Source organism: Glycine soja, chromosome 18 (assembly GCF_004193775.1).
Source record: "Glycine soja cultivar W05 chromosome 18, ASM419377v2, whole genome shotgun sequence".
NCBI lineage: Eukaryota > Viridiplantae > Streptophyta > Magnoliopsida > Fabales > Fabaceae > Glycine > Glycine soja.
In genome coordinates this window covers 34,168,107-34,240,195 of record NC_041019.1, presented here as the reverse complement: position 1 = coordinate 34,240,195, position 72,089 = coordinate 34,168,107, and the positions used below count along the sequence as shown (strand labels likewise).

General features: G+C 37.2%; 1 protein-coding gene, 2 long non-coding RNA genes and 1 pseudogene across 3 annotated transcripts; 1 reads left to right on the top strand and 3 right to left on the bottom strand.

The window, feature by feature from the left end:
• Positions 1-31,729: 31,729 nt before the first annotated feature.
• On the bottom strand, positions 31,730-32,842 carry LOC114395018. Its single transcript, XM_028356707.1, has 3 exons — positions 32,635-32,842; positions 32,281-32,545; positions 31,730-32,183 (listed from the first exon to the last, which is right to left on the bottom strand). The coding sequence occupies exons 1-3, from the start codon at positions 32,679-32,681 to the stop codon at positions 32,166-32,168; spliced, it is 330 nt and encodes a 109-aa protein (XP_028212508.1). The 5' UTR covers positions 32,682-32,842; the 3' UTR covers positions 31,730-32,165.
• Positions 32,843-47,558: 14,716 nt separating this feature from the next.
• LOC114395020 lies at positions 47,559-51,570 on the bottom strand. The gene is made up of 2 exons (XR_003662925.1): positions 48,009-51,570; positions 47,559-47,879 (listed from the first exon to the last, which is right to left on the bottom strand). It is a non-coding gene; the product is annotated as an uncharacterized LOC114395020 (long non-coding RNA).
• Positions 51,571-51,624: 54 nt separating this feature from the next.
• LOC114397170 lies at positions 51,625-52,386 on the top strand (annotated as a pseudogene).
• Positions 52,387-59,447: 7,061 nt separating this feature from the next.
• LOC114395019 lies at positions 59,448-62,053 on the bottom strand. Its single transcript, XR_003662924.1, has 3 exons — positions 61,910-62,053; positions 61,540-61,707; positions 59,448-61,116 (listed from the first exon to the last, which is right to left on the bottom strand). It is a non-coding gene; the product is annotated as an uncharacterized LOC114395019 (long non-coding RNA).
• Positions 62,054-72,089: the final 10,036 nt, after the last annotated feature.

The following is a 72,089-nucleotide window of genomic DNA, read 5'->3' as shown; positions in this document are numbered from 1 at the left end:
AGTCTTTCATCTCTATGAAATATTGTTGAAGTATTGGCGATCAGAATTGCCATTCCCTGGATTACGGGGTTGAACCAAGCTCATGCTTTTGTGAAACTGGTTCATCAAGTCAAGTTGAAGTATGGAAGTAACCACCTTGCAAAAAAATTGGGGCAAAAGATGGATCGAGTTACATCGCTGCTTCATCTACTGCCAAACACATTTAGGACTGTTGATGTCCTTGTTACTTCCAGTTTCACCTTGACAAAGATGTCATGGACCATGTTGAAAATCTAAATTGATTCAACCCCATGTCCTGCGTAAAAATTCGCAATACTTCAATTGTGCATCATTCGCATACATCCATCCTTTTCATTGGTTGCATTGCTCATTGCATTCTTTCCTTGAAAAAAAAAATGAACTTAATCATCAAAAAGAAAAAAACACGCTTTACGGTGCCCTTACCGAACCTGTGCTAGAGTTAGACTAATGGGTGAAGTAGAGGAGGTGCAAGAGCAGATGAAGGCCGACATGGAGGCCATGAAAGAGCAAATGGCCACAATGATGGAGGCCATGATGAGCATGAAGAAGATAATGGAAGCCAATGCGGTTGCAGTTACCGCTACCAACAATGTTGCTAAGGTGAACCCGATGCCCCCACCTGGCCTCAACCAAATGAATCATCCAACCTCAGCTAGGGTAGGCAAAGATTTGGGAAGTACGGGTGGCCCCATTTATGCGCAAATTCAAAACAAGCATGCCTTCCCACCATATGGCTTGCCTCTTAACTATACACCACCCAATGTGGCATACACTCCCAATGAGGATGTCAATAACTCCGCTCCCATACCCATTGAGAGCCAACAACCCCAAACTGATCATGCACATGTCTCTTAAACCGTGGGGGAGACACATGAAATTCCCCACCACAATCTAGCCGACTTCGAGCCTTGCCTCGGATATGCCACTGAAGGGCAAGCAGTTGGTGGTATACCCATGCCAAACACTTTGGAGGACCCTCAGTATCACCCACAACCACACCTCTTGCATTCCACAACAAGTAAAAACCCTCATGCTATGGCAGAAATGGGAAAGTTGGATCATCTAGAGGAAAGGCTCAGGGCCATTGAAGGAGGTGAAGATTATGCCTTTGCTAAACTAGAAGAGTTGTTCCTAGTACCCAATATCATCACCCCTCCCAAGTTCAAGGTGCTGGACTTTGACAAGTACAAGGGGACTACTTGCCCCAAGAACCTTCTAAAGATGTATTGTCGGAAGATGGGGGCATACGCAAAAGATGAGGAACTACTGATACATTTCTTCCAAGAAAGTCTTACTGGGGTAGCTGTTACCGGGTACACTAACTTGGAACCTTCCCGAGTCCATTCTTGGAAGGACCTAATGGTTGCTTTCGTTAGGCAGTATCAGTACAATTCTGATATGACTCCGGATAGGATGCAACTACAGAACATGTGCAAAAAGGGGGCATGAATCTTTCAAAGAATACACCCAAAGGTGGAGGGATCTGGCAGCCCAAGTGGTTCCCTCAATGATGGAGAAAGAAATGATCACAATAATAGTAGACACATTACCAGTGTTTTACTATGAAAAATGGTGGGTTCACACCTTCAAGCTTTGCTGATTTAGTTTTCACTTACGAAAGGATCAAAGTGGATCTGAAAAGAGGCAAATTTAATCATCCTGCTTGGACGAATGAGAAAACTGGGGCAAATGAAGAGGGTGAGGATGAGGGAGAAACCTATGTTGTGACTGCCATTCCTATACGGCCAAGTTTCCCACCAACTCAACAATGTCATTACTCAACCCTTCTCCTTACCTACCACCCAGTTATCCACAAAGGCCATCCCTAAATCAACCACAAAACCCACCTACCACAAAACCAATGCTAAACACCACCTTTAGCACGAACCAAAACACAAACCAAGGAAGGAATCTTGCAGCAAAAAGCCTATAGAATTCACCCTAATTCCGGTGTCCTATGCTGACTTGCTCCCATATCCACTCGATAATTCAATGGTTGCCATAACCCCTGCTAGGTTTCCTCAACCTCCATTTTTCCGAGGATACGACTCGAACGCAACATGTGCATATTATGCAGGAATTCCAGGACATTCCATTGAGCATTGTATGACCCTGAAGCATAAGGTGCAAAGTCTAATTGATGCGGGCTGGATACGACACCACACATAGGGCAATTTTGAAAGCTGTTGTTAGATGTCTCTAATGACTCATCAGGATTTTCAAGTTTATGCCATTATTGTAAACCACAATTACAATGCTAAATAATGGATGAATTTGACATCCTTGTCTCTCTCATCCTTTCACAAACACATCTTTGCTTATTCAACTTCCACCGGAATGTGAGTGTAAGCCATTGGTTTGTTTGCTCAAAGCGACCTGCGCTCCTGAGTGTTAACTTCCAAGATCGTTCAATCAGAGATTACTCGTCCTGCACGTTGGTCGGGTGCCGTAAAACGACAAGTAAAGCAAAAAAGTTCAAAAAGAAAAAAAAAGGGCATTTGATTGACTGTGTTTTCAAGTAAAAATATAAACATTCACGTGACCTCATTTTATCATTCTGGAAAGTTTGTCTTTTTTAGAGAGAAGTGAGTTATCGAGAATAGGAGTCATTTGACTTAATCCATCAACTGAAAAAAATCCTTCAATTATTTCTCGAGAATCAATCGCTTCTTTCGTTCTTCCTTGCTACAAGGTTGTGAAAACAAGACAACGATTGATACCTCGAAGCCCTACACTGGGGCAATGAGGGGCATCGTGCATGAACCTCAAGTGAACCTAAGGGCAGATTAGAAGTTCCCACCCAATAGGTTCCCAGCTACAAGGTCATGACGAAAGATAAAAATTGGTACCTCAAAGCCTTACACTGGGGCAATGAGGGGTACCGTGCATGAGCCTTAAGTAAACCTAGGGGCAGATTAGAAGTTCTCACCCAATAGGTTCCCAGCTACAAGGTCATGACGAAAGATAAAAATTGGTACCTCAAAGCCTTACACTGGGGCAATGAGGGGCATCGTGCATAAGCCTCAAGTGAACATAGGGGCAGATCAAAAGTTCTCACCCGCCGATGTTTTTAAACAAAAAAAGGGGGGGGGACCCTAGGATTTCAATGGATTGATTAAACGTCAAACGACTCCATTATCATCACTCCAAAATGGCCAAGTGGCTAAATCAAACAGAACATACACTTGGAGGGAGTTCCCGGAGTGATTTGAAAAAGATAGGATAAGGTTGCATGAATTATCACCTTTTTCAAATGGACAGTCAATTTGTGTTTTCCAAAAAAAATTAAATCAAAATCAAAATCACAAAACAAGGAAAGAATGACATGAACATTGTACAACTTTCCATTACATTGCATTATTTCATATGAAGTCCGCATTTACCAAATTTCACAACAAAGGTTGCATGCATCTGCATCCCTAAAAATCATGTTAACTACATAGATTTCCTACATCTAAATGTCCAATCTTGTGAATTTGGCATGACCGGCCCTCTCGATGAGTCGATCTCTTGATTTCTCATAAGGGTGGACCCTTGGGTACTAGTACCTATCTTCTTCAGAGGGCTACATGTCCTCGCCATCAGAGGGCTGCACGCCCTCGCCTTCAGAGGGCTACACGCCCTCGCCTTCAGAGGGCCGCACGCCCTCGCCTTCATAGGGCTACACGCCCTCACCTTTAAAGGGCTGCACGCCCTCACCTTTAGAGGGCTGCACGCCCTCGCCTTTAGAGGACTATACGTCCTCACCTTCAGAGGACTATACGTCCTCACCTTCAGAGGACTACACATCCTCGCCTACAGAGGACTACACGTCCTCGCCATTAGAGGACTACACGTCCTCACCTTCAGAGGGCTGCATGCCCTCACCTTAAGAGGACTACATGTCCTCACCTTCATAGGGCTACACGCCCTCACCTTTAGAGGACTACACGTCCTCACCTTCATAGGGCTACATGCCCTCACCTTTAGAGGACTAGACTTCCTCGCCTTCAGAGGACTAGACATCATCGCCTTCAGAGGACTAGATGTCCTCGCCTTCAGAGGGTTGCACACCTTCGCCTTTAGAGGGCCGCATGCCCTCGCCTTCAGAGGATTACACGCCCTCACCATCAGAGGACTACACGTCCTTGCCTTCGTAGGGCTACACGCCCTCACTTTCTGAGGACTACATGTCCTCACCTTCAGAGGACTACACGTCCTAACCTTCAGAGGACTACACGTCCTCGCCTTCAGAGGACAACACGTTCTCGCCTTCGCCTTCGTAGGGCTACACGCCCTCACCTTCAAAGGACTACACGTCCTCGCCATCAGAGGGCTGCACACCCTCACCTTCAGAGGACTACACATCCTCCATTTCAGAGGACTACACGTCCTCTCCTTCAGAGGGCTTCACGTCCTCGCCTTCAGAGGGCTGCACTCCCTCGCCTTCAGAGGACTGCACGTCCTCGTCTTCAGAGGACTACACGTCCTCATCTTTAGAGGACTACACATCCTCGCCTTCAGAGGGCTACATGTCCTCACCTTTAGAGGGCTGCACGTCCTCGCCTTCAGAGGGCTACGCGCTCTCGCCTTCAGTGGGATCCATATCCGCACCTTAAGAGAATTTAAGGTCCTCTACCCTTAATGCTTAACTGAGACTTGCGCTCCCGGTTAAGGGGCCAGTAGTTTCCTTTTATCAGTTCTTGGGCCACCCCATGATATTGGAGGGTGACCAACTATGCGAGCATAACTAGAGAGGGAGGCTATCACGCAGCTACTATGCATACCGGGGCAAGATTTCACCTGTGCCGCTGCAAAGAGACAAGTGTGGATCATGCGCACCAACATGACCACTCTTACACAGATATGGATTACGTTGCTACTTAGCAACGTTCTGCCCTGCGACCGCAATGCCGATCTCCCCCTACGGATGTATCAGTTGGTCTGTGTCGTCCCGACATAGGTAAGTATGCATATGGTTCAACTGATTTCTTATACCATCCACTATTTGCAGGGATCATGCCCGCAAGACACCCAGTGGACCCGGAGAAGTCCAACATGGTCTTGGGGTTTCCAGTTCTGATTACGGGCTTCTGTTAGTTCTATGGAGTGCCTGTCACCCCCGACAAGGTCATCAGGTCCCCTACTAATCAAGCTTTCATCAATTTGTACTGCGCCCCCAGGCAGGCACAGGGTGAAACACCACAGCAGCCTGGGGATGGCTAGCAGCGGGCAACAAACGCACCGCCACCACCTCTAAAGTTCATCTCAGCTCATCCATAAAAAAGGTTAGAGCATTGCCTACGACACATGGCCGACCAATAGGCGACCATAGTCCAAAGCCAAAGGTAAGCAAAGTACTAGGTCCGTGACCGACAAGTCATCATGCGTCCAGCTCAAGACGTTAAAGAAGCGCTACTAGGGCAACCTAGTAACTTTTAAATTTCTGCTTGTTATTTGATCACCTTTTGTTTCGCAAGTCATAGTAGGACACACCTAGTTGCTCATGATCCTAGGAATTTAAATTAAACAAGCGCAAGCAAGAAAGGTAGTCATACCTCACAAAATATATGTATGTGTGTTTAGGTAGCAAGATACCTTAGATATGCATGTATGTTGCAAAAAGATATCTCACAAAATATATATATATATATGTATGTATGTTTAGGTAGCAAGATACCTTGGATATGCATGTATATAGCAAAAATATCTCACAAAACATATATATGTATGTTTAGATAGCAAGATACCTTGGACATGCATGTATATAGCAAAATACCTCACAAAAATATACATATGTTTAGGTAGCAAAATACCTCATGGAAAAAGAAAAAAAGAAAAAAAAAGAAAGAAGAGAGAGGAAATGAACAAATGATAAATAACTTAAAAAAGAAAAAAAAGAGGAAAAGGAAAAGAGAGCAAGTAAGGAAAGAAAAAGAAGGAAGGAAAAAAGAAAATAATAAGAATAAAGAGTTGTCTAGCTAAAAAACAACATGCTCGTGAAGAGAGATAATTTCCAACTTTTATTTGAAGGAAAAAATTCGTTGATCATAGCTAGTTTTTGAAAAAAATGTGTGTACACATTTGAAGGGTAAATGCTGTGAAAGTTTTTCCAAACACCCAAGATAGATGCGGATGAATGCACAAATTGATAAAAGAACATATTTTGGAAACACTGGGTTGACTAAAATAGGGAAAATGAATTATGAGCCCTAGCATCACATGACCAAAAAATTTTCGACACTTGAGTGTCCACATAGGTGCATGCATGATTAGTTTTGCATAAAATTTCCAAATCATCATTATTGCATTTTTGTCATGGAAATAATGTGGGACATCCCCTTTTATCCTGGGACCAAACCAAACTCTGACATATATCAATTCCAGCCGTGCTACAAGCCTTGAGCCAAAATCCCAATTTACCATAAATCTTGACCCAGGGTGAGAATGTCAATCCTTGCCCTCGGAAGAAAACAAAAAAGGGGAAGCAAAAAGAGAAAATTCCCAATCAAAGAGCGAGAGAAAACAAAAAAAAACGAAGAAGAAGAAGAAAGAAAATTCCCGATCAAGGATCGAAATAAAAACAGAAGAAATATGCAGAAAAGTCTTTTGATCAGACAATATCGGAATAATACAGAATTGTCACCAAGTAAAAGAAAGGAAACCACGACCTAAAGTGGTCCTCTCCCTTTGATTGCCAACCTAAATCCTGTGCGTCGATGACTTGTTCACCTCACACTAAACAAAAACAGAAAAGGAAAAAGTCAAAAACACTCAAAGCCAAAGTTCCCACCAAATGAACACCATTCCCAAGAAAAAGTCCTATTGATCCATGATCACGCATGTAATCTTTGATTTGATAGGAAATAATTTGCAAAATCAAGTCATGGCATATCTATGGTTCGGAATTAGGATGAAACACTTACCCGTGTGAGATTGATACACTTTGAGTGATTTTCTTCTATTTTTGTTGAACCCAGTGTTTCCTCTAAATGCTCAATTAGAAGCGAAATGCTAACATCCAAAATCTCATTTATGGTTATGAGAAGATTTCATCAGTATACTTCCCTTCCCCGGTAGACACATTGTTTTTCATCCGAAAAGCATATGTTGCTCTGATTAGTTGGAAGTTTTCTCTCATTACTAAAGCATGTTCGCATTTTAGTGAAGAAAGCACCGAGACTATTTTTAGTCTCACAAGTTATCCAGAACTACGTAGGTTTGAGTTCCTCATTGAGGATACGTAGGAGCAAGAGCCTCGCTTTTGTCGGCCGCCCCACAATTTCTGTCATACTGACGCTGGAGTCACGTGACATGCGGAGATACCCGAGTGGTTATCTATTTAAACTTTCTTTTGCTATCTCTAAGACTCAAAGCATGATAGCACGCAGAGACTAACGTCGTCTTCTGCACCCTTTGTCAATCGCAACCAACAAGCCCGTTGACACGCGGAGATTTACATCATCTTCCGCGCATACAATTTCTGTCATACTGACACTGGAGTCATGTGACATGCGGAGATACCCGAGTGGTTATTCGTTTAAACTTTCTTTTGCTATCTCTAAGACTCAAAGCATGATAGCACGCAGAGACTAACGTCGTCTTCTACATCCTTTGTCAATCGCGGCCAACAAGCCCGTTGACACACGAAGATTTACGTCATCTTCCGCGCAGACAATTTCTGTCATACTGACACTGGAGTCACGTGACATGCGGAGATACCCGAGTGGTTATCCGTTTAAACTTTCTTTGCTATCTCTAAGAATCAAAGCATGATAGCATGCAGAGACTAACGTCGTCTTCTGCACCCTTTGCCAATCGTGGCCAACAAGCCTGTCGACACGCGAAGAAGTACGTCATCTTCCGCGCAGAAAATTTCTGTCATACTGACACTGGAGTCACGTGACATGCGAAGATACCCGAGTGGTTATCCGTTTAAACCCTTTTTTGCTATCTCTAAGACTCAAAGCATGATAGCACGCAGAGACTAACGTCGTCTTCTGCACCTTTTGTCATCCAGAGGCAGCGGGCCCGATGACATGCGGGAACCAGTTGGTCCCACATTTTTACCTTTATCATTCAAGGGCAGGAAGTTGGGTGGTAAACGCGCATAGACGAATTCTGCGCCTTTGTCATCCAGGGACAACAAGTCAGTTGCATGCGGAGATATCTTATGGTCATCCGCGACTTTCGTCAACCGAGAGGAACGAAATTAGTGTCTTATCTTTACTTCCCTTTTATCTCCAATAAAAGGCAAGTAAAGAGGGGCAACTGTCATACCCTAATTTCGTCCGGGGACCATTGTTTGGTGGCATGCAACTTTCGTTTGACCACTTCGAGGTACTTGGCACCCATTGTTAGGCGATTCGTGAAATTTCGTGACATGTCGGAAATCAAAAGAAAGCATCGTTGCACAATTTGTGAGATTCCGTAACATTCCGGAAGTAAAAAAAGGGGGATGGTTGCGTAATCCGTAAAGTTTTGTGACATTACGGAAAGAAAACAAGTATCGTTACATAATCCGTAAGGTTCCGTAACGTTACGGAAAAAGAATCAGCAAAGAAGGGGGGGTGAACTTATCAAGATAGGGGTTTAAATAGAAATTCGAATCTAGGCCCTTCCGGAACATTTTGGAAGTTGGGTTGCTTAAGGAGGAAGCAACTGGGCGGCAAGCTCCTCCACGTTTTTAAAAAATGGTTTCCGGGGCTTCCGTCGCTTCCGTAAAATTTCCGAAAACCTTGGGTAAGCATATTCCACTTAACATTGGTGAAAGGGAAGAGAAAAAAAGATGAAAGTTAAGTCATATATGCTTCCATAAGGCTTCCGTAACTTTTCCGTAAGTTACGAAAGAAGGTGTGGTGAACTTATCAAGATAGGGGTGTAAATAGCAATTCGAATCTAGGCCCTTCTGGAACATTTTGGAAGTTGGGTTGCTTAAGGAGGAAGCAACTGGGCGGCAAGCTCCTCCACGTTTTTGAAAAATGGTTTCCGGGGCTTCCGTCGCTTCCGTAAAATTTTCGAAAATCTTGGGTAAGCATATTCCACTTAACATTGGTGAAAGGGAAGAGAAAAAAGATGAAAATCAAATCCAAAACACTTCCGTAAGGCTTCCATAACTTTTCCGTAAAATACGAAAAGGGGGTGAACTTAGTAATTCGGGTGCGCTTAGAAATCTTCTTCATTAAGTCTCTAGGCGGCAAGCACCTCCCTTTTTTTCCTATAAATAGGGGAGGGGGGAGCTGTTTCAAAATGTTCAAGACCCCTTGGCTATGCATTTAAGCTATTTTGGGCAAAAAACACGTTTTCGTGAAGAAAAATCGAGTCGAAGTGCTTCCATAACGCCTCCGCAAGCGATTCTGTGAAAATTCTTCATCATTCTTCACCATTCTTCGTTCGTTCTTCGTTCTTCAACGGGTAAGTTTTCAAATCCGAGACTTTCAATTCATTTCTTGTTTTGTGTACTTTCACTTTAATTTCGTTTACTTTCAGTTTTCTTTTCTTCCGTTTTTAACGTGCTTTAGTTATTTACTTAAGTCATTTTCTTGCCTAATCAAAAAATAAAATAAATTTCCACCGATCATTTGAATTGTAACATCCGTTAATTTCTGTTAAAATGAAATCCGACCATTCGGTCATGTCGTAACCACGTTGGAAACCAAAAAGAGGTAAAATAATAATATAATAATAAAAAATGTCTTTTAGTAAAATAAACCAAAAAAAGCAATCGGACGTTTCTCTTTGAGTTTTCTCTTTCTTGATTGAATTGACTAATAACCAAAGTGAAACGAAGGCTAAAATCAATTCATAAACCAAACTTTTGTCATCGCCTAAAAAAGCCATTTTCAAAGGTCCAACGCCTTGAAATGGTCTTTTCCGCTTTTATTGGTTAAGTGTAGATTTCTAAAAAGCCTAAAATCAATATGTAACTTTGTTACCTCTTTCAAAAATAAAGAAATCATTAATGGTTCAATGCCTTAATGTTTTCTCACTTTTCTAAAGAATCGAAAGATTGTATAATGGTCCAACACCTTAAATGACGTTTCATTCAATAAAAACTAAAAAATAACTTAACCAAAACGCTTTGTTCACAAAAGAACTACGTAGGTCTGATTTTCTCATCACAATTGAGGAATACGTAGGAGCAAAGGGAAACACCCTTGTCGACCACAAAAAGATAAAAACATAAAAGGCATAAAAAAGACATAAGAACGTAAAAAGGGAAAAGAATATAAATTGAAGTCATATTTGCACATTTAATTAAAGGCTGTCGTCTCTTGTGACGGATGCGTGGGGTGCTAATACCTTCCCCGTGCGTAAATACAACTCCCGAGCCTTTCAGTTAAAGTTCGTAGGCTACGTCTTTTCCGGTTTTTTCTGACATTTTCATCAAATAAACGTTGGTGGCGACTCCGCGCGTATTCCTTTCTCAAATAAACGTAGGTTGCGACAACGTGAATGCATTTTCCATTTTCTGCTTCTAATTGCAATTTCGTTTCTATTCCATTTTCTGCCTTTAGCTTCATTTTCGTTTTCTGCCTTTAGCTTCATTTTCGTTTTCTGCCTTTAGCTTCATTTTTGTTTTCTGCCTTTAGCTTCATTTTTGTTTTCTACCTTTAGCTTCATTTTCATTTTCTGCCTTTAGTTTCATTTATGTTTTCTGCTTTTGTTGAACTTATGGAAGGCTAAATTTCTAGTGTTGTTTCCCTCTGAGGATGAAGCATAATTCTCTTTGAGGTTCTGTTTTTAATGTTGCTCTCCTATCGATTTTCCCTTCACCAATTAACCCACATGCGTTCTGTTAATCTGTGCACGCTTCGTGTTCGATTAATTGCCACTGTGCTTAAATTACGTTCGTGCTTAATGAACAAGGGGTTAATTGGTGTATGTGTTGCTTAATCACATATTGACAAACCTAAATTGATTTTCGCTTAGTAAATTAAATTAGGGTTGGATTAATGGTTAACTGCCAGGGGTGAAATCCTCATAACCTAGGATAAGAGAATGATTTCTGAATCAGAGGAAACAACACGTTTTTAATACTATTAATTTCGTATTCCAATCTGCTTGTTCTTAAATTCACAAAACAAACACACACCCCAATTGTTACTGATATAACGAAGCATATTATGAACATTTGGTCAGTCATTGCTTGTTGGGAAACGACCTAGGATCACTTCATAGTTACTGCATTTTAATGTTTATTTGATTCGGGTACGGCCTCGATCAATCATGTATTTAATATGATACAAAAATTATTAGGTAGCTCTGAATCCCTTAATTTTGATCAATCTCAAAGACACTATTTAAGTTTTTTAATTTTAAAAAACAACTAATAAACATGTCAAGTAAAGATTAAAAGTTAAATTTTATCAATATAACTATTGATTTTTGTAAGATTGTCTTAATAGCTTGTGTACCTTAATGCGACTCAAATCTTTGTTATTGAAGTTATGATATTGGCCACTTCTCTCACTTTACCAAGGAAGGCCAAATCTTCTCTATTTGATTTTCCATTTCTATCCTCTTCGAACTCAATCCTCCACAAAGGTATCATGATTAATTACTATTAATCACACTTTAATCATCACACAAATTGCATTGTTTGCCTACATAAGTCAGTACATATCTACATTATCTTTATGCAACACAGTCTAGGTATTAGTTAAATTGATATTTGAAATTCAACCAGAAAAGAGCAATAAATTCACTTGATTAAGATTTTTTAATTTTCTCATGATTTGACTTAATTAATTTTAAAGATAAGTTATTAGTAAATACAAATAAAGTATAGGCTGTTACAAGATCTCCGTGAGACTGTTGTTAGAGTGAGTGGATGTATATAGGTTTGGAGGTACGATGGTGGTTCCAAGCTAGGTGAGTCAATGAAGGTTTAAATGGTGGTTTATTAAAGAGGAAAAAATGAAAAATGATGAGAATAAGTAACAAAGACTCCTCCTGAGTACTGCTACAATTCCTAGACCTAAAATGGCTAACACCCTATACGTGTAAACACTAGCATTGTTCCTTTATCTAATAATCTATGTTTCTTTCAACAATAACACACAAAAAAAGGCATAAACAATGAACAAAACATGCATCCAGATCCAAAATGAACATTAACCTTTTGAGAGTGGCCACCTAGAGCGAGGTTGGCCGTGAGTGGGAGCGAGACTGGCCACGAGCACTCAACGAAAAAGGGTTTATGGAACCTCAGCTGAATCCCTATCCTGGTACCACCCGCGAATGACGGAGTTGAGACAAAGCAGTCAGGTGAAAAGGGTTTGCAAAACCTCACAAAAATCAGAAAAGAAGCAAAACACATACGTTGCGTTGATGTCGGACTCCAACGGAGGATGCTCCACTTCGTGGCAGTCACAAACCCCAACACAAACGACGAAGATGAAGAAGGTTGAAAGGGAGAAGAGGAAGGCTGTTTGCAATACTATAGCAGGGTCTTACGGGTGAAAGGGAGAAGAGGAAGGTTGTTTGCAATAACAGGAGCGCGAGTGGAAAAACCCTTTTAAGTAAATAATTTGACTTAACATCGATTTTTTAAAGAAAACCGATGTTAACCTCAATTTGTTAGCATCGGTTTTCTTTAAAAAAACCGATGTTAAGTCAAATTATTTACGAAAATTGGCACCTAGCTTTTGTTAACATCGGTTTTTTCAATAACCGATGTTAACCATACGATGTTAAATGTATAAATTCTAGTAGTGCATTGTCAAGTAAGACTCACCTAGTCTGAAGAATAGGAACTACACTTGTTTTGGCAAAACTGGTCTAATAGTATTACTACCAATTCTGTACAATAGAGAGCTTCTTATTGGTCTAGTCTATTATTATTATTATTATTATTATTATTATTATTATTATTATTATTATTATTATTATTATTATTATTTCAGAATATATGAAATTCAAATTGCATGTGGCTAGCTAGGAATAAAAATCTGAGAATGATTGCAAGAAATCTAAATGAAATTTTTAATTTTTTTAAAAAAGCACATTCTAAGATGGTTCTCTGAAAAACTGTCTTATGATGTCTATATTTTAAGACAGTTTTTTCGGAAAAACCGGCTTATAATGTCTATATTTTAAGACATTTTTTTTGGAAAAACCGTCTTAAAATCCTCAATATATTTTATTTTTTTAAAAAAAATTCTAAGACTATTCTTATAAGAACCGTCTTAGAAGGGTGTCCTTCTAAGACAGTTCTTAGTTAAAAATCATCTTAGAAGGACACGTTTTTCTAAGATGGTTTTTTATAGAACCGTTGTAGAAAGCTGAGACTTTCTACGGCGTTGCCTATGATAACGGTTAATAACCGATGTCAAATGTGTAAATTAACCAATGTAGAAAATGCTTTTTCCAGTAGTGACATGACAACAATACGATTCATGCTATGAGGAAAGTGTTGGAATAGTTCAAAGGTGAGCTCCTTGAAACCTTCTACAGATGGACTCAATTAAGTGCCATAATGTTGCTTTCCTCCAATACTCCTTGCCTTTGTCACTGACATAGAAAAGGTGCAAATCTAATAAGAGAACACTTAGGATCATCTTGAAAACATGTACGAAAAAAAGGAACTTGACCCTAACCCCGACTTGTCGATAAAACCAAAGTTATCAAAAGGAGCATGACCTTAACCGCGACCTGCCGGTAGAACCAACACCATTGAGTTCTTAACCAACAACAAAGGAAAAACTCTCACAATAGAGAAACTCTCAAATTTCATTAATCTTGAAAGTTCGCCTTTGAAGAGTACAAGAGTTCCCTATTTATCAGCTAATCCTGAAATGCTAAAATAAATTCCCACTAATATGCATTTACAAATGCATTGATAATTGCATGTCACTAAATGAAAATAAATGCCAATAAAAATGAAAATAAATTCCAACTAGCCACTAAATGACCTGGAGCATTCTAGAAAATATTTAGTAAGGCTAAAGAGAAAATGAAAAGTCACCAGAAAATTCAGTCAAAAAAATAGTACAAAAATTACAAATAAAATGGCAGAAATTGGATTTAGTTATTATCTAATCCGCCCAATATTAATAGTCCACCAAAATTGGTCAACACAGCCCAAGGATGTTTCTTGTCTTGTAAATTGGGCTTCCCAAAGTGATTCTTCAAGTTGGCCTCAAAGCCTCTTCATCAATTTGTAGGAAAGTGACCAATTAGGTGCAACCCTTAATTCACATTGGTCTTCTTTCTCTTTGATCTTTAGAATCAAGCCTTGCAATGCTTGCTTCATCCTCTTAGTCTTGGACCTTGTCATAGGACTTCCAATCACATCTAAAGGATCATTAGATGGGCTGGTTGCACCTCTATCATTCCCTCCCTCTTCGAAAGGATTCATCCTTGAATCTGATCCGTTACCTACATCAAAATAAAGATAGATCAATCACATTAAAGGTAGCACTTATGTTACCATAGTCTCTTGGCAAGTCCAACTTGTAAGCATTGTCTTTTATCTTTTCTAAAACTTGAAAAGTCCCATCTTCTCTTAGTTGCAACTTGAATTTTCTTTAAACAGGAACCTTTCCTTCCTCATATGAACCTAGACCCAATCTCCTGGTTCAAAAATAACCCTAACGCAATCCGTATTTGATTTATTTGCATATTGTTCATTCTTCTTCTCTATGTTGGCTCGAACTTTTGCATGCAACTCCTTGATAGAGTCTACCTTTTTCTTACCATTAAAATCAACATACTCATTAAAAGGAAAAGGTAAGATATCCAAAGGAGTCAAAGGATTAAAGCCATACATAACTTTGAAAGGAGAATAAGAAGTAGTAGAATGAACAAACCTATTATAAGAAAACTCAACATGTGGCAAGTATTTCTCTCAATTTTTCAAATACTTTTGAATGATAACAAGGTGGTAAGTGTCCTATTTACCACTTCATTTTGTCCATCCATTTGAGGATGTGCAACAATGGAAAACAAGAGTTTTGTCCCAAACTTATTCCACAAAGTTCTCCAAAAAATGACTTAGGAAATTCACATCTCCATCACTTATTATTGTTTTTAATAATCCTTGCAAGCACACTACTTCTTTAAATAAAAGATAAGAAATATGTGTTGCATCATTGGTTTTGGAACATGCAATGAAATGCACCATTTTACTAAAGTATCAACAACAATAAATATAATGTCTCTACCACCTTGAGATCGAGGTAGTCCTAACATAGAATCCATTGAAACATTAGTCCAAGGGTGATTAGGCACAAACAAAGGTGTATAGAAACCATGGAGCATGACTTTAGATTTTTCTTCTTTACTTGGTATGCATTTGCCACAAATAGGTTGCACATCATGCTTCATGCTAGGCTAATAAAAATGCTTATCCAGAATTTATAAAGTCTTTTTCACACCAAAATGTCCCATCATTCCACCACCATGATTTCTCAAACTAACATTTCATGCAAGGAACACAGACACACACAACTTTTTTTTTTGAAACATGAACATCTATAATAGTTCCTAAAAACATGTTTAGAGCAAGAATCCCATACTTTGCCAAATTCAGAATCATTAGCATACAAGTCCTTCATAAACTCAAAACCAAGCAATTTAGTTTGCAAAGAAGTAAGAAAAACATACCTTCTAGATAAAGCATCAACCACTATGTTTTCCTTACCATTCTTGTACTTGATCATATAAGGAAACATCTAAATGAATTCCAACCACTTGGAATGTCTCTTTCGAAGCTTACTTTGAGATTTTAAAATTTTCAAGCTTTGATGGTCAAAATGAATTATGAATTTCCTTGGCCACAAATAGTGCTGCCGTGTCTACAAAGCTCTTACCAAAGAGTACAACTCTTGGACACACGTGGAATAATTTAATGTTGCCCCATGAAGCTTTTCACTAAAGCATGCAATTGGTTTAGAGTCCTGCATTAGTACAACCCCTATTCCAACACCAAAAGCATCACATTCAATTTCAAAAGCCTTATCAAAATTAGGCAAACAAAGCAAAGGTGCATTGGCCAACTTATCTTTCAATAAATTAAAAGCTTTCTCATACACATCAGTCCACTTGAACACCACATTATTTTTTACAAGTTCATTTAAAGGTGCAGCAAGTGAACTAAAGTTCTTCACAAATTTTCTATAAAAACTTGCTAAACCATTAAAACTTCTTACCTCATTAGCATTCTTAGGTACATACCATTCCCTAATTGCCTCTACCTTTTTTTCATCCACACTTATTCCTTTTGAGCTAATGACAAAACCCAAGAATACAATAGAATCAAGGCAAAAAGAACACTTTTTAAGATTAGCATACAATTTATTTTCTATCAAAACATTAAAAACAACATGTAAATGATCAATATGTTCCTCTAATGTTTTGCTATAGATGACAATATCATCAAAATACACCACAACAAATTTCCCAATGAAAACATGCAAAACATGGTTCATTAACCTCATGAAGGTATTGGGTGCATGAGTTAAACCAAATGGTATCACCAACCATTCATATAAACCATATTTTTTAAAAATGTTTTCCATTCATCACCTTCTTTCATGCATATTTGATAGTATCCACTCTTCAAATCTATTTTAGAAAACACGAACCATGCAATTCATCAAGCATATCATCCAATCTAGGGATAGGATATCTATACTTTACAATGATTTTATTTATGGCTCGACAGTCTATACACATGCACCAAGTCCCATCTGTCTTTGGAACCAAGATCACAGGAATAGAACACAGGCTAAGATTTTCCCTTACAAATCCATTTTGCTAGAACTCATCAACTTGCCTTTGAATCTCCTTTGCTTCTTCTGGACTTGACCTATAGGTTGGCCTGTTTGGAAGTGAAGCACCAGGAATGAAATCAATTTGATGCTCAATACCTCTTAAAGGAGGTAATCCATATGGAATTTCTTATGGAAAAACATCAACAAATTCCTGTAACAAGGAAACAACCTCACAAGGCAAAGAAGAGTGAAGATCGTTAGTGAAATAAACATCCTTGTACATGTAGCTACTTTCTAGCCATTGAAGCACTTTCAACCTCTCTTTTATTTGCAAATGCACTCACTTTCTTATTTTTCTCTTCTTTGTCTTCCTTTTATTTCTTTTGCTCACTCATTTTTCTTTTCTTTTCTCTCTTTTTCTTGAATGTTCAATTGTTCTTCTCTCAACTTACACTCTCTTACAAGTCTAATTTGATCAGCATATGCCCCAGCGGGCCGGAGAGAAGTTAACACAATGGTGCGATTGTTCAAAACAAGAGCATATCTATTTTTGTAACCATCATGAGTAACCTTTCTATCAAATTGTCATGGATGCCCCAGAAGTATATGCCCATCATGCATAGAGACCACATCACAAAGAACTTCACCTTGTATTTACTAGTGGAAAAAGAAACCACCACTTGCTTGGTCACCCTTATGTCTCCACAATCATTCAGCTACTAAAGTGTATATGGATTAGGGTGTTGGATCAAGTGGCCTCGGAATAATTAAGAAGAGGGGGGTTGAATTAATTATTAATGTGTCTTGATTAATTAAAATTTATCCTTATTAATATTACTAGATTCAATTAGGCTTTACTACTAAGTTATGAGAAAGTAAAGAACAGAAACAATAACTTAGACAAGAGTAAAGCGGAAATAAAAAGTGCACAATGGAAAAGTAAAGAGTGTAGGGAAGAAGAAAGCAAACACAAGATTTATACTGGTTCGGCTACAACCCGTGCCTACGTCCAGTCCCCAAGCAACCCACGGTTGTTGAGATTTCCAATAACCTTGTAAAATCCTTTACAAGCAAAGAGCCACAAAGGATGTACCCTCCCTTGTTCTCTTTGAACAACCAAGTAGATGTACCTTCTACTTGAAGCAAACCACAAAGGATGTACCCTCCCTTGTGTTCACTATTACAACCAAGAAGCTACCCGCTTCTTACACTGAATTCTCAGACGGTTAATTCTTTGAATTCAGTGTTTGGGCAAAGAATTATCAGACGGTTAGTTCTTTGAATTCTTTGTTTGGGAAATCAAAAGAATTCTCAGATGGTTAGTTCTTTGAATTCTTTTGGCATGAGGGAGAAGGAATGAATCAAAAGAATTCTCAGACGGTTAGTTCTTTGAATTCTTTTGGCAGGAGGGAGAAGGAATGAATCAAAAGAATAGCATAAGTTTTTTACCAATGAACTTTTCTTGACAAAGAAAGTATTGAACAAAAACTCTTAGAAAGATGATGAGAATTGAATCAGAAAAAAATCTCTTTTTGAATGAAAGGAATATTTTTTTTAAAACTCGTGCCATGGTCACATATTTACAGCCATTTGATGGCTCTTGAAAAACCAAGTTAAAAGTTGTTACTCTTTTGAAAACTAGTCACTTTAAAAGTTGCGACTCTTGAAAAAATCTTCAGAAACTAGTCACTTTAAAAATTGTGACTTTTGACAATTTATTTTTCAAAATCAGTCACTGGTAATCGATTACCATTATAGTGTAATCGATTACACATCAACAAATGTGACTCTTCATATTTAGATTTGAAAACCAACTTTAGAAACACTGGTAATCGATTACAAAAGTTGTGTAATCGATTACACAAGTTTGAAAATTTTCTATCACAAGTTGTGACTCTTGAAATTTGAAATCCAACATTTAAAAACATTGGTAATCGATTACTACTTTGTAAAACAGTTATAAAACTGTTCGGGCTTTTGGTAATCGATTACTACCTTCTAGTAATCGATTACCAGAGAGTAAAAACTCTGGTAAAAGATTTTTCTTTGAAAAATTCTTTTGGACAAATTGTTCTATTCAATCTTTTCTTTTGAAAAAATCTTTTTATACTTATCTTGATGCTTTTCTTGAAGTTCTTGCATATCTTGAGTCTTCTCTTGAATCTTCACTTGAATCTTGTTTCTTGATTGAACGACTCTTTGATTCTTGAAACTTGTTTGACTCTTGATTCTTGACTTGAGTCTTTGGCATCATCAAAATAAACTTGGAAAGCTTTGCTTCCACATAGGGTGCTTTAATATAGGCAAACCCAATTTCTCAACCAACAAGGTGCTAACAACATTAGTACAACTTCCACTATCAATGATCAAATTGCATACCTTATCTTTTATGTGGCATTTTGTATGAAAAATATGCTCACGTTGCTCCTCATCACCTCCTACCTAGGGTTGCATGTTAAGAGCATGCTTAGTAACAAGTACATCTCCATTTACAGGTTCAGCGATATCAACATCATTGCAATCCTCCAATGGTGGCATTTCATCATCACTTGAGCTCTCACTCTCTATGTCTCCATTATCCAACAATATCATGGCTATTTTATTTGGACATTGAAAAGTAATATGTCCAACTCCTTGACACTTGAAACATTTGATATCATGAGATCTAGAACATGAATTAATTTCCATTTTACCTTTAGGTGCAACAAATGAATTTTTGGACTTAGCTTCATCTTTTGACTTTGTCAAAGATTTGTTGTTTTGCTAATTTGACTTCCATGAAGAAGTGGAAGCAAATTTGGAAGTACTCTTAGCTTTCAATTGCCTCTCTACTTGAATAGATTTGTGCAACAAGTCCTCCATCTCCACATAATGCTACAATTCTACCTCATCAACTGTCACTTCTTTAGACCTCCAATGAATCTGACCATAGTTGCCTCATAGTCTTCTTCAACATTGGCTCTAATCATGGCTATTTCCATCTCCTTATAGTGGTCCTCCACACTCATGGAACTTTGAGTTAGAGTTTGCAATTTTCTGTGCAAATCCCTATGATAGTGGCTAGGTACAAATCTCCTTCTCATGAGAGTCTTCATCTCTTCCCATCTACTAATAGGCCCTTCACCATTCCTGTGCCTACTAGTCAAAAGTTGATCCCACCAAATACTAGTGGTGAATTCAACAACAACTAGTTTAACCTTTTTTTCCTTAGAATAATTATGGCAATCAAACACATGTTCAATCTTTCTCTCTCATTCCAAATACAACTCAAGATCATTTTTACCTTGAAATGTAGGGATTGTCATCTTAATGCTCCCCAAATGATTATCTCTTCTTGGTTCACCTCTTCGTCTTCTTCCATGACTTCTTGCATTTGAATACTCCTCCTCTTCTTCTGAAGTTGAATGTCTACGACTTTTAGATTTGAATGGAGATTGTAAACTATCCAATCTCAAATTTAAAGATTGAAATTGTTCATTAACAACTTTAACAAACAACTTGAGATCCACTCTTTCTTCTCACTCATGAATAAAATTGCTGCAAGAATTGTGTTAGAAGTGATCGTAAATGGACAAATAAATATCCTCACACAAACTCTCTCTCACATGTTTACACTTAATTTTTTTTACTCGTGTTTTACTCTATTTGGCTCTTTCCCTCTAACAGTTTTATCACTCTTGCCTTTTACCACTCAACTTCTCCTTATGAGTTCTCAAGTAAGAACCTTTGGGGTTGTTTATACATGACAATACACAACAAGGGGTCAATGAGAACTTTAGTGAATAAGAACAAACATAGAACAAACAGAGGACAAGGGACAAGGGATCTAAGAAAAGTGTTTGTTTTTTTTAAGGAGAATAAAACCAAAGGAAGATTGATAGAACAAGAAGAAAATAAGACCAATAGTCACACTTTGTTTTGTTTTTTTTTTTGGATTTTTTTTCAAATTGTAAACAAATGTAAAACTGCCCAGCTTTTTTTTTTCTTCTACTTTTTTTTCCTCACGTTTTTTGCACTATTTTTTTACAATATATATAAAAAGAGAAGACAAAAAGATATTGATACTAGATAATTAAGAAAGGAAAGATAGAATCAAAGAAATATAACAAAGGAAGATGAAACAATAATATAGAGTTAAACAAAAAGGAAAGAACAAGCAAAAAAGGAAACACACAAGAAGAAAGAAAACACAAATGATAGATAACACCTGATTTCAAGAGTCGAAGCTCTGATCCCAAATGATAAGAGAACACTTAGGATCATCTTGAAAATACCATAAAAAAAGAAACTTGACCCTAACCGTGACCTGTCGTAGAACCAAAGTTATCAAAAGGCTTTTTGTTTTCCAGGGTTGGCATTAGAATTAGCAACAAAAGCCAATAGCCGCATGACCGTACGCTTGAATAAAGTATTTTTTATTTTTGGTCCAATTTAATGTATATAAATTTTAAAATTTAATTTAATGTTTCATCATAAAAACAAGTGTAGAAATATTTTTATAAACCTCATTTTGTCATCAAGTCCATATATAATGGATATCTAAACATGTACTAGATTTTTTTTTCTTTGGGGTAATTTAATTTAAATTTTTTAGGTTGCCCAGTGTTGTGTTATTATACACCCTTTTGTTGAAAACTTTTGTCTGGTGTGAATGAATGACGCGACCTACCAGTAGAACCAACACTATCGAGTTCTTAACTAAGAATAATGGAAAAGCTCTCATAAAAGAGAAACTCTTAAATTTCATTAATGTTCAAATTCTTCATTTCAAGAGTACAAGAGTTCCCTATTTATAGGCTAATCTTGAAATGCTATAATAAATTCTCACTGGCTACTAATATGCACTTGCCTAATGCATTGATAGTTGCATGCTACTAAATGAAAATAAATGACAATAAACATGAAAATAAATTCCCTCTAGCCATTAAATGACCTAGAGCATTCTAGAAAAAATTTAGTATGGCTAGAGAAAATCAAAAGTCACCAGAAAATTCAGCCAAAAAAATAGTATGAAAATTACAAATAAAGTGACAGAAATTGGACTTAGTTATTATTTGATCAACCCAATATTAGTAGTCCACCAAAATTGATCAACTCAACCCATGAATGCTTCTTTTCTTATAAATTGGGCTTCCCAAAGTGATTCTTCAAGTTGGCCTCAAAGCATCTTCATCAATTTGTAGGAAAGTGACCCAATTGGGTGCAACCCTTAGTTCACATTGGTCTTCTTTCTCTTTGATCTTTAGAATTAGGCCTTGCAATGCTTGCTTCATCCTCTTAGTCTTTGACCTTGCCATAGGACCTCCAATCCCATGTAAAGGATCATTAGACGGGCAAGTTGCAACTTTATCACAATCATTTCAAAATGGTTAGAGCAATAACAACAATCATAGGGGTAGATGATACCTTTCATGATAAGCTTGTTTCTGGTTGGAACACATCCTCTAAGTGCCCTCCAAAGGAAATGCTGATTTTTTTTAGGGACGTTGAGCTTCCAAATTTCCATCTAATTTCCTTCAACTTTCAGGTGAGAGACATCCAAGATTTCTTCCATGATACTGTGGTAAGTAGAGCACACACTGTATGTGCCATTGTGAGTAAATTTCTAGTTCTTTTTATCATTGTCCACTAGATTAAACAATGGTTTTTCTTGAATAGCCACGACATCCTCCTCATTGAAAATAGACTGCATGAGATCCATCTTCCAAGTATGGGAAGCAACTTAAATTATATCATAAACCTTTAGATGATTAAGTCCGATCGGGGTAGATGTTGAGATAAAGGAATTTTCTTTCCTTTTCAACCATGGGTTGTTCCAAATATTTATGGTATGACCATCCCCAATTCTCCACTTCGTACCTTGTCTAACCACAACCTATGAAGCATGAACATTATGCCATACATAACTTGGACTATGCCCTAGCTTGGCATCCAAAACATCCTTATTAGGAAAATATTTTGCTTTGAAAACTTTGAAAATCATAGTATCCTGGTTAGAAAAAAGACTCCAACCTTGCTTCCCTAGCATAGCTAGATTAAAAGCATGAATGTGTTTGAAACCGATACCTCCAAATTCCTTCTTCATAGAGAGCTTATCTTAATTTAGCCAGTGAATTCCTTTCCTCAAATTGTGAACTAACCCCCACCAAAAACTATTGATCTTCTTCTAAATCTCATCCTCAAGAGGGACAGGGAGAAGAAAAAACTCATACAGTATGTTAAGATGGACTAAGCAACAGATTTTAGTAGGATCTCCTTTCCAACTTTTGATAAATGTTTTGAAGACCAATAGTTTATATGCTTTCAAAGTCTTTCTTTTAGAAAACCAAAGTATTTGGCACTGCTAATACTTTCAGTTACTTTCAGAAAAAAGTGTTGGAGCTTTCCCGTATGTGTCCAAAATATCCTTTATGATGCTAGTTTTAGATTCATTAGCCCTGGAAAATAGAAAAAAATCATCAGCAAATAAGAGCTCCTCTACACACCTTGATCTCATGAATATCCCTTCTATTTTCAATTTTTTTATAAGTGTTGAAAGTCATTCAATGCAAAGAATGAACAAGTAAGGAGACAATGGGTCTACCTACCTTAAACCTCTTCCTAGAATTATTTTCCCAACAAAGTCACCATCCAACCTAACAGAATATTGAACTGATTAAATACAAAGTTGAATCCAACTTATCCACTTTTTACTAAAAACTATTTTTCTAAGGAGGCATGATAGATAGTTCCAATCCACTCTATCAAAGGCTTTAGTGATGTCAACTTTTAGAACAATCTCCCTAATTTTACCCTTTGATTTACTCCTCATATGATGAATGGTCTCATAGGCTAAAAGGACCTTATCCAAAATGGATCTATCTTTAACAAAAGTAGATTGTTCCTTTGATATGATTTTGGGTAGAAGAGGCTTCAATAGAGGTTGGGTTATTATTCTTTGGGATAAGGACAATAGAGGTTTTTTTCATATGAGGGGGGAAGGCACCAGTTTCGAGCCAAGATGTAGTAGAATGGAAGATTTCAAGTCCACAGAGATGCCAAATATTTTTTATATAAAAAGTTGGGTTTAAACCATTCGAGCCAGGGGATTTATCAGATTACATTTGGAAAAGGAGCATTTTTAAAATCGTCAATGATGAAAGGAGAAATAAGAGAAGCATCATCATAAGAGGAAACACAAGTGGAAAATATTATGGATGATAGGCAAGATGTCATTACAATTATTGGAAATTGAAAAGAGACTAGAAAAATAAGAAGTTGCAACATCACTCATAGCCTTATGATCATGAACTACCAAGCCATCCTCATGGGTAAGAGAAGAGATGAAATTACTTTTCTTTGTAGAAGTTGTTGAGTGGGAAAATTTGGTGTTTAGGTCACCATCTTTCAGCCAGAATTGAAACACCCCTATTTTTTGTAAAATAAATTAAAAAGTTTTATTTAAAAATTAATAGATATTTTTAGAAATTAAATAAATGAGAAGAAAGATTTTTTGTTAATTAAAATAAGGGTTTCATAGTATTAGAAAATAAATAGAGTAAAATGATGTTTTAGAAAATAAAGGGATGTTTTAATAGGTTATTTATTTATTGAAAGAGTAAAATAAAGGAACCCTTTTTTATAAAATAATAAAATAAATAAAATAGAGTAAGTAATAGGCTAAAAGTATCCTAGCTATAAATAGATACATATTAGGTCAGTTTTCACAATTACGATGTGTCTCTATGCTCTTCCTTTCTTTCAAATTCATTCTCCCTTCTTTTTCTTCCATAACCCTCTCTTTTTCCCGCATACACCCAAACCTATCCCAGTAAAATTATGATCCCAGACTCGTTAACCATTCGATTGTTCTGAAATTGGGACATCAACTTCAGAACTTATTTCCTCACATTCTCACAGTTGGGATTTGCAAAATAATGTCTATAGAGAGAGAAATTACCCTCACACAAAGACAGTGAAATTGAGGCTCCAATCCCTTCTTCTTTTCTCTAACACTTGGAATCTCTAGTAGAGCAACTAGAGGAAAAGCTTGAGGAATCTTAAGGAATTGTTAGAGAAGCTGCTATTGCTGTCAGACTACACATGTGAGTTCGCTTAGAGGTAAGGGATGATTTTATTGCAATTGGGGTTAGAGTGAATATGCATAGGGATCCTTAGAGGATCAAATTGGGGTTAATATTGGGGTGTTTTATGCATTTTAATTTTTCGTGTACAATGATAACTACGAATTGCTCATGTTTGACGGGTCAATTGATGCCCTGTGTGAATTGAATGGTTTAATTGAGTGTTTGGCTTTGAATGCTAGAAACCTAAAAATTTAGGAATTCTTGATTCTTGCATGTTTTCTTGAAATTGATTGAGGGGTTTTGTTCACCATGATGTGATCACATGTTCTATGCTATTAACCGAATGAATAAGTGAATGATTATATGCCTTAAATGTTGGAAGATTGTTATTGTATGATATATATATATATATATATATATATATATATATATATATATATATATATATATATATATATATGAGAAGGTGTGATGAGACACGTGTTGTGAACAAGTTTGGGATTAATACATTCCTCAATATGATTATTCATGTTATTGTGAAGTGTAAAGTGATGGCATTGAGTTGTGAGTTATGAACTATACAATCACACAACTGTAAGACCCTTTAAGGGAGACGAGTTTTTGCATGATGAGTATTGTGATGGGATCCACTGTGGGAATTCGATGAGTTGAATCACTTTGGGGCACGAAAAGTTAAAATGATTTTGAAAACAATTAAGTAGTTGTGTGTATTGCATAGTTCAAACTCTAGTGGCATATGCATGATTTTAAATGCCTGTTTTAATGAGATGATTAGTCATATGAACATAACATATTAATATTATTACTGTGTCTCAATGTATATGATGGATGAGGCATGATGTCTTAGGATTACGAAAGTGTGATGAACTGTGTGTAAATGACAAGTTGAGTATGTGTTAAATTGTGATATCAAACGTGTATTGAGATGTTGTGTGCATTGAGTTGTGAGCTATGAACCATACAATCACACGACTGTAAGACCCTTTAAGGGCGACAAGTTAATGCGTGATGAGTATTATGATGGAATCTACTGTGGGAACCTAACGAGTTGAATCAATTTGAGGCGCGACAAGTTAAAATTATTTTGAGAACAATTGAGGAGTCGTGTGTTTTGTATAATTCATAGATAGAGTCTGCTTGTCAAAATGCTTTCTGGCGGACCAGAATTAGGAGGGAGAGACCCTAATGGACTCTTCGAAATCTAGGTCTTGGGGTAAATCACCTGGTTTGAGTGCTCCTTTAAGGCTGTGCCTATCCCACATGGTTAGAGCATTCTCGCAAAATAGCGTGACCCTGACTAGTCTCACTGTGATTTTACCTATTGAGAGTGACCTGACTTACCAATGTGTGATCTATCTTGTCATGTACTCGTAGGAGACCGACGAGGTTTTTCACTGACATGGTATCACATTGCATACAGGATTAAATCGTAGTGTATCTGTTGCATAACGCATGTGTAATGATCATTGTGACTTGTTACATGATGGTGGATAATGAATTGTGTGAGTGTGAGATGTTGTGTTGTATTTGAGATGTGTTCTGAACACGTGATTAATGTGAAGGCGTGAAATGTGATTTTGTGATTAAATCCTTGGGACAAGCGATTTTACGTGTTGAGTGTTGAAATGATGTGAATTGTGCTAAGTTGAGCTTGTTATACTTATATTATATATGTGTGCTTTCGTTTATCTATACCCGTTTAGGAATATGATAACTTACTCCCTATGTACTGTTTGTGTTTGGATCATGTGATGATCTCGAATCTTGTGTTCGTGGGAGCATATGATTAGGTGGATGGCTTTAAAGAACCTCGTGCTAGAAGATGCTGGGACACAATGCTATGATAGGATGTGACATTAGGGCATGGGTTTTTATTTCAATTGCATGATGTTCTAAACATGTTATTTTAGTTTATTTTATTTTAATTTATTTCGTTGCTTAATTTGAGTTCTTTTGTAAACTTGGACACCTTGTTTTGAGCCTGATATGTTTTTAATAAGTTTTATTTGGTAATAGTGAAGCGAATGTGACCTTTTTACCCACGTGAATTTGTTTACATGATCTGAATAAAATTGATTTAATTAAATTTCACATTTTGATATGTTTTTCTTATTTATATGTATGTCGAGGTAGAGGGTGTCACAAGAACACCTTGGACCTCTATCTCCAATAAGCTTCTTCTAGCGCAATAAGAGTACAAAACTTGTTGTTTGTTTCCAAATAGGCCGCACCATTAACATCATCATTTGAATTCTTTCTCTACTCCAATTCATGCTTACATATATCAATTTGGTCCTGGTATTGAAATCTTATTTGAATAAAGTCACTCGTTTGTTGTGGTTCCCATGCAAGATCAACAATATTGACCATGTCTAGCTCAAGAAGCCAAGAATTCTCAAATCTAAATTGTCTTTTGAAGCTTCTACGATTAGTCCCATGGAGGTGGATGATTATGGGTGAATGATCAGACTTTGCTGCCAAGCCATTAATAAGCTTGGAGTTGGAGAATAAATCAAACCATTCAAGAGTTGCTAGTCCTTTATCCAACCATTCTTCAATGGCATTGAATTCTCCATGTTGTTTAGCCCAGGTAAACTGGTAACCCTCAATTGGAAGGTCATGGAGATTGAAATCTATGATAGCCTCATGAAAACCTTGCAAAGGCCAATTTAGATGGCCATTTGTACCAATCCTCTCATCAGTTGAAAAGAAGATCATTAAAATCTCTGAAGGTGAACCAAGGGAAAGAAGTGTCAAAAGATGAGGAGCACAACAGGTCCCAAGAGGCTCTTCTTTGAGTTTTGTCTATAAATTTGTTAACTTGTTGGCAAGTGTACCAATTTGTCACAAGTAGTAAAGTAAAATGGAAGTCCGAGTGTCAAATCCACAGGGACTTTGTTTGTACTTAGATTGGTGCAAACTCAATTCTTAAGCAATTAGAAAGAGTAGAAGATAGAAGGAATTGTAAGTGTGAAATTTAATGTTATCCCAATTTCCACCCATATCTACTAAGACACTCTATCTTTGGTTTCCCGCATGAAGAGCCTAATTTATCTATTTTTCTCTCCCAAATTTCTTTGCAAAGTTAAAAACAATAAATTGCATTAAGATTAGAGATGCATAAAATAGGCTAAACAGATATCAATCTATTTCTAGCAATGATTTCACTTAGATGCCCTTTCCTAGCTCTTAGAAAATAACCATTTTTCAATGCATTATCCCATAAACAGTACATGAACATGGATGACCAGACCATAAACAAATAAGCACAAAAAAGAGTAATAGAAACTGAATTGCATTAAATAGATAATAAGAAAGAGTTACATTACAAGAGTTGGCCTGCCAGGCTCCCAACACTGGAGGTTTAGCCTCTCATGACTTTATACTTTAGGGGCTGATGGGGATAGAAGAAGGGATGGGATGGATAAAAGAAAGGAAGGGAAGAATGGCTAGAGAAGGAGGGTTTCCGCTATTAGAGATACTCAGGCTTTGGATATATTCAATAGAAAGCTCTGAGACTTAGTGTGTCTTTCCTTTCTGCTTCCTACTTCTTTTATTGGCCTAAGGTAGCTTAAAATCCATGCAATCTCGCACTGAGCATGCACTCCTGTACTTAGTGGGAATAATGGTGTAATCACGCGCTGAGCGTGGCAACGTTTGGGCTTAATGGGAATGGCGGCGATCACGCGCTTAGCGCGTGATTTGTGCTAAGTGCTCCTTTTGGCTTTCTCATGGGCCTTCTTCATACTAAGCGCGAGCTGGCCACTAAGTGACGAGACATGTTGGGTGTGTCTTGTGTGCTAAGCGAGTTGTTCCAATCTCCAACTTTTCTTCAAGTTTTTGCATCAATTTCCTCCAAAGCACTTGAAATTTTCTAGTTTTGAATCCTGCTAGTAAAAAATTACAATGATATTAAATTCTTCATTATTTCATTAAAAATAACAGTACAATGAAGAAATTCTAATCATTCTTAGTCAAAATTGACTATCAATTAGACTCAAATGTCGCAGTTATCAAAAGCCATAAAACCTAGTTAATGAGATGGAAGAAAAGTATATGATATGGATTTGGAAAGGTTTCTTCCATAATAGAGGTAGCCTCCACTCCTGCTTGTGCTATTTACTACAAAACAAGAATTAAAACCAAGTTGGGAGCGAATTATTTCAATAGGTTAGATTGCCAGGGCCCACCATTAAAAAAGATATGTCTGTGTTTTTAATTTTGTGGCATAGTTGACTTTTGGTCAACTAGGGTTGAGTTGTGTACTACATCGTTGACTTGTGGACAGTAGTTGTAGGTGTCATGCGCCTCTTCTTGTGGACATAAAAGCTTGTTATTATGCAAAGATAATGAATTTGAATGTTAATATTCATTAAATACTATATTTAATGTCTTCTTGTTGTGCTTGATATACTGAGATAAAACTAACCTTTGTTCTATACTTTTTTTAATTCAAATTTACAGAAAGTGGGACATTTTATTCTTATGATTGATAAGTTGACAACTTCTCTTAAGACATATACAAGTATAAAATATGTACCTTTATCTTGTTTTAAGTAAAAAGAGGGACACGTGTTTCTCAATTTGATTAGTTATAGGATGGAAATAATGGTTGAACTAAGGCGAAGCTTTTGTTCATTAAAATCGGTCAAATTATCATTTAATATACTACATACTTAGTTAAAAGACATTATTAGTACAATAAAATATTTCTCTGTTTATTTATTATTTATTTTTTATCGTAAAAATCCATATATAGTTGAAATGTCTTAACACATCTTTAGATCGATTTTGATTGATTTCTCAATCAATGTAAGTTGTTTACTAAATATTACAGAATTACCATCTTACGTACTAATTTCTAGATCGATTAAACAATAACCTACGTAAACGATAAATGCATAAACATATTTTTATTTTTCATTCAAAAAACCTATTTTTATAGTGAAGAAAAGATAAGATTTGAGTGACTGGGTTAATCGAAAGTCTCCTACTTGTCAATACCATCTACCTCTATCTATAATCTATTTCCCGCGGTTTTGGAAGATCACGGACCACTGATTTTGCAGTTTTCAGGTGATAGAAAAAGCACCGACCAATTTTTATATTTAAATAAATTAAATTAATATATATATATATATATATATATGACAAACAAGAAGAGTATACAAAGTACAAAACAAGGCAGAGCAACAGCTAAGTGAATAATTTATCATGAAAAATGTGGGACGTTGTCGTAGCGAACGTTGTTAAAAGGGTTCGTGTATTCAACAACGGTTGTCAAGACCGTCTTAGAAGGTATTTAATTCTACGACAATCACGTGTCAAGGACCGTCTTAGAATGCAATGCATTCTACGACAGTCATGTGTCAAGGACCGTCTGTCTTAGAAGCTATTGCATTTTATGACGGTCATGTGTCAAGGACCGATGTAGAATGCAATGCATTCTAAGACGGTCATGTGGCAAGGACTGTCTTAGAATGCGTTGCATTCTATGACGGTCTTCCCAGAACCGCCGTAGAATGCAATTTTTTTTTATATTTTTTGGAGCTATTTTTTTTTTTGTACATTTATAAGCTATTATTTCAACAGTTGTTCAAATATGTTGTCCTTGCAATAAAGACACGACAAAATGAATAAATACCATGAAATAATTAAGTATATGGCTCATGTAGACATGCATTTCCCATTAGAAGCACTTAGTGTTCCATATTGAATATGACATGCATTTAATACACATAGTTTCAAACAACGAAGAATAAAATGTAGAGAAGCAAACACTATATCTAGCATGTCCAAAGATGTATTATATAAGAGCTACATTTTATGTTTTTAAAAAACCTGAAGTTCATAGGTATTCCTTATAAGAGAAGTCTAATCAGAACCTGCCATATTGAATCAGAACTACATAATGAATCACAAAAGAAAAAGGCTGATTGCTAATAGTTGTGGCAACAAACCTGCCATATCAAGAGAAGTCATAAATGACCATGTATAAACTCTATCAACAGACAATCCATGTTCCAGTTGTAATTTTGGAACTATTTTTCTAGCTAGAATCATTAGTTCCATTGTAGGAGTGCCACCTAACCTGCATATGAAGAATCATTTAAGTAAACATTCTAAAGGAAAAATATTGTCAAAAGGAATATTGAACATCAATAAAATAATTGAAAGCATTTTCAAATGCAATATTTGAAAGTCTAGATTATGGGGTTTGTGAGTTACGAATGTCAACATATTTTAAAAGTAAAATGTATGCCCAAAAAACATGCAAAGTTAAAATCCTTCAAAGAATGCACATGAAAAAGCTAAAAGGATGGATAGGTTGTTAATGGTACCTAAATGAAAGGCAATAAATTTTCAATAGAAAAGTAGATCATATGAGAGTGAATGCAAAACAAAACAAATCAAACTCAAAATCCAAAGTATATCAAGTGGATGCTCTATTTTTCTTTTTATCCTTTGATGTTGTATTAGACAGTCAAGGCAGGCGTCAAATTAATGTCACCGCCAAAACTACTATACTAAGTATATTCACCCTATTAAAACATGTTGTTTAGTCCCTTTCTTCTATGGTATTTTAACACGAAAAAAGTTGACCAAGTTAACATCTAAACATCATATACAAGCAGACGCCCAGCAATAGAATCATGGCAAATAGGGCACTTCTTACACTTCTCTGAGCAAGTGCTGTAGTACATGGAAAGTAGGCATAAGGAGAAAATTATTTTGAGCAGGAAAAAATAGATAAACAAAAAAGCATAAGGCCAAACTATATGCAATGCATGAAGTTGTCTCATTGACCATCACATATTTGACCTCACTTGCAAAGGACACGATGCCTACATGGGAGCAATACAACGTTAATCTCTCCCTCAAAACAAATTCTGCATAACACTTTCTCTTGATACACACAAGATATGAACAAAAAATTGGTCAAATGAAACTTAATGAATGTAAACAAAGCAGTTATTGACAACAATCAGAAACTTAACTTCAACCGGATGAATGGGTTAGAATCCATATTAATGTGAATACATTACCACATAATAGTTGCTCCACTTTTAGGATTCAGCAATGATAGTATATTGAATTATTATGATCACAACCAATTCATATTTCCACTATACTCATTAGAGACTTTGATTTACAACATCTAAAGTCAGAATAAAGAATTTTTGACCAAATGATACTCCATTTATCCTTGCCATTGTGGACGGCTCCCTCATACATCATATAAGAAACTTCGTAAAATGTACAACATAAGAACATGAACACGTCCTGGATGCTCAGGTCTGCCAATAGCAGTGTTCAGTATATCCTGATGACCATGTGGAACAAGGCTACCTTGCGTCGTCTATTCCTCTAAAGAATCCTGCATGCAAACACAATTTATCAAATTAAATGTGAGTGGTCATTTTTATGAAACAATTATTTGACAATGATTGTAAACAAACAACAAATGAACTCACAATTTCGTCTGATATTTGTTGTGCTGCTGCAGAGGTCATTTGCCCATAAGGCTTTGTGTGGGCCATCTTCCACTTGAGATGTCTCGACACGGGGGATGGAGGGTCGATGCCGAGTGATGGATTTTCAATAAACTCAGCTAGATGTTCTTGATGCTTCCTCTTCTCGTCCATAAGTTTTTTGTCAAGAAGATCATAACCCCCACGAGACAGTAAGTGGGGGCAGCCATTGTATTTTTTGAATCTTCTGCGCCTTCTTTCGTATTCCCTTACAAACACAAACAACAATTTTCGTATATTACATCACAACAAATATAAGTCTAACTTCATTTTCAAATACAAGAAAAAATCACAAACCTGCTGTCATACCCTAACTTCCTCCGGGGACAATTGTTTAATGGCATGCAACCTTTGCTTAACCGCTTCGAGGTACTTGGCACCCATTGTTGCACAATACGTAAAGTTCCATGACGTGCCACAAGTCAAAAGAGAGCATTGTTGCACAATCCGTGAAGTTCCGTAACATGCCAGAAATCAAAAGGAAGCATTGTTACGTAATCCGTGAGGTTCCGTAACATTCCGAAAGCCAAAAAAGGGATGATTACGTAATCCGTGAGGTTCCGTAACATTACAGAAGGAAAACAAGTATCGTTACGGAATTCGTAAATTTCCGTAATGTTACGGAAAAAGAATCAGTAAAAAAAGGTAGGGGGTGTATTTAGTAAATAGGGGGGATGCAAATAGCAACCAAGCCCACTTGGGCCTTTCAGGATGTTCCTCCAGAAGGCGGTGCCTTTTGGAGGAAGCAACCTAGCTCGCCTGAGCGAGCTGGGTGGCAAGCTCCTCCCTCATTTTCCTATAAATAGGGGGAGGAGGGAAGAAGAAAAACGTTCAGCCCTCCTCTTATTTGAGGATCACTTGAAATTAGTGAAAAAAATCGTTTCCGTGAAGAAAATCCACGCCGAGGCGCTTCCATAACGTGTCCGAAACGTTTCCGTGGGTGATTCCGTGAAGATTTTTCGCCATCTTTCGTTCGTTCTTCGTCGTTCTTCGGTCTTCAACCGGTAAGTTCCCGAAATCAAACTTTTTAAGTCATTCTATGTACCCTTGGTGGTCCCCATTTGTTTCGCATACTTTTATTTTCATTTCATTTACTTTCTGTACCCCTTTTTGACGTGCTTTAGTCATTTATTTAAGTCATTTTCTCGCCTAATAAAAAAATAAAATAAATTTTCACCGATCATTTGAATTATAATATTCGTTAATTTCTGTTAAAATGAAATCAGACAGTTCGTTCATGTCGTAACCACGTTGGAAACCAAAAAAGAGCTAAAATAATAATATAATAATAAAAAATTATCTTTTAGTAAAATCAAACAAAAAAATCTATCGGACGTTTCTCTTTGGAATTTTTCTTTCTTAAATTGAATTGACTAATAACAAAAGTGAAACTAAGGCTAAAATCAACTCACAAAATCAAGCTTTGTCCGCAAAAATCACTGAAAAAACATTTTAAGGTCCAACGCCTTAGCTTTCTCACCAAGTAAAATGGATCATTTTAAGGTCCAACGCCTTAAAATGACCCCCTTTCAAGTAAAAAGAATCACTTGATTCGCCCCTTTTGAAAGAACTACGTAGGTCTGATTTCCTCTTCGATGGAGGGTACGTAGGAGCAAGAGCCCCGCTTTTGTCGACCTCAAAAATAAAAAAAAAATAAAAGTTTAGATACATAATTTTACACAATTCTAATCTAAGGTTGTTGTCCTTTGGGACAAACGTGAGAGGTGCTAATACCTTCCTCAAACGTAAAGATAACTCTCGAATCCAGAATATTCTTCATGACCGGTTTCCTTTGGTTTTTCTAACGTTTTCCTTTCAATAAACGTTGGTGGCGACTCCACGCATTTTCCTCCTATGGAAGACGCACCTGTGAGCCTCGCCTTGCTCGCCCGCAAAAGGGTAGGTTGCGACAGTTGGCGACTCCGCTGGGGATTGTTTTTGTGAGCTAGGCCTATTTTAGGAAAGTGTGGAATTATGAAAATTTGTGTGTGCGTTTTTTCTTGAAATGTGTAAAAATAATAAATGCTGTCTTTTCCACATTTTTACACCGCATTCTAAGCACCCACGGGTTTGAGTAAAAAGGGGCCCTATACCCGGGTTCATGGAAATCTAAGGAGTGGAGGTGAATCTATGGTCATGCTAGGTCTCCGACTTGCTTGATAATAGTGAAACCTCGTCTAGAGCTTTCTCTCTTTATAATGTGTTGTCGCTGGTATTCCATACCGCCGCAATATTATTATCTTGAGTGATGATACCTCTAGAAAATAGCCATGTGAGATATGGATCGTTGGGAGTAGTTATTAGAGACCCCTAGATATTATCCTATAGGTCCCTAAAATAGGGGCACGAAGCAAAAACGCTGCGTGCCATTTTAAACATTGCCATGCATATAACCTAAATGTCATGTATGCCTTTGCTGTATGATTATTTGTGGATATTGCCATACTGTGTACATCCCCGTGTTATGCTTTTGCGCGTTTGCATCATATCGTCACACACGCGTTGTATGTAGGTCTCGTCTTTCTGTCATGGGAAGTCGGAAGATCCATATCACCTTCTTAACTACACACATGGGGCACTGCACCCCCAAGTGTGCAAGTAAGAAGAGATAATTTTCTGGGCTCTCGTGTCTGTAAATGCATTCATATCATGCATCGCATAAGCATCTCTTCATGGCATCATAATGAACATATCGTTCCTGCATTTGTCCGTTATCATATTCCAGCCTCACATTTTGCATGAGTCATTGCATCATCATGCATATGCGTTCAACATATTTTTTGTTCTATAAACTGCATACCTTTTGTTTTCATGTTTGCTCATACATGATCCTTGTGTTTTCCTCTACAAAACAAAAACAAAAAAAAGGAAGCATGAAAATTCATGACGCATTCTTAGTTGCATGTGTTAGGTACCATGAGCCAACCATGTTGGTATCATAAACCCATTTCTTAAATAATAAAAAACACAAACAACAAAACAAAATGATTGAGCATGGTACCTAATGCGTGGTTAACTAGGAAATGATGTTTCTCCGGCCATCTCGAATCTTATAATTACACTTTCCATGCATAGCATATGTATTCCCGATTCTTTCATCTCTATGAAATGTTGTCGAAGTATTGGCGATCAAATTGTCATTCTTTGGATTATGGGGTTGAACCAAGCTCATGCTTTTACGAAAAGGTTCATCAAGTCAAGTTGAAGCATGGAAGTAACCATCTTGCAAAAAAATTGGGGCAAAAGATGGATTGAGTTACATCGCTACTTCGTCTACTGCCAAACACATTTAGGACTGTCGATGTCCCTGTTACTTCCAGTTTGACCTTAACAAAGATGTCATGGACCATGTTGAAAATCTAAATTGATTCAACCCCATATCCCGCGTAAAAATTCGCAATACTTCAACTGTGCATCATTCGCATACATCCATGCTTTTCATTGGTTGCATTGCTCGTTGCATTCTTTCCTTGAAAAAAAGTGAACTTGATCATTGTTATAAAAAGAAAAGAACACACTTTACGGCGCCCTTACTGAACCTATGCTAGAGCTAGAGTAATGGGTGAAGTAAAGGAGGTGCAAAAGCAGATGAAAGAGCAAATGGCCACAATAATGGAGGCCATGATGAGCATGAAGAAGATAATGGAAGCCAATGCGGTTGCAGTTGCCGCTACCAGCTCTGTTGCTAAGATGAACCCGATGCCCCCATCTGGCCTCAACCAAATGAATCATCCAACCTCAGATATGGTAGGCAAAGATTTGGGAAGTATGGACGGCCCCATGATGTGCAAATTCAAAATGAGCACGCCTTCCCGCCATATGGCTTGCCTCCCAACTATACACCGCTCAATGTGGTGTACACTCCCAGTGAGATTGTCAATAACTCCACTCCCATACCTATTAAGAGCCGACAACCCCAAACTAATCATGCACATGTCTCTTAAACCGTGCGGGAGACACATGAAATTCGCCACCACAATCTAGCCGACTTCGAGCCTTGCCTTGGATATGCCACTGAAGGGCAAGCAGTTGGTGGTATACCCCTGCAAAACACTTTGGAGGGCCCTCAGTATCACCCACTACTACACCTCTTGCATTCCACAACAAGTGAAAACCCTCATGCTAGAAATAGGAAAGTTGGATCATCTAGAGGAAAGGCTCAGGGCCATTGAAGGAGGTGAAGATTATGCCTTTGCTAACCTAGAAGAGTTGTTCCTAGTACCCAATATCGTCACCCCTCCCAAGTTCAAGGTGCAGGACTTTGACAAGTACAAGGGGACTATTTGCCCAAGAACCATCTAAAGATGTATTGTCGGAAGATGGGGGCATATGCAAAAGATGAGGAATTGCTGATACATTCCTTCCAAGAAAGTCTTACTGGGGTAGCTGTTACCTGGTACACTAACTTGGAACCTTCTCAAGTCCACTCTTGGAAGGACCTAATGGTTGCCTTCGTTAGGCAGTGTCAGTATAATGTCTTCGGATAGGATGAAACTACAGAACATGTGCAAAAAGGGGGCACAAATCTTTTAAAGAATACGCCCAAAGGTGGAGGGATCTGGCAGCCCAAGTGTTTCCCTTAATGACGAAGAAAGAAATAATAACAATGATAGTAGACATATTACTAGTGTTCTATTATGGAAAATGGTGGGTTACACACCTTCAAGCTTTGCGGATTTGGTCTTCGCTGGCGAAATCATTGAAGTGGGTCTAAAAAGAGGCAAATCTGATCATCAGGCTTTGATAAATGCAAAAAAACTGGGGCAGGTGAAGAGGGTGAGAATGACGGAGAAACCCATGTTGTGACTGTCATTCCTATACAGTCAAGTTTCCCACCAACCCAACAATGTCATTACTCAGCCAATAACAAACCTTCTCCTTACCCACCATTCAGTTATCCACAAAGGTCATCCCTAAATCAACCACAAAGCCTGTCTACCGCACTTCCAATGACAAACACCAACTTTAGCACAAACCAAAACACCAACCAAGAAATGAATTTTGCAGCGAAAAAGCCTGTAGAATTCACCCCAATTCCGATGTCCTATGCTGACTTGCTCCCATATCTACTTGATAATTCAACGGTAGCCATAACCCCAGCCAAGGTTCATCAACCTCCATTTCTCCGAGAATACGACTCGAATGCAACGTGTGCTTGTCATAGATAAGCCCTGGGGCGTTCCATTGAGCATTGTAGGGCCCTGAAGCGTAAGGTGCAAGGTCTAATTGATGCCGGCTGGCTGAAATTTGAGGAGAATCGCGTGTAAATCCTGACATTGACAAGAGATGCCACACATGGGGCAATTTTGAAAGTTGTTGTTAGATGTCTCTAATGACTCATCAAGATTTTCAAGTTTATACCATTATTGTAAACCACAGTTACAATGCTAAATAAAATGGATAAATTTGATATCTTTGTCCCTCATCCTCTCACAAACGCATCTTTGCTTATTCAACTTTCACCGGAATGTGGGTGCAAGCCATTGGTCTGTTTGCTCAAGTGACCTGTGCTCCTGAGTTTGGACTTTCAAGACCATTCAATCAGAAATTACTCGTGCTACACATTTGGTGGAGGTGCCGTAAAACGACGAGTAAAAGCAAAAAAAGGTTCAAAATTAAAGAACAAAAAAATTTGATTGGTTGTGTTTTCAAGTAAAAATATAAACGTTCATGTGACCTCATTTTATCATTCTGGAAAGTTTGTCTTTTTTAGAGAGAAGTGAGTTATCAAGAATATGAGTCATTTGACTTAATCCATCAACTGAAAAAAATCCTTCAACTATTTCTCGTCCTTGGAAAATTCTTTTTGCAAGAATCAACCGCTTCTTTCATTCTCCCTTGCTACAAGGTTGTGAAAACAAAACAACGATGGATACCTTAGAGCCCAACACTGGGGCAATGAAAGGCACCATGCATAAACCTCAAGCGAACCTAAGGGAAGATTAGAAGTTCTCACCAAATGGGTTTCCAGCTACAAGGTCATGACTAAAGATAAAAAGGGATACCTCAAAGCCCTACACTGGGGCAATGAAAGGCACCATGCATAAACCTCAAGCGAACCTAAGGGAAGATTAGAAGTTCTCACCCAATGGGTTCCCAGCTACAAGGTCATGACGAAAGATAAAAATGGATACCTCAAAGCCCTACACTAGGGCAATGAAAGGAACCATGCATAAACCTTAAACGAACCTTGGGGCAGATTAGAAGTTCTCACCCAATAGGTTCCTTGCTACAAGGTCATGACGAAAGACAACGATTGGTACCTCAAAGCCTTACACTGGGGCAATGAAAGGCACCATTCAAAAAACTCAAGCGAACCTAGGGGTAGATTAGAAGTTCTCACCCAATAGATTCCCAGCTACAAGGTCATGATGAAAGATAACAATTGGTACCTCAAAGCCTTACACTGGGGCAATGAGGAGCAGATCAAAAGTTCTCACCCGTCGATGTTTTTAAACAAAAAAAAAAGGACAAACCCTGGAATTTCAATGGATTGATTAAACGTCAAACGGCTCCATTGCCATCACTCCAAAATGGTCAAGTGACTAAATCAAACAGAACAAACACTCTGAGGGAGTTCCCGGAGAGATTTGCAAAGATAGGATAAGGTTGCATGAATTATCGCCTCTTTCAAAAGGACAGTCAATCTGTGTTTTCCAAAAACAAATTAATCAAAATCAAAATCAAAATTACAAAATAGGGAAAGAATGTCATGAACATTGTACAACTTTCCATTGCGTTGCATTGTTTCATATGAGTCCGCATTAACCAAATTTCATGACAAAGGTTGCATGCATCTGCATCCCTAAAAATCATGTTAATTGCATAGATTTCCTACATCTAATGTCCAATCTTTTGAATTTGGGATGATCGGCCCTCTCGATGAGTCAATCTCTTGCTTTCTTATAAGGGTGGACCCTTGGGTACATGCCCTTGCCTTCAGAGGACTACACATCCTCACCTTCAGAGGACTGCATGTCCTCACTTTCAGAGGACTACACGTCCTCACCTTTAGAGGACTACATGTCCTCACTTTCAGAGGACTACATGTCCTCACCTTCAGAGGACTGCATGTCCTCACTTTCAGAGGACTACACGTCCTCACCTTCAGAGGAGTACACGTCCTCACCTTCAGAGGACTAGACGTCCTCGCCTTCAGAGGACTACACGTCCTCCACTTTAGAGGACTACACGTCCTCGCCTTCAGAGGGCTACGCGCTCTCGCCTTCAGTGGGCTCCATATCCGCACCTTAAGAGAATTTAAGGTCCTCTACCCTTAATGCTTAATCGAGACTTGTGCTCCCGGTTAAGGGGCCAGTAGTTTCCCTTTATCAGTTCCTGGGCCACCCCCTGATATTGGAGGGCGACCAACTATGCGAGCACAACCAGAGGAGGAGGCTATCGCGTAGCTACTGTGCATACCGGGGCAAGATTTCACCTGTGCCACTGCAAAGAGACGAGTTTGGATCATGCGCACTAGCATGACCACTCTTACACAGATATGGATGACGTTGCTACTTAGCAACATTCCGTCCAGCGGCCACAATACCGATCTCCCCCTACGGAGGTATCATTTGGTCTGTGTCATCCCGACATAGGTAAGTATGCATATGGTTCAACTGATTTCTGATACCATCTATTGTTTGCAGGAATCGCACCCACAAAGACACCCAGTGGACCTGGAGAAGTCCAACAGGGCCCTAGGGTTTCCAGCTCTGGTTACAGGCCTCTGTTAGTCCTACAGGGTGCCCATTCCCCCCAGCAAGGACACGCCATCATGACATAGGTAAGTATGAACATCGCTCAACTGATTTCTGATGTCATCTATTGTTTGCAGGGATCGCGCCCGCAAGACAACCAGTGGACCCGAAGAAGTCCAACAGGGTCTTGGGGTTTCCAGCTCTGATTACGGGCCTCTGTCAGTTCTACAGAGTGCTTGTCGCCCCCAGCAAGGTCATCAGGCCCCCTACTAATCGAACTTTCATCAAGAAGTACTGCGCCCCTAGGCAGGCGCAGGGCGAGACACCACAGTAGCCTGGGGATGGCCGGCAATGGGCAACAGATGCATCGCCGCCACCTCCAAAGCCCCTCAGCTCATCCACAAAAAAGTTAGTGCGTTGCCTACGACCCATGGCCGACCAGTAGGCGACCAAGTCCAAAGCCAAAGATAAGCAAAGTACTAGGTCCGTGACCGACAAGTCATCAAGCGTCCAGCTGAAGACGTTAAAGAAGCGCTACTTGGAGGCAACCTAGTACCTTTTAAATCTCTGCTTGTTATTTGATCACTTTTGTTTCTCAAGTCATAGTAGGACACACCTAGTTGCTCATGATCCTAGGAATTTAAATAAAACAAGCACAAGCTCGGAGGGTAGTCATACCTCACAAAATATATGTATGTGTGTTTAGGTAGTGAAAATACCTTAGATATGCATGTATGTAGCAAAAAAAAATACTTCACAAAATATATATACGTATGTTTAGGTAGCAAAATACCTTAGATATGCATGTATATAGCAAAAATACCTCACAATATATATATATATATATATATATATATATATATATATATATATATATATATATATGTTTAGGTAGCAAGATACCTTGGATACGCATGTATATAGCAAAAATACCTCACAAAAATATACACATGTTTAGGTAGCAAAATGCCTCATGAAAAAAAAAACAAAAACAAAAACAAAAAGAGAACAAAAATATATCTTTCAGCTGAAAAGCCAACATGCTTTTGAAGAGAAATAACTTCCAGCTTTTCTTTGAAAAAAGATTCACTGATCATAACCAATTTTTTGAAAAAACAATGTGCATACACCTAAAGGGTGAATGCTGTGAAAATTTTCCCGAACGCCCAAAATGGACTCGGATGAATGCATGAATTGAAAAAGGAGCATATTTTGGAAACACTGGGTTGACTTAAAATAGGGAAAATGAATCCTGAGCCCTAGTGTCACATGACCATAAAAACTTGATGCTTGAGTGTCCACATGGGTGCATGCATGACCAGTTTTGCATAAAATTTCCTAATCATCATTGTTGCATGCGTATCATGGAAATAATGTGGGACGTCCCCTTTATCCCCGAACCGCTGGCCAAACCCTGACATATATCATGACCAGTCGTTCTACAAGCCTTGAGCCAAAATCCCAACTTACCATAAACCTTGACCCACTGTGAGAATGTCAATCCTTGCCCTCGAAAGAAAACTAAAAAAGGGAAAATTCCCAATAAAGGAGTGGGAGAAAGCAAAAAAGGAAAGAAAATTCCCGATCAAGGATCGAAAGAAAACAGAAGAAACATCCAGAAAGGTCTTTGGACCAGACAATATCTGAACAATACAGAATTGTCACCAAGTAAACAAGAAAAAGAAAGGAAACCACAACCTAAAGTGGTCCTTTCCCTTTGATTGCCAACCAAAATCTTGTGCGTCAGTGACTTGTTCACCTCACACTAAACAAAAATAGAAAAGGAAAGGCCAAGAACACTCAAAGCAAAAATTCCCACAAAAAAAAAACCCATTCCCAAGAAGAAGTCCTATTGATCCATGATCACGCATGTAATCTTTGATTTGATAGGAAATGATTTGCAAAGTCAAGTCATGACATATCTATGGTTCGGAATTAGGATAAAACACTTACCTGTGTGAGATTGATACACTTTGAGTGATTTTCTTCTATTTACGTTGGACCCAGTGTTTTCCTCTAAATGGTCGTTTAGAAACGAAATGCTAACATCCAAGGTCTCATTCATGGTTATGAGAAAATTTCATCAGCATACTCTCCTTCCCCGATAGACACATTATTTTTCATCAAAAATCATATGTTGCTCTGATCAGTTGGAAGTTTTATTTCTTTACTAAAGCATGTTCCCGTTTTAGTGAAGAAAACACCGAGACTATTTTAGTCTCACAGTTATCAAGAACTACGTAGGTCTGAGTTCCTCATCACAAATTGAGGATACGTAGGAGCAAAAGCCCTGCTTTTGTCGACCACCCCACCTTTTGTTATCGTGACCCAAGAGTCTGGTGGCATGCAGGGACACCCGACGGTAACCCGCAAATGTTCTTCTGCTATCTGTAAGACTCAACGCCTGATAGCATGCAGAGACTAACGTCGTCTTCTGCACCCTTTGTCAATCGCGGCCAACAAGCCTGTTGACACGCGGAGATTTACGTCATCTTCCGTGCAGACTACCTCTGTCAAGCACTAACCCGTGAAGTTAGGGAGGCGAGAAAATCGCTAGCGCACAGGGAGGCCTAGAGACTGGCCTGATGCCCAGGTCTGGGAGGAGCCTGTAGGACCCCCCCAGTGGGATGGATGAACCCCACATGGACGAGGATATGACTAACCTGTTCGATTTCTTGGGAAGGAGCGGAGCCACATGACCGTGGGATCCCCAGATTCGTATTCTTTTCATTTTTTATGTTTCATCATTTATCATTTGTATGTTATCTTGTTTCTATGACTTGAGGGACTAACGTTTGTTTTTGTTGTTTTTTTCGACTGTCATTTGTTTTGTGCATACATTTTGTTTGGATTGTTGCGTTAGTGCTTATTTCGTTATTGTCGATGATATTTGTTGAAATTCCGGAACCGTGTAGAGTTTTCGTTTAGGAACGTCATCCTAAAATAAAACGAACAAACGTCGTAATAACGCCAAGAATAGAGAAAGAAAGAGACGTTGTGAACAAAATGTCATATCTGTATATGAAGCAAAGAAAAGAAATTTTTGTATATAAACAATGTGTGAAAAGAAATTCTTGTATATGAGCAATGAGTGTATATAAAGGAAATTTTTATATAAACAACGAGTGTATATTGAAAAGGGGAAAAGAAATCTTTGAAAAGGAATAGAGATTGTATATAGACCATGTCGGTATAGAGAGAAAGAGTTTTTCAATGCGTGTGTATATAGAGAAAAAAGTTTTTTTTCGTGTGTAGGAACGTAGGTGTACAGAGAAAAAAGCTTTTCTCATAGATAGCGATGGATGTATAGTTTTTTGCAAACATGCATAAGAAAAAATGAAACAAAAAGAAAAGAGAAAGAAAGACCTCGAAGGTCGGCATGTTATGGTCATAGGAAGCACAAATCATTCGTAGAGAGCAAACATATCTTTTGGAAACAAGAAATTGACACTAAGAGTTTATTTTTCAAAATAACCGAGATAAGAATGGATGGATTCGTTGAACCAATGAAAGAACATAATTTGGAAATGTTAGGTCTACTTGCGTAAATCCCAAGCCTTAGTATCATAATGCCATAAGCTGGATGCTTGAGTACCCACCTAGCTGTATGCATGACTAATTTTGCGCGTTGTTTCCAAATCATCATTGTTACGCGCGCCTCGTGGGAATAATATGGGAGTTTAACCCGAAACCGACACCCTGACACATGAATTTGTTTTGCCCCAAATATCAAAATCGGGCACGCATGATGAAAAGACCATGTTAAGACACAACCTTAAGCTACCTTGAACCTTGGCCCATGAAGAGAATCCTCATCCTTTCCCCCGAAGAAGAGGACAGCAGAATCTCCTCAAGGGAGAGCGAATAATGAATGCTAAAACTCGAATTCCCAACCAAAGATCAAAAAAAAGAGGAGAGAAAGAAATGGAAAGGAAGAAATGAAAAGAAAGAAATGAAAAGGAAGAAATGAAAAGAAAGAAAAGAAAAGGAAAAGAAGGATTCTCGATTGAAGATCGGAAGAAAGTAAAAAAGGAAAAGATCGGAGGAAAACAGATTAATTCCTGATCAATAAAGGAAACCAAGAAAGAGAACAGAAGATCTTCGGACCAGATGAATTTTCGGCGAGGTAAATGACTGCTGGCAAAGGGAAAACCCATTTTTAAAGTGGTTCTTCCTTTGGGATTGCCATTCAAGGTCGCTCCCGACTGGCGATGTCCCACCCCACATAAACAAAGAGGAAAAGACCGAAACACCCAACTTCTTCTCCAAAACACCACCCTTGAGAAAATCCTATTGATCCGTGATCACACGTGTAATCTTTTGGTTCGATAGGAAATCATGTGCAAAATAAAGTCATGGTGCAGCTATGGTTTGGAATTACGGTAAAACACTTACCTGTGCGAGTTTTATACACCATGAGTGATTTTATTCCCAGTTTCAGTTTGACCCGACGTTTCCCCTGAATGTTCATTTAAAAGCTAAACGTTGACATCCTACCCTTCATTTTCGGTTACAAGGAAAACTATTTTTGCATAAGCATATTGTTTCTCTAAAAATATGGTGCTCTCGTGAATGATTTATTTTTCCTTGCTAAAGCATGTTCGCCTTTTAGGTGAAAGAACCCGGTGGACCATTCGGTCCTAAAATCAAATCTTGTTCAGAGCCCCATGAATTGATTGTCATTCATGCATCCTCCACCATCGAGTCCAGAGCCCCACGAATTGATTGCCTAACGCTGTTCGTGCATCCTTCACTATCAAATCTTGTTCTGAGCCCCATGAATTGATTGCCATTCATGCATCCTCCACCATCGAGTCCGAAGCCCCACGAATTGATTGCCTAGCGCTGTTCATGCATCCTCCACCATCAAATCTTGTTCAAAGCCCCATGAATTGATTGTCATTCATGCATCCTCCACCATCGAGTCCAGAGCCCCACGAATTGATTGCCTTGCGTTGTTCGTGCATCCTCCACCATTAAATCTTGTTCGGAGCCCCATGAATTGATTTCCATTCATGCATCCTCCACCATCAAGTCCGGAGCCCCACGAATTGATTGCCTAGCGCTGTTCGTGCATCCTCCACCATCAAATCTTGTTCGGAGCCCCATGAATTGATTGCCATTCATGCATCCTCCACCATCGAGTCCGGAGCCCCACGAATTGATTGCCTAGCACTGTTTGTGCATCCTCCACCATCAAATCTTGTTCGGAGCCCCATGAATTGATTGTCATTCATGCATCCTCCACCATTGAGTCTGGAGTCTCACGAATTGATTGCCTAGTGTTGTTCGTGCATCCTCCACCATCTTATTCGGAGCCCCATGAATTGATTGTCTAGCGCTGTTCATGCGTCCTCCGTTATCAAGTACGGAGTCTCCGGTGAGGGGAAAATACGATTTTTTTGTTATTTTCCCAATCGGTTCCTTCACCAAACATGTGTATACGTATATATATTATGTTATTTTTGTTTGTTTGTTTTTTTTGTTTTGTGTTGTGTAGAGAAAGAAGAAGGAGAGACGGGAGTCATCATAGAGTAATTACGGAAAGGGCTAAGATGGACGAAATCAGTGTTTTATCTTTGCTTTCCTCCTATCTCCGATAAAAGGTAAGTAAAGAGGGGCAACTGTCATACCCTAATTTCGTCTGAGGACCATTGTTTGGTGGCGTGCAACCTTTGCTTGACTGCTTCGAGGTACTTGGCACCCATTGTTGCACAATACGTAAAGTTTCATGACGTGCCAGAAGTCAAAAGAGAGCATTGTTGCACGATCCGTGAAGTTCCGTAACATGCCGGAAATCAAAAGGAAGCATTGTTACGCAATCCGTGAGGTTCCGTAACATTCCGAAAGCCAAAAAAGGGATGATTACGTAATCCGTGAGGTTCCGTAACATTACTGAAGGAAAACAAGTATCGTTACGGAATTCGTAAATTTCCGTAACGTTGCGGAAAAAGAATCAGTAAAAAAAGGTAGGGGTGTATTTAGTAAACAGGGGGGATGCAAATAGCAACCAGGCCCACTTGGACCTTCCAGGATGTTCCTCCAGAAGGCAGGCGGTGCCTTCTGGAGGAAGCAACCTAGCTCGCCTGGGTGAGCTGGGTGGCAAGCTCCTCCCTCATTTTCCTATAAATAGGGGGAGGAGGGAAGAAGAAAAACGTTCAACCCTCCTGGTATTTGAGGATCACTTGAAATTAGTGAAAAAAATCGTTTCCGTGAAGAAAATCCACGCCGAGGCGCTTCCGTAACGCGTCCGAAACATTTCCGTGGGTGATTCCTTGAAGATTTTCCGCCATCTTTCGTTCGTTCTTCGTCGTTCTTCGGTCTTCAACCGGTAAGTTCCCGAAATCGAACTTTTTAAGTCATTCTATGTACCCTTGGTGGTCCCCATTTGTTTCGCATACTTTTATTTTCATTTCATTTACTTTCCGTACCCCCTTTTGACGTGCTTTAGTCATTTATTTAAGTCATTTTCTCGCCTAATCAAAAAATAAAATAAATTTCCACCGATCATTTGAATTATAATATCCATTAATTTCTGTTAAAATGAAATCCGACCGTTCGGTCATGTCGTAACCACGTTGGAAACCAAAAAAGAGCTAAAATAATAATATAATAATAAAAAATTATCTTTTAGTAAAATAAAACAAAAAAAATCTATCGGACGTTTCTCTTTGGGATTTTTCTTTCTTAAATTGAATTGACTAATAACAAAAGTGAAACTAAGGCTAAAATCAACTCACAAAATCAAGCTTTGTCCGCAAAAATCACTGAAAAAATGTTTTAAGGTCCAACGCCTTAGCTTTCTCACCAAGTAAAATGGATCATTTTAAGGTCCAACGCCTTAAATTGACCCCCTTTCAAGTAAAAAGAATCACTTGATTCGCCCCTTTTGAAAGAACTACATAGGTCTGATTTCCTCTTTGATGGAGGGTACGTAGGAGCAAGAGCCCCGCTTTTTTCGACCTCAAAAATAAAAAAGAAATAAAAGTTTAGATACATAATTTCACACAATTCTAATCTAAGGCTGTTGTCCTTTGGGACAAACGTGAGAGGTGCTAATACCTTCCTCAAACGTAAAGATAACTCCCGAATCTGGAATATTCTTCATGACCGGTTTCCTTTGGTTTTTCTAACATTTTCCTTTCAATAAACGTTGGTGGCGACTCCACGCATTTTCCTCCTATGGAAGACGCACCTGTGAGCCTCGCCTCGCTCGCCCACAAAAGGGTAGGTTGCGACACCTGCCAATTAGGGGTTTGGCGGCTTTTTGCAAATTTCGCCCATGTAGCTGGATCAAGACCATACTTCACTGTAGGATAATTTATTTGTTGACCCTCATTGTCAGCATAGACAAATTTTAGAAGTCAAGGAAGACTTAAATTGCCTCCACCTACTTGCGACTATTGACATCACCTTCTTTTTGGCAACCTCACATTCAAGGATGTCAAATTTGCGTTGCATTTCAAAGTTGTTATGTAACAGTAAGTGAATGATTCATTTAAAAGTGACTTATAAAGACAATCATAAACATACGTGTACTTAAAACCACTTACCAAAATATCTTCCCATATTAGGTTCTTTAAATTGTTCGAGACAAGATTCCAATTGGAGTGGATAATAGGAATTTTTTCTCTTGCCACAACCCCTAGATAACTATGAAATTTTTCTTTATAGGGCCCTGATCCTCTACCAGTAGCAGGATTGACGTTAACAATTGGTCATGGATTATCTAAGCTTCTAGTAGTCAAGCTTCTAAGCCTGGTGGATTGTCTAGTCCTCCTTGAAGTAACCTCGAGAGGATTATCTGAATGTGGCGGGGACCTTGGGGGTGTTGCCATAAGCCTGTGGAAATAAAAAAAATTCAGTTTGGCAAAGTCAGTTATGTAATACACAATAAGTTGTAAATTTAATTATAAATTTATGCATTACAATTAAAAGACATGGAATATGTATATGGTACTTTGTGCTTACGCAGTTATGTAGGAATGTTCTCCCATAAACCCTTGTCATGATCAGTACGATTTGCATATACATCATCTTCTTGTTGTTCATCATTAATCAAAGGCATGTCTTTGGAGAAAGGCGGCATGTCACTGACATCAAGTGTTGAACCATCAATATGGTGACCGATAGAAATTGTTCTCCCTTGCAAAACCACTTACCATCTAGAGTTGTTGGGATCTTCTACATAAACACTTGCTGAGCTTGCACTGCCATAATGAATGGGTCGTCCTCGTAACCTACCCTTTGAAGGTCTACTAAAGTAAATCCCATTTGGTCTTGACGCACACCGGTATTTCCATTGACCCACTGGCACTTGAATAGAGGTACTCTAAATTGACTGTAATCAAGCTCCCAAATATCTTCCATGACTCTATAGTAAGGCATGCATGCTTGAATGAGATTGTTATCTGAAGCACTACAAAAGTGATCAGATTGACCATCAACAGTCACCCCACTATTCTGCACACTACTTTTATCATCCTGGGACTTTGTGTAGAAAGAATAATGATTGATATCATAGCCCTTCCAAGTTGGACCGACAACTAGCAATCTTAATGTGTTCGAAGCACTATGATCGGCGAAGATTGTTTCTCTAAACCATAGGATAAAATTTCTATTGTGCTCTTGCAACAACCTCATCATGTTCATTTTTGGGTGAATACCAGTAACATGTTGTTTGTAAGCATCTATGTATGGGATGACCTCTGTTGTGTTATGTAATACGTATAGATGAGCTTGTGACAGTTGTTGGCGATCCATAGTTACAACATTGAATCCTCGTATGCCCCGACCTTCAATGGAGAAGTCATGACGACTTTGAGGAACTCCCACTAATGTATCAGTGTTTATATATTCTGAACAAAACTCAATAGCTTCCTCAACAACATATCTTTCAACAATGCTAGCCTCTGATCGATATTGATTTTTTGTATATCCTTTCAACACCTTCATATAACATTCAATAGGATACATTCAACGTAAAAACATGGGCCCACACAACGAATCTCCCGTACAAGATGAACAATTAAGTGAATCATGATGTCAAAAAATGATGGGGGAAAATACATCTCTAATTCACATAGGATAATGGCTGCCCGATTCTCCAAATCATCCAATTGTTCTGGGTCGATAACCTTTCTACAAATAGCATTAAAGAAAAAACACAAGCGGGTTATGACAACCCTAAGTTTCTCAGGCAAGATACCACGAACGGCCACTGGCAACAGTTGTTGCATTAACACGTGACAGTCATGAGATTTCAAGCCAACCAACTTTAAATCATTAACTGACACAAGGCTCTTGATATTGGAAGAGTATCCTTGTGGGACTTTAACATTTTTCAGATAATGACAAAAATGTTTTTTCTCCTTGGTTGACATTGTGTAACATGTTGGGGGCAAATCCTGACGACATTTGAGACCATCCTTTGTCTTGCCTTTGATGTTAAGAAGGGTGCCAATTAAACTATCACACATTTTTCTCCACATGCATTACGTCGAGACAATGTCGAACATGTAGATTGGTCCAATAAGGAAAATCAAAGAATACTGACCTTTTCTTCCAAATGTTCTTGCCAGCATGATCCTTCCTTCGTGTCTTACCAAAAATAGTTACGATGTCTTTCACCCGATCATACACTTCATGTCCAACTAACGGTTTCGGGGCACCTTCAGTATCATGGGTTCCATTAAATGCTTTCTTCAATTGCCGATATGGGTGATAATGTTTCAAAAATCTCTGTGCCTTGTATATACCGTCTTCTTGCCATGTTTAAGTTGGATGAAACTCATGTTTTGCTCAAAGATTGGACATGCGTGGTGTCCTTTGACACCATATCTGCTCAAATTCCCATAAGCTGGAAAGTCATTAACGGTGCAAAATATCATCGCACGCAATAAAAAGGTTTGTCCAACATTTGCATCATACACATCAATCCCGTCTACCCACAACTTGCGCAAGTCTTCAATCAATGGAGTTAGATAGACATCAATATTGTTTCCTGGCTGTCTTGAACCCGCTATCATCATACACAACATCATGTATTTGCGCTTCATGCACAACCAAGGAGGAAGGTTATAAATCATTAGCAAAACAGGCCATGAACCGTGACTAGTGCTCAAGTTACCAAATGGATTCGTGCCATCCGAAGCAAGACCAAGCCGTAGGTTTCTTGGTTCCGCTCCTAATTCAGGATACAAGTGATCAATTGTCTTCCATTGTGGAGAATCAGCGGGATGTCGGAGTAACCCATCATTTTTTTTCTGCCAACTGCATGCCATGTAAGGTTTGAAGCATCGTGTGCACTAGCAAACAATTGCTTAAACCTTGGTATAATTGGAAGGTACCAACAAACCTTTGCTGGACGATTGTTGTTTGTGCCTACATCATCACTGTATTTTCCATCATTCACTTTGTATCGTGATACCCCACATGTCGGGCAATTGTGCAATTCCGCAAACTCATTTTTGTATAGCATACAATCATTACAGCATGCATGAATTTTCTGGTACTCCATACCCACAGGACATAATATCTTCTTTGCCTCGTAGTGACTCTTGGGTAACTTGTTATCGTTAGGAAGCATATTCTTCAATAACACAAGCAACTCAGTGAGACTTTTGTCACTCCACCCAAATCTGGCCTTCAAGTTGACCAAAGCTAGCACCGCAAATAACTTAGTGAAGGTTGTGAACCCCAAGTACAATGACAACTTTGAATATGTTTGTAATTCTTTATAATAGGGTGCATGAGCTTGCAGAAAACCCTCTTGCCCAAGATCGCGTATCATGTCTTCCATTCGATCTCCGGTTTGTACATGGTTTTAGTGTCAGCGACGGTTGGGATGTGTGGCAATTCAACGTGCCATATCCAATTTGTATAACTTCGACTGAAGCCGCCACAAATAAGATGTGATCTAATGTCATTTAATGAATGATGCCTTCCATTGGCGCAGTTAACACATGGACAGAAATAATTTTCACCCAACATGGGTGCATGCTATTGCACAAACTCCAAGAAATCTTCAACCCGCTTTTCATACTCGTCACTTATGCGCAGTGCTTGAATCCAACTTCGATTCATGTTTTCTATTCTATCAGAGCGCCTCTGTTATGCCGTATGCATGAAATTCCCATTCAGGAACAACCTTTTTTCTTCATTCATATGTACAAGTTAAGTATGTTATGCTAAATTTGATGAAATTTCGGCAGCATTCGACATTGGTCTCCAAGTACACCAAATGAAAGCAGTCACATAAATTGACCATAATCAAGTATGCACTCGAAATTTTATCAAATATAACCCAACATACTTAACCTATAAGTACGAATGAAGTAAAAAAAAGAGAGTTCCCAAACTGTACGAACGGAAAATTCAAGATTCCATACCACGACTAATCCAAACTATCCGTATTAATCATGGTACGGAATCTTAAACGGGAAACTAGGGTTCACTCCAAATGCACATATTTTTAATGGACAATAATAGTAATATATGAACAACAAACTTAGAATCCAAACAAAAGTCGGATTAAGTTACATACCTAGATATATAGATGGTAATAACAATAAAGATGAGTCAGGTAATGGCAGCTTCAAATACTATGACTTTATCTTCGGTCAACCAACAAAGTGAATTGTCCAAAGTATCTTTAACTTGGAGTGTTGAAGGCTCTATTATGTCTGTGGATCGTGTCATTGTCACAGTTTCACTTGGAGTGTTGAAGGCTTCTATTCATGATGATGATTCAGGTATGTTGATGTTTAATCCCCCTTTACCCTCTTTCAAGGTCGAGGCTATTTAAAGGCTTGGTTTTGGTGTTGTTAATAAGTTGTTTATACAATTGAGTGAGCCTCCACATGAGAGAAAAGATGAACATGAACACTCCAAAGGGTTCCCTTTCTTGCAAATGGTTTTTCACTCACCTCAACCTGAGTTGAGGCACAAGAAAATACCCTGGTGGATGAGGAGGACAACTGCCCTTTGTCCCATTTACAACAATTCTAGTGTCCTCCTATTTTGGCTTGGTGGGGAAGAAGCTTTGGCACTAGAGTCACTCAAAGAAGAAGAGATCATTGAAGGGATTTCAGACACAATTTTAGGCTTCCTATCACATTCACTTGAGTTTTTCAACGACAATGTGAATTCTGAGAAGTACTCTCAAGAATACAAGGTGAAATTCAATAAAGTGTTGAAGAGCCAGTGGGGAATAGATCCATTATTTTTAGGCTCATATAGTCATATGGCAGTTGGATCAAGTGGTGATGATTTAGATACAATGGCATCATATATGAGGGTTAACATTTTGTTGTTTGTGTATCCCAAAGCACAAAGGAGGTTAACATAGTTCTGAGAGGTGGCATCATATATGAGACCAGGATCAAGTGTTCTATTAGGTTCAATCTCACCAGCTCCCATAGCAAGAGGAGAAGCATATTGAAATGGGTTTCCATTATCCCTTACTGGATTTGGAGTATTATCAAGGGGATTTGCAGTTGTAACCAATGCAGATCTTATAGCAGCTACACTCCAATCAGGGTGTGCTGCTTTCAAAAGAGCAACAACACCAGATGCATGAGGACATGCCATGGATGTTCCAGACAACAAATTGTAGTCACTTGACAAAAACACATTTGTGCCAATTTTGGCTGAATGTTTATTTGGAACAAAAGCAGCCAAAACATTGGAGCCAGGTGCCATTACATTAGGCTTCAAGATCCCCAAGTAGCTTGCTGAAGGACCTCTTGAAGTGTAATATGCAGCCGCTGGTGATGGCTTTATTCCAACAAATGTTTGTTGAAAGTTGATGTTGGCAAATGGTATTTGAGCACTTTTTGCGTACTTAATCACCGATTTTGCATCATTTGGGCTGATCACAATGCTTGGAGTGAACAAATGTCCTGTTTCAATTAGTTCTAGATCCTCAGAGATAAACACAGCCCCATACACACTGGCCGCAATAACACAAGCTATTTGGGTTAAGACAGAAACTGAGTATAAGGCATCACATATAATGATCCCTCTTGTGGCTACTCCGGTTAATAATTTTACCGAGTTGCATGCTGATACAATCTTGTTGTAAATAAGTGGAAAATTCTCCACTATTGAGTTAGTAGCAAACAAGGTCCAACCCACAATGATTTTACCATCTCCCAGTGTCAAGCTTCCAAGGACTAAAGTAGACATTTTTAAATTAGGGGGACTAAAAAATATTTTTAAATTTGGAGGACAAAATAAAATTGATTCTAACTTGAGAGACCAAAGACCTGTTTAAGCTAATAATTTTTCTTATAGTAAATTTTTCGTTCCATTTAACTAATGGTTTGTTTGGTTGTGAAGTGAAAGATAGAATACATAAAATTGAAAGAGTTAATTAAAAAAAAAGAAAAATAGAATGAAAATAAAATTGAATGTTGAGTTGCTTGGTTAGAGAAATAGAGTAAAATCTAAGTAGTATTGTTTGAGTTGAATGAAGTGAGATGAGACAATTGACTTAATTATAAATTTTATCATTCAGGTTTTCATTTTTTTCCGTCTTTTATCACCATTAACAGAAGATAGCGATAAAGGACATGTATAATGTAAAATGAGCAATGCACTGCTAAAGACAGATATGAAGCCACGTAAATGGAACACAAACAACATTTAAATCTGAATATCATCTAATCTATTCCAGCATCATGTAAAATGAAGACACAAGACAGCTAATCAACCATCCCCTCCCCCCCCCCCCATTGAACGTATACATCAGATCCAACTACAAATAAAACATCAACGAGATTATCGATAGCGATAAAGGACATGCATGGAAATAATATAAGAAAGAAGCTGACCTGGTTGTCATCCAAAGGAAGTATAACATGATTACTTTCTCCACTGAACTGGTCCACCAAACAGCACTACTACAGGAAATGCATTGAAATAATATAAGAAAGACAATGGAATTAATGCATAAAACAGTTAAGAAAACAACACTACAGGAAATGCATCGAAGAGAGGTTCAACGAATTAGTTCCTCAGCAGTTATGCATCACAAAGTTATTTAATTTAGCATCTACAAATGTTTGTTAGCTAGGGAAAGACTGCAAGCAGAGACAACTATTTATGTATCACAGAGTTATGTAATTTTGCATCTACAAATGAACATCCAGCTTAACCATCATTTTTTTTTTTTGGTTTCTTTAGCTGTCAAGTTTAACGACGTGGTCATGTGCAGTTCCAAAAGATACACCTATTGCTACACAATGATTTTCTGACAACATAAATAATCCATTAATACTATATAATTAAGCCCATTAATATCTTGAATATTCGGGTGCTCCCTTATCACACATGTTCGCCAGTTAGATGGAGATTAAGAGTGCGTTTGGATAGAGAATTTTAACTGAGGAAAGTAATTTATCAGAGAATTTGAATTTCTATAATTTAGAATTCATTGTTTGGATGCTTTTTATGAAGAATTTAAAATTTTGGAATTTTAAAACAGAATTTTAAACAACTAAAAATCTGGAATTTCAATTTCCTTCTAAAAGATGAGAAATTGAAATTCTCTTCTTACAGTCTTTTTCAAGAAACACCGTCTGAGCTCCTAAAATATTGATCGGGTGTGAACATTGAGGAATACGCATAACTAGCACACCAACCATCTTTTTTCTTTTTTTTTCATTCATTTTTTTCATCCTTATAATTTTAATTTTTTTTTATCCAAACACAATTTTGAAAATAAAAGAATTTCAATTGAAGTATTTGAAATTGTTAAAATTTAAAATTTTTTAGATTTTAAAATTTTTCCATCCAAACACACTCTTAATTAAATTACTACTATAATGCAAAGTATTTTTATATGAATATAGGTCTAAAGAGATGTGGAAAAAGTTGCAGATTGAGATGGCTGAACTATCTAAGGCCTAACATTAAGCACGGGGAATTCTCCGATGAGGAAGATAGAATCATTTGCAGCCTTTATGCTATTATTGGAATCAGGTACTAGTTATTGCTACCCATTTTTTTGCACTATATATGCATAGCTAGACCCACGAAACTGTAGTTAACAAATGTAAAAATAATTATTCCCTTCAAGATCCAGAATATTGAGATATATTGGACATTTGTTTCCCTTGTTTCTACAATCACAAAAGGGGTAAGTAAAATAGCAAATAAAAAAAAACACACAATTTGAGAAAACTCTGTAGTCATGTAGAATTTGTCTAGATTTGGGTTGCTGGTCTTCAACTTGGATGCCAAGTTTAGATCTAGCCACAACGTGCAGTCATAGATGTTGTTGGGTAAATGTCCACATTGATTTATAAATCATTCTTTTTCATGATGATATTGTAGGTGGTCAATTATAGCTGCTCAGTTGCCAGGCAGGACTGACAATGGCAGGACTGACAATGATATCAACAAGTATTGCAACAACAAACTTAAGAGGAAACTCATGGGGTTGCTTCCTTCATCTCATCAAAGAATAGCACCCTATCAACAATTCTCCTCTCAAAACCCTTCATCATTTCCTTCTCACTCATCACTATCCTCTTCGTGGATATAGGGACTACTACTACAACAACTCTAATCATTAAGAGCCCTTCAAGCAATCACAGAAACACAACAACAACCTCAACTCTCTCCCTTTTTAGCAACACCAAGAGCCCTTGGTCAGTGTTAGTCGCATGCAGGCATAAGTATTAACCCATGACAGACAGTTCCATGCTTGTGTTTGGTAGTGAAACAAGTTGCAGCTCCTCTGATGGAAGCTGCAGTCAGGTTAGCCTTGGTAGAGAGATCAAACAACAAGACATCGGGTTTCAGAATTTCATGTTTCGAGATCATCAGAACATGAACAAATTCATGATGAACATTAATCATGATGGAGGTCAAGAATATGTGAACCAATGGACACGGAACCGAAACGGGTACATATTTCATACTGAACAAACAACATTGGATTATGATCTTCAGGTCATTAGGAACCTAATTTGTAGAAATAGTAGAGGTAATAGTAATAATGCGTACTTGACTGTTGATGAAAACAAGACGGAGGAGAAGGGTGTTCAAATATTATTCAAAAAGAACTTTGTGCCAATGTTGATAAGCTATTATATTATTATAGTTATGACACTTGTTTTTGTGGAATACTTATCCTTGATTCACATATGATTTTTCTTCAGGTGACTACAAAACCAATTGTTATATATCCAAACAGTTGGGAAACTTACGATGCTACCTAAACGAGTGGGTGAGTTTATTTGATGTGGTTGTACTATTACATTTTAAAGGATGGGTAGGCCTACTTTGTCTTAAAAATTGAAGAAAGATCTATTATTGAATATAAGTATCAAAATTATCATATAAAAAATGAACCACTTGGATTGTGGAAATTATTCTGCTGTAATTAAAGTAATTCATATTCTATCAAATAAAAGAAACAAGCGGTAAAGGCAAACTTATGGAAAGGGTAAAAGTATATAGGTGTGTGCCTATCCCTTCTCTTTGCCATTTTGGTGAAACAATTTTATTCATTTTATTTGAATTGTACAACTGATTCAAATTGTTGTCATGCGTGATTTATCATTTAAAATAGAAACTTACTCAGAAGTAGGAGTCTTAGTAGTGTAAGTGGTAGCTTGGTACTGGTATGGAATGACAGATTTCACATCCTTTTATTGATAATCGTATAGTAGGAGTGTTAATTGTTGAGATTTCTTAGGAGGTTTAGGTTGGTCATCGTCATACTTAGCTGTTTACATTTTCTTTGCTAGATCTAATTTTTGTATATTTTCTGACTTTTGAATCTGTAAAATAAACCCAGAAGATGCGAGGATAATTATTTTCACTCTTTCAAATCTTTGTCAGGTATTCTATTTAGTGTGAAATTTAATTTCATACTTTTGTTATTGTTTATGAACGTTATTCATGTGATAGCATTTATATGGAGATCAATAAATCCTTCAATTTTTAGAAAGAAAAGTAATTAAGGACGAGTTTATTCAATATCCTTTCCCCGTCCTATAGTTAGATGACAGCCATTTGCAGCTTTTAGATCTAAATGTAGTAGGATGCAGAACAAGAAGCAGCACCTCATTATTCACATCAATTACTATTATTAGACTTTGTTGGAAACAAATTAACACTTCATATGAAAAAAAAAGTTAAAATAATAAAAATATATATGCATCAAAGAGTGGTGAAGAAGACGTGGCCATTACATATGCATTTGCATTACATAGTTTGGACAGTGAGAGGAGGGAGAAATGTTCCTTTTTTATCTCTACATTTAGAGCATTTAAGGTGTAACATCAATTTAGGTCAGCAAATGAACTCGAGAAATGCAGCCAATGCCACAACCAAGTAGATACTTTTAGTATATTAGTATATTTTCGTTTTGTCATACCACAAGTTGAGTGGTAGAAAGTGAAAGTGTTTTATGAAAAAAGATAACCTGAAGAAGCTTACAATTTGTCCAAATATGTTTTCACATCATTCAACCAAACAAATAGTTTGTAGTCTTTATCCTTCTCTTTCAAGTTTCACCTATTTTCCAGAGTGTGAGCATAAGGATGGTGTAAATTAACAATTACTACTACAAAAGGTTGTTTTCACGACGTCGTTTCTAAGACGGTTATGAAGGATCGTCTTAGAAAAGAACGCAGTGACATTTTTGTAATTCGGGGGACAAATATTCAAATTTACGACGCACATTCTAAGGCGGTTACAAATAACTGTCTTAGAATGTAAAGGTCAAACAAGACAACGACGGGTAGCGCCTAAGACCGTCCTTGTATTTTTGTTAATATTTTGTCCCACACACCCCTTGAATGTAGTTGCGAACATTTTCGAGCCCAAACAGTCTACCCCGCTATGCCCTAGGTGAAACCCCAAACACTCTACCTCGCCCCAAAAAGCAGTAACCCGTGAACCTTGTGGATCTCGCACCATGAAGATTGTCGGTGTGGAGCTCGCGCATTGAAGATTCCTCATACTGAGCTAGCGCCGTTTGGCCATGGAAAGCGCATCTTGTCAAGTCGTATTGGTAAGTCATTAAACAACTACACGCATCTATTGATATTTATTTATTTGCTTCATAAGCGCGTTTGTTTGTGCTTTGTGTTGTGACTGGTGTCCCAACATTAGAGAGTCTCAACAGAAAAGATGAAAAAGGGTTTCATCACCTCTTTTACCCTGAGTTCATTGAGTGAAAAAAAGCCTTTGCTTTCATTGTGGTGAGAAATTACACCCTCTACAATCCCATTCTAAGCTTCTAATAAGCAATTTAAATTGTTATATCTAGATAAAAATGAAATGGTAAATTGTTTCAGTCAATTCAAACAGTCCAGTCCTGGGTTGGAGCAAGGACTGGGAGAGCCAAACCTGTCTTGTTGCCTTGTATGCTGGATTGACTAAGAGAAGTGTCCAAGACTTTGTGAAGTCATGTGATGTGTGTTGAAGGAACAAATGTCAAGCCATATGCTGGACTCTAATAGCCTCTAGAGATTAATAAACAGAATTGGGAAGACACTTAGATTTCATTATGGGTTTTCCCAAGAGGCTATGAGGCCATTCTATTTGTGTTGATGATAGACTATTAAATATAGCTATTTTGTTGCTTAAGCACCCTTGTATAGCGAAGACAGTCACTGACTTATTTTGAAGATGTGATCAGGCTGCATGGTATTCCCAAATCAGTGGTTAGTGACATAGATTCCTTTATCTTTAGTCATTATTGGAAAGAATTGTTTAGTTTGCGAGGGACGTTACTCCGGATGAGGTTTTCGTATCATGTTGAATATTTTAATTTTGCATTAATAAACACAATCTGAGGTTTGGTCTAGATTATGTGATCCAATTTATCCAATGCATTAAGGTACACACAGTAATAGACGCTACAAAATCACTTAAGCTATTCATCATATGACTGTGGCTTTTAGTTTTGAACGCTTATTAGGACAAACAAAACAAATACTACTTAATTACTTATCAATATAGAGGGAAAAGTAGTGTTTGGAGAGGATGAAGTTGGAAGGGTAGCGGAAGAGGAGGAATTAGATAGAAGTATAAGAGTGTTGTCTTTTGTGCTTTCTTTTCTCTCTTAGGTAAAGATAGGTCAAATCCAAGTCTTTGTTGAAGTCAATTATGTAGCATTAGCATACCCCTTTATTTTCTTTCTTCTATTTCTCTTGGTTTGCTGCTAAGTGAAACAAAGTGGAAGTTATTTCAAAATTTGCATTTGAAGTTGAAAAATAAATTAACTACTGAGGATCCAACTTTGTGTTCCAGTTGAAGTGAATTACATGAACAAACACCTAGTGGATAGAGTAGTGAGAGTAGAAGAACCTTTGGATCGAAGGCAGCTTCTGTGTAACAAACCTTTGGATTTGAGAAGCCACTACCTTATCTTCATAGCCCTGCCAAATGGAATGGATTACTTAGCTTTAGAGGGTCAAATTCCCAAATGCCAAAGGCCACCATCCAGTCACCCCTTAGAGTGTCAAAAACAAGTTATTCCCTTAATTTGTTCTGTAAGTGGGAGCATACCATCATCACAATTACCTCAAAGATTTTCTTGTGTTGTTTAGATAAATTTCTCAATAAATAGTACTTGTTACATAATTAAATAAAAAGAAAAATAAAATAAACTAGTCTCACAAGTTAAAACAAGAATAAACTAATTTGTCTAAACCCTCTCAGAGTGTCATTTAGATTATCTAAAAGCTGATTTAAACTTATGCTTATGGATAAGCTTAGTTTATGCTTATGAGAAAAATTTAATTCATTTTACCTTCTCAGCAATTTCATTTGACTTCCGTGCATGGTTTCTCAAATATTCATATTCAAACTTAGATATGATAATTAACGAACTAGGCTTTGTTACATTACTAATTTTGTCTTTCATGGCATTCTCCCTAAGAATCTTGAGCTTCTCCAAGGCTAAAGCTTTTGACGATTTCACTACTTCTAGCTCCTACACGACACCTTGAAATCTTTTCTCAGTCACCTTTATCTCCAACAAGGCCTTTTTAATCTCTTCTTTGGTTTCTGCAACCTCTCCATTTATTATAAGATCTTTTTCTTTTTTTGCTACTTTTATTTCGGACTTGAGCTTATCAAGAGTTTGTGTCAAGTTACTCACTATTGATTTGGCCTTTTCCTCTACAGCAGACACGACTTCAAATTTAGATTTTGCTCTCAAGAGCTTGTAACTGAGGTTTCAAACTTTTGCACCAATTTTCGATTTCGTGTTCTTTAAATGAATCGTGGTTGCACTCACATACTTCAGTTGATTTCTTGTGACATCCATAGAGGCCATAAACTTAAAACCTTGTTCTGTAATGGAAGCCAAGTCTTTCTTTGCTGCCTCTATTTCTTCTTTTGTAGGCTCTAACACACCAACATGTCTTGATTAATGTTCTTCTATATGCTCAATGCTTTGACCACCTCTTTGAAGTAACCTTTTCCCCGTTTTGTTAACAAACTTGAACTCATTCTTCAACATATCAATATCAGACAATGTCGTGGCCAATTTCATTTCGAGCTCTTTTGTATCATCTATCGCTTGAATGGCCTCTTTCAATTTGTTCCTTGTGTTTTCAACTTGTTCAATGTCTCTAAGTTCATTGAAAGCATCCATTCTGGCCAATTGAACCACCAATTGTTCTTCACTGGCTTCCTCAATCTCCTTCCTCAGTTTTTGTGCTACTCTTGAGAAGGACTACATGCTGGATCTCGATGCTTTGATTTTGTTCTCCACTCGCAGTTTCTCCTGCAAAACAGAACCCACATGAAGCTTAAGTTGGAACAATTCCCACTTAGCATGTTCCAATTCTGTCATAACTTGTGAATACTGATTATCATCGTTGCTCGGTTTCACATACTTCTTTAGTGGTGCCATGTCTCACATTTCGGCTTTTGCCTTGTACATAGATTCCCCAATCATAGAGAAAAGATATTTCACTGTCTGTTTAGCATTGGAAACCTCAGCTTCTGCTTGAGCTTTTGCACATTCTACTGCCCATTTGGTCTCTTTGTACCGAACAATATCATTGCTTCGTTTGTGGAGTTGTTTTGCTTTTGAAGAGTGCTTCTAAGGAATATTTACCAAAACAATGTTGTTATCAACTGCTCTAATTAAAAGGACACAAAGAATCTATAAATAGATATTTTTAAATTCAAAATCTTAATAATGTTGTGTTCATGTTGTGTGGGCAAGAATTGTACACGAAGACATATTGGTGCAATGATTTTGACATATACAAAGAAGACCACTGAAAGACATGAGTGACTAGAGTAGAACATATGTTGTGTTTATTTCATCACTAGATAAGACATTTATTGTTATTGTTGTGTGTTTGGTAAGGGTTTTTCAGAAAATCTTTTGAATTTAGATTTATTACTTAACAGTGACAAACTTGTAAAAATTCTTGTTGAGAAAAATTGCACAAACCAATTTAGTAGAAAAAATGGTATCAACTGCAGCTAGTTGAAGATTAATGAGGAACATACATACCGTTGAGAAATTCTTTTTCAGCGAAGGACTATTAACATCTGCAATATTCCTGTTACGATATAAGTTAACAGCGGCTTTAACCAAACCAATTCCTCTTGTTGTGCTACAAGGCTTTGAGGCTGAGCCATCCATATCCTATGTATTCCTGTTTGGAACCACACCTCCGAACTGATGAATGTTTAATTCAGATACATAATCAGAATTGTTCAATTAAAATTTGTTCTATAATAATAGTGTCACTTTTGAACTAGTAGTTGCAAAAGGGTATAACACAAATTAAGTACATGTGGTATAACTTATAGCTAGCTAGCCTAGCCACACTAAGCATGATATAATTAAGAAACCAGCATAAAGGCTTCAAATGGCTTACCAGCTGAGTGAGATTGTTGTTGGAGATTGGTTAGCTTAAAAATCAAACATGTTAGGAGGGAGAACTTTTGTGGTTGAGAATTGTAATAAGCTCAAAGGGTTGAGAATAGGAAGAGGGTGATGAGGTCCACATGACTGCTTGCTTTTGGACACATTCTACTGTTATTCCTTTTAGATTTTTCGTACAATATTCTCCTTGTGCTGTGCCGGTATGTATTACTTTTCAAAAATTAAGATATTCTTTTTCACTTGTTGCTTCTTCATCCATTTTTTTTATGACTTGTATGTCTAAATTTGATGTTCACATTAGAATTGAGATATTACTGAAATTTTGACAGGAAGAGTGGATAATGATGTTTAATTCTTATTTGAGAGGATACATGATAAGGTTGTTTAAACTAACTAAAAGAAGTTGAGTTTTTGGGTCTTTCTTCATCTTTTTAATTTGTATTGTACTATAACTCCTTTTCAGATAAAACGTGAAACAACCAAAATATTTATTTTATTCACTATTATAAATTTTAACAAATCAAATTGACTGTTAAAGTATTAAATAATTCCCTTCTTGAAAGGCTTTGAGCTAATTTTTTTTTTCAGTTTCAATGACTTTAATGTTAAATATTATAATAAAATTAAAAATGTGCATGACAAAATTTTCAAACTTAAAAATTAATTTAAATTTTAAATTTCTTAAGTAGTCTCGTCTTAAATCTTGAGATTTGAAATGAAGTGTCAAATGATTAAATGAAGAATAGAAATAAAAAAAAAACTGGTAAAATTATTTGTTACTTTCGCTTAGAGAAAACTACTTTTTTGAAATGTGGCTTATCCTTTATTTTTATATATAGAAACTTAAAATAATATAAGTAAAAACCCTTCATCAGCATAAGATAAAAAGAACACTATTTGAAATTCGTTCTTCTTGTCTTTCTTCTTTTTGCGGACTGTGGTTAGTAGAAGATTGAACTTGAGGTTTGACAGCACAATTAGCATTGTACTTACTCTTCCTACCATGCAAACCAGTAAAGTTATAATTTTCGGCCTAGGGTGTGCGTATCAGCGATCCAAGACCCATGATAGTGTACTTACCGCTCAGTTATTATCCACTAGTACACAGGCCCATGAACACGACCCATTTATTTTAGTTTTGGGTATGTTCGGGTAAGTTCGGCCTATAAATCCGTCTGCCTTTTAATAATTAAATGTGAGATAATAAAAATTGAAAGTTTGAAAGAGAAGACAAACCCACATCCACATTGAACCACATGCATGACATGATATATATAGTCTCTATAGACTCTATAGACTATATATATCGTGCATGTTTCTGAACACATAATTCAAATCATGACATTGAAAAGTCAATTTTTCGTTTTATACCTTATTTTGTGTTCTAGTTACATTTTAATTCTCTTATCACAAAATTAATTGCTATAATATCCCTAGCAAAATTCAGAAAGTAAAAGAGATCACAATTGAGACTATTAATTAGTAAAGCATATGTATATGTTTAAAAGATCTTCATTGTTAATCATTGAACTACTAATTTGTGGCACACTCTTTTCCCTAGGATTCTTTAATTGCTCCAAGCATTGTCATGTGAGAGTGAAAGGTATAGATTTCAGCCAGATAGGTACAAATTCAATAAAAGAGACATCACTTTATATTTTGTACCTAAAGGATAATAAATATAATAATTAAAAAAAGTCTCATTCTTAATGAGGATGATTCCTTCCTACTTTTTTTGAGTTTAAGGTAAACGTTTGGAAGGAAAAAAAAGGAAGGAAAAGTAATTTTTCCTAACATCAGAATTTCTTTTTAATTTGGTAGAAGAAGGAAAAATCTTCATGAATTATCTTCTTTACTTTTGGAAGATGAGTCAATTTGGTAGCATGTTATACTTGAATTTTATTTGCCTCTTTTAATAAATGCAGTTTGCCAATAGGATCCTAAACACAACCACAGGTTCTAAATAATGGCCTAATTTGGTTAAAAATTATTGATCCACGTTTGCAACAGTGTAACACATAGTCAAACAAATACTTATATAGTGTCTCACATGAATTTCACTATAAATAATAAAAAGTTAGTGAAAAAAGTGTTGCACGCATTCCTTGAACCACTGTAGGCAAAGAAACAAATAACAAGTTGTGTTTCTACCAATTAGCAACCAATTGAGAAACAAGTTTCTATGTAATGATGTGAAACTAAGACATTAATGTACCAGTGTTAAATCATATTTACAAGATCATGTTATATTTTGTTTTTCGGCTAAACATTCATAACATGTTATTTTGCTAGTATAAGAAATAAGTAAAACATATTAACAAATCATAAGGAATTGGTTTATAAGATAATAATTTGTTCAATAGGGACCAAATTTTGCTATCTTTACTTTCTTGGTCACTGTCTCCAGTCTATTGATTCTCTATTCAAGATCCATTAACCCCTCAATAAACTGTCTTGATTCATTCTTCCCATTTTCATCTTCATAATCTTTCTCCAAAGCCTCCATCAATTGGTTCAATAGTGTCTTGAGAAGGATTTCCAAATTGAATAGTTGATGCAATCCTACCCCCTAAGGGTATTGGATAGAAGACTCTAAGAGGATTGGGTTAGAGCTGCTAAAGAAGGCCCTGGGGTTCTCATGAACCTCAGGGTAGATTTCTGAGCCCATAGGCCAAGGTTGGGTCCACTCTACTTTGTAAATATTAGAATAGGTTTTTCCTTCTTTTGGGCCTTGTATTTTGGCCATTCTAGTAGTATAGGGTTTTAGCCTTGTATTTCAAGGCATTTTGAGTAGCCTTTGTAGTAGGGACTTTTATTATATTTTCATGTATTTTGGCATAGGGGTGAGCTTAGCTATTATAGGGGGTGTGTAGCTAAGCTCTAGCTTCTCATCTCAAGGAAGTGAGCTTAGCTATTAGAGAGGTGTGTGTAGCTAAGCTCTAGTTTCTCTAGGAATCTTCTCAAGGAAGCTTCTCAAGCAAGTTTGTCAAGGAAGCTTCTCAAAGAAGTTTCTCAAGGAAGTTTATCAAGGAAGCTTCTCAAGGAAGTTTCTCAAGGAAGCTACCTAGGCTATAAATAGAAGTATGTGTAACACTTGTGGTAACTTTGATGAATGAGAGTCTTGTGAGACACAACTCAAAGTTCAACTTCTCTCCCTCTTTTTCTTCCTTCAATTTTGTGCTCCCCCCTCTCTCTTTCTCTCTCTCTTTCTTTTCCTCCATTGAAGCATCCTCTCCAAGCTTCTTATCCAAGGCACATTCTTGGTGGCGAAGCTCCTTCTTCCATGGCTTATTCCCTAGTGGATGGCACCTCCTCTCACCACTTCTCGTTTATCTTCCGCTGCATCTCCATGGTGGAAAATCACAATTCAAGGAACTCATTGAAGCTCAAAGATCCAGCCTCCATTGAAGCTTCACAAGCAAGCTTCCATCAAGGAATTAAACTTCAATGTTCAGACTTCTTTAGAGGCACTAAATTTCGTGCTCTTCTCTTCCTCTCCCTTCATTCATCTTCTTCTACCTTCAAGCTCTTATCCATGGCTTCCTATGGTGGTGAGCTTCTTCTAGAGTCATCTTCTATTTGAAGTGGCATCTCCATTCATCGTTCTCCTTCTCCATTCCGCTGCAATCAGACCTCAAGAAACAAAGGAATCCATTGATGAAGAAGATCCAAGGCCTACAAGCTCTACATGGAGCTATGATCGAGGCCGTACCCGAATCAAATAAACATTAAAAATGCAGTATCTAAGAAGTGATCCTAGGTCGTCTCCCAACGAGCAATAGTCAACCAAACATTCATAATAGATAGTAATAAAACAGTAACGAATTGGGGGGGGGGGTTATTTATTTTTGTAAATTAAATAGCGAGCAAATTTTAATTAGAAAATATCGGAATTAAAACACATTGTTTCCCCTTGATTCACAAGTCTCTTATCCTAGGTTACGAGAATTTATCCTTTATCAGTTCAACCACTTAATCCAACCCTAAATTAAATTACTAAGCAAAATTTAACATAAGGCTGTCATTATGTGATTAATCAACACACACACCAATTAATCATGAACAAAATTGATCATTAAGCATGAACATAAATTAAGCGCAGAGACAATTAATCAAGCACTAAGCATGCATGGATTAATAGCAACAAATACAGACTAATTAGTGAAGAGGAAAACCTGATCAGAATTCAATAGTAATAATAAAGCCTCAAAGAGAGTTGTGCTTGATCCTTAAGAGAAAACAACGCTGGAGACTTAGCCTTCCATTAATCAGTAGAAAACAAAATTGCAGATTGAAGCAGAAAATGAATTTTATTGCTACAGGAATAGTAAAAACTGGAATTGCAAACCTAAAATTATTCTTTCTCCCAAAACGAAAAAGACTCCTAAAACTAAAACCTTGGTGCTGTTATATAGGTTCTCAGCCCCAAAGCTTATAAATCTGTTTTAAGTCCAAGCCCATAAATAAAATAAAATCTGGACAAGATAAGATAAGATTTGATAAAATAAAATCTAGATAAGATAAGATATAATCTAGATGAAATAATATCTAGATGAAATAAAAACTGGATAAGATAAGATTTGATAAAATAAAATTGTCTGCTCTCTTCAAGTCCAAGTCCAATTTCGGATTCAATCCCAATTGCTTATAATTCTCTTGAAATTAAATTAAAAACACGAAATTAGTCCAGTAGGCCCAAATGATAAGACTGCATAATTAATTTGACAATTAAGGCTAATTAGTAATTAAAATGGTGACAAAAAGGGTTGAGAATTAGGAGAAAATGGTGACACATCAAATCCCCTCACACTTAGCCTTTTGCACTCCTGGGCAAAATCAAAAAGCAAAGCAAGGAACAAATCTAGAGACATTAACGAGAAACAAACAGACACAAAAACAATTACATATTTCTTAATGAATCTTAAGGAATGAAAAGAATGGGTAACATCCAACATGTAAAGAGTTAAAGAATCAAGCCCTCATGAAAATCATCCAAGCATCTCAAACATGGCAAGATAGTCAATCAACTCAAGAATGAAAAGTGATAAAGCCTCACAAGATATGCACTTTATCTCTCAAGTGTCTAGGCTACTGTTACTCTCAGAGCACCCATGAAAACAAACACCACATAGACTTGGCAAGACTCTAAAATTGACAACCACATCACAAACACATGCACATGAGGATCGAAAGGTCTTTTAAGGTTGTAATGGGGCCAAGGACAAGGTAGATGAAAGTATGGGATAGTAGCTAAAACCCAAAGGAATAGAGGAGCAATGGGGAATAAGTGGGAAGTAAGAAAAAGTAGTAAACCCCAAAACCAAAATTACAAATTAAGCTTTAAAAAGTAAACCCAAAACAAAATCAACCAAGTCCTCAAACAATCCAAGTCTTCAAACCAAGACCTCATTTATTCAACTTCATTCTTTTTCCTTTTTTTATTTTTTTTGTTTATTTATTTATTTTGTATTTATTTATTTATTTTGAACGTGAACAGTAGCAATTGAAAGCATTTGAAAAATAAAGCAACAATTAGGCAGTGTATGTATACATCATCAAGCATGGCCAATAAAAACATATCATCCAATGAAACATACCCCCCCCCCCCTCACACTTATTCCCAAAACAATTCCAAAATTCCTTAAGAGTATGTTTGGATGGAGAAATTTAATAGGGTAATTCAATTTTTTAAAGGATTTTAATTACTTTTCAATTAAATAAGATGTTTGGATAAAAATTTGAAAAGAAATTGAAATTTGAGTATTTTGATAAGGGATTTTAGTTAACTTAAATATTAACATTTCAAATTCCTTCCTTTTATGAAAGAATTTAAAATTCTTTTATGCCAGAATACCACAGCTTCTCCCGAAACATCCTTCATCCTCTCACTATTCTCTCTCTTGGCTTCTCCCGAAAACCTCCGCACTCAGCTGCCGACGGTGGTTTCCGGTGACTGCATCGGAAAGTTTGTGCTGGTCACAAGCAAGGTCAGTTCTCGCCTCTTCTCTCACTCTTGAATGCATCGAAAACCTCCTTCATTTTTTACTGCAATGGAAAGTTTGACGGCATCGGAAACCTCCTTCATTCTTGCAAAGTTTCTCACTCTTGTCTCTCTCTGTTGCAGCAGTTTTTCCCTCTGCATTATTCCGAAAAAGGTGTCGATCACAAGCAAGGTCAGTTCTCGCCTCCACCGATGCACTTTTCAAATAGATGGTTCATTTTTCATTATTCCTACGATTATTATTTCTATTTCTATTTTTATTGTTCAATCTAAGCGTAATAAGGCGTAGATCTAGAAATCACGGTGTTCATTTATTTCTTGTCTATTTTCATATGCTATGTAGTTTGTGCTGGAATTTCTAATTCTTATTGATGCCTGCAATTTGACTCCTTTGATAATAGTTCATTCAAACAAGATTCAATTCCTATAAGTTAATCCTTGCTGAAGAAAGAAAACTAGTGCAATTAGTAGGTTTGTGATAGGGAAGTTGGTTTTTTTAGTTTTTTTAATGGTATAAATATGAGATTCAAGAATGTGTTTTAGGGGCAATAAATCATCCGCTTTTTTTGAGAGAGATGTAGCTTTTGGGATCTGTTAGTTTAAGAAACAGTGAAAGATAGTAAGCAGTTTAGGGGAAGTTTTTTATATTTAAATCTATGATTAAGAATATATTTTTTATTTGTAATAAGTGGGGTTCGTTTTATTCCATGTTAATGTTAAATTAATGTTGATGGAAGAAGGGTAAAAGGCTTATTGTGTTGGAAGAGAGGGTTCAAAGTCTAGTTGGGAAAAAGTGTTAGAAGATTGCCCATACTCTTTGTAAAAGCTCTTGCTGGTAATAGAATAGTATTTAATAAGTTATGATAGGTGGGTCAGCAAGTTCATGAAAATAGGCCAGACCCCTGGCTGCACCTAATGCTACTTTAAGCCTCCTTATCCAATCCATCTAGATTCCAGACTTTCCTACATTGGCAAAATCATTTGGAACCCTCTTTATACTGATTACATCAAAATATGTAGGAACTAGAATGTAAGAGGCGAAAGGAACATAATTTCAAAAAGAAAATAAATAAGCACTGAGGACTATACCGGAGGCGTCCGACTTCCATCAAACATGTAGGGGAAAGCATCCCTGGTTATTCTGACATTTGTAGCTTTTCTTGCTGACTGATCTCGAATAAAGGGATGCTCTATTAACTTCTGGGCTGTTGGGCGGGCTGATGGATCTCTTTGTAAGCATAGCTGAATGAAATTCTTTGCCTCACTTGAGAGGTGATCCAAAATTTCAGGCATATCTCTGTTGTTACCAATTTTAAATATTGCAGCTACCTGGTGAATACAGGCATTGAAAAAACAATGTTGGTCCTTCATACTCTTCAAATAGGCTCCTAGCAAATATGCAAATACATGCTAGTTCTAAATATCCAAAATCATACCCCTTCATACTGATTCCAAGGAGGCTTTGATGCTGCCATTTCAAGAATTGTGCATCCCAAACTCCATATATCAACAGGAAGACTATAGCCATTTGTATTCATTACAACCTAAGAAAGCAAACGTTGGGATACATTAAAACTTACAGTGGAAGAGATAAGGATGTTCTTGTTCAAAAGTAATTACAAGATGTGAAAAAGAAAGGAAAAAATACTTTACCTCGGGTGCCATCCAGTATGGACTCCCTTTGAATGAAAGCATGGAGGAAGAAGAATTTATCTGTTTCAGAAAAATCATAATTCAGGGATGATCTCCATCACAAATCAGAAACCAACCAAAACCGAAAATTATACATTTTGAAACTTTTTTTAGGGGCAATAAATCATCCGGTTTTTTGAGAGAGATGTAGCTTTTGGGATCTGTTAGTTGAAGAAACTGTGAAAGATAGTAAGCAGTTTAGGGGAAGTTTTTTATATTTAAATCTATGATTAAGAATATATTTTTTATTTGTAATAAGTGGGGTTCATTTTATTCCATGTTAATGTTAAATTAATGTTGGTGGAAGAAGGGTAAAGGGCTTATTGTGTTGTAAGAGAGGGTTCAAAGTCTAGTTGGGAAAAAGTGTTAGAAGATTGCCCATACTCTTTGTAAAAGCTCTTGCTAGTAATAGAATAGTATTTAATAAGTTATGATAGGTGGGTCAGCAAGTTCATGAAAATAGGCCAGACCCCTGGCTGCACCTAATGCTACTTTAAGCCTTCTTATCCAATCCATCCAGATTCCAGACTTTCCTGCATTGGAAAAATCAAATGAAGTAAAATAATTTAAGTAATGTGATAGAGTTAATAATTTGTGACTATTGGCATCAGAGCTATATTACTATTTTGTGTTATGTTCCGGTTAACTCTTATCAAAGTTTCTCCATGACACACTGATTTCTAGTCTTAGAATTGGTAACGAAGAAGAAGCCATTACTTTGTATTTCTAACTATTGAGAATATGTTTGATATCTTTAGTTTAGGAAAGAATAATTGACAAGAGAAATGAGATTGTATTAAAATCTCAACAGTATGTCCATTGTTATTCGTCTACAAGTTTGTATTAAAATCAGGATCTTAACAGGTCCATTTTAGTATACTGATCTGGTAAATAGATATGGGGCTTATAGTTGACAACTGAATGTTAAACCATCTTAGTATTAAGAACAATTGTGCTGATTTACAATGAAATGGGCATATAAGAGGTTTGCTTGTCAATAGTCAAGAGAAATGAGATTGTATAAATTTACAGAAAAAAAATTCTCTTCACTCCATCCCTATTTATTTATATATTTGAGTCTGATACAGTATGTATGTTTTTTTTTTATCGGGTAAATGTCAATAGTTAATTTTTTAGTTTTTGTTAGCATGCATGGTATATACGGAGTAGTGAAGGAATTGAAAGTACCCGAGAGACTATCCATCAAAGTGCCATTTGGAATGTGCTCATACACCAACATTTGTTCACCCTAAATTTTGATCTACATAGCTAGGAAAAATTATTAGGAAGTTTTAGACCATTAGGTGTCTATGGTCTTAGTCAATTTCTTCGTGATACATATTCAAAATGTGGTTGTTTATTAGAGACATTGAACCAGCCGGAGGTATGCAATCTTAGTCAACCAATAAACAAGTTGTAGGACAGCTCACGAAACCCAACTGGTTTATTTTTAAATTGAAAAAAATAGATTTGACTTTGACTTCTACCCTGAGATCAGAACCAAGCTGATGAGAAATTATTGGTGGGTCATGAGTGTGTTTATAATTTGCTTAAATCTCCACATGTCATATAACTAAGGTTTTCAATTGTGATCATCATTTTGTCGTGAGTTTTGACATTGTAAGTGAGAAATTGTAGATACATTTTGTTTTCTTAATATAAATAAATAAAAAAAATCCAAAAACCTTGACGTTATAGCAGAAATTATAATTACGAAGCTGTTTTAAAACCTTTCATTTAATCAAATTTTTCAACTTACAAGGAAAAGTTAACAAAATCAGACTATCATGTGTATAATAAACTTAATAAATTACCGCTGAAACTTAATAACCATGCTCCACTTTCTTAATAACCATGCTGCTTGTCTTTATAAAAAAGTTAATGTATAATAAACTTGTCAGCACTAGGATTTTTTAATGTATAATAAATTTGTTGTTCCACTAGGATTTCAATACAAATTCTGTTGCGCCTCATAGGTAAGGGAAAGAAAACTTTACCCATAATTTTATGCATTATATATACTATTTGTTATTTTCTTTTTTTGTCGTAGAGCTTTTGTGAATAGTTTATTAAAGTTAATAACATCCTTTGTTATTATTACTTTTCTTTTAGTTATATAGTGTGGATAAAGAAATGGAAAGTAGTATAGTTGATGCTTCGGCTGCTTCAAGAAAATGTAGAAGAGATGAAGAGGAGGAAGAAGAACTTGAACAAGTATTTTTCATTATTGTTAGTGTTGTCACTATGCTTTTGGGTGCACTGACTTGGTATCATGACAAGTACTTTGTTAAGGAACCTGCCCGAAATTTGGAATTAGAAAGGCATAGTTTCCTCAATCATCTATACAGGAGAACAGAAACTGATTGCATTGAACAATTAAGGGTCAGTAAAAAGACATTTTTTAAGCTTTGTAGAATTTTACAAGAGAAAGGGCAATTGGTAAAAACAAAAAATGTTCCTATAGATGAGGCTGTGGCAA

Coding starts and splice junctions, on each gene's coding strand:
- LOC114395018 (XM_028356707.1), bottom strand. CDS start 32,681: ATGCCATTAAACAATTGTCCCCGGAGGAAGTTAGGGTATGACAGCAG. Junction 32,546..32,634: donor AAGTTAGGGTATGACAGCAG/GTTTGTGATTTT, acceptor TGTGTTTGTAAG/GGAATACGAAAGAAGGCGCA.